Below are 72,089 nucleotides of genomic sequence, written 5' to 3'. Positions count from 1 at the left end.
ATTTGTAAATCTAGGAAATCTAACCATCCGCAGGGAAGAAAGAAAAGAACCATCCGCTGCTACCATTGCGATGAAGAAGGGCACGTCAAGGACAATTGCCCAAAACTGAAGAACAACGGGAAGGACAAGGGTAAGAAGCCTATCCAAAATCGCAAGGCCCTAAAAGCGACGTGGGACGATACGTCGTCGGAATCAGAAGTCAAGGAGTTCTCCGGGCTCGCGTTAATGGCAAGTCATCAAGACGACGACTGCGAATCAAGCTCTTCCGAAATGAGCATCGAAAGCATTAATGAAGGGGGAGCCACGTCCGAAGAGAGCAGCAGTTCAGGGGGAGAAACCGACAACGAGATCGACAAGGTAAGTGAGGTACGATCTCTTCCTCCTAATAAAATGTTTAAATTCATTAAAATTTTAACAAAAGATTGCTGCAAATTAGAAAATGAAAATAAAGATTTAAAAGCAATATTAGCTACATCTTGTCCGTTAGAAATGCTAGATAAATCAAATTTAGAAAATGAAAAATTAAAATTAGAAATTCAAAATTTAATTTTTCATGTAGAAAATTTGAAAAACTCTGCTTGCACATCTAAAACCAATTTTAGAAGGTTCAATAATTTGAATTGGCATTATAGATATCACCAGGGACAAATTAAAAATATCTCTAGAAAATATGTCCCTAAAAACTTTTTAGTCAATCCAGTAGGTTGGAACCTATATTGGGTTCCTAAATCATGCTTAAATTAATTTTAAAAGTAAAATTAGCGCTTTAAGTGAGAAAATTAAATAAAGAATTTCTTTATGAGGCTTTATCTAAGGAAGTGGTTGTTGCTCCAATAACCAAGAAGGTCTAGTGCCTCGCCACGACCTGGAAGCCAAAATATTGAAATAAATATTTAATTAACTTACTAATGAAGCATTAATACAAGAATTAATTAGTGCTTGAAAAAGGTTATTCAAAACATTTTATTTCAATTTACCTACTTAAATTTTTTTTTTTGATTTTTATACTTAGAAATATTCTCAAAAATTATTTTTTCCTAAGTTAAGAACTTTTTTTCTTGAAACTAGAAATCTCAGCTTTAATTACTTAGAAAAATTTTCTAAATTTCTTAAAAACTTAGATTTTTTTAAAAAAAATTTTCTAAGTCTTTAACCCTTAGATTATTTTTCTTGGAACCCCATTTTTTTTGTGATCAAAGGGGGAGAAGGGAAAGTATAAGTCTAGGGGGAGGTAGATAGAATTTAATTTTTTTTTCTATCTTTTTGCACTTAAATTGCAATTTAAGTTAATTTACTTAATTCAATTTTATGTCTATTTTAACCCTAGCTTAACTTGGGTTGATCACACCAAAAAGGGGGAGATTGTTGGAACCCCAAGGTTGTTTTGGTGTGATCAACAAGTTAAGTTAGGTCCTGTGTATTTAACCTTGTGTCTAAGTGTACAGGAGCTTAGGAACACAGGTACTCGAGTGGAAGACGCAGCTAGCGAGAAGGACGGCACGCTGTGCGTCCGAGGGACGAGGCGCTGCGGAAGAGTACACCGGCGGACGAGAAGGAAGCGCGCGGTGGTTCCGAGGGACGAAAGCCGGAGCGGAAGATTGCTCGGGGAGCAAGAGACGCAGCTAGCGAGAAGGTCGACGACCGAGGGACGAAGACTGCGGATGAGTACGCTGGCGGACGAGAAGGAAACACGCGGCAATTCCGAGGGACGAGAAGCCGGAGGGAAGCACACTCGAGAAGACCGGAAGTTGGGTTCGGGTGAGCCCTTTTCCGGAAGGCAGAGATCACCCAAACGAGCGGATCCGGAGCGGAAGAACCGGACCGAAGCGGGACTGAACCAGAGAAGCGGTCCCGGATGAAAAAGTCAACTGTGTTGACTTTCGGGGTCCGGGGCGCCCGGAACTGACCGGGGCGCCTGGACCCATCCGGGGCGCCCGGAACCCTTCCGGGCGCCCGGAATGGTAATGTTGACCAGATCGAGAATTATCTCGATCTGAACGTTGGGGGATAAAATTTATCCCCCCCAGGGCGCCCGGAACCTTTCCAGGCGCCCCGACCAAGGCTATAAATACAGCCTTGGTCCAGAAGCTTTTCATCAGTTCAGAAATTGTAAACAACACTTGTGTGCTTCCATTTCTTTGATTAGCTTCTTTCTTTTTGTGCCTACACTGCTGTAAACGAGGCTTCTCCGCCTGAAGGAGTTTTTAGTGCAACAATCTTCCTTGGATTAACAACCTCCCCGGTTGTAACCAAGTCAAAACCGGTGCCTCGTTTTTATGCTTTATTTTCTGCTTAATCTATTCTTTTTCAAGTGTTAGCTTAGTTGTCCGAGAAAGGGTTGTGTTTTACTCAGGGCTATTCAACCCCCCCTTCTAGCCGGCCGCATCGGTCTTACATTAGGTGCGGAGACAACCAAACACCACTTAAATTTAAGGGGCGTTTGTTTCTTTCTTAGAAATAGGAATCGAAATGGTAATCATAGTATTGTGGAATGGGAATGAATATGAGCATGAATATTATTCTTAAAAGTAATGTTTGGTTAGTTGAATATTTTTTATCGGAATAAATCAAAATTTTCTTTTTTACTCTTAAAGGAAAATAAGAGAAAAAATTAGATGCGAGAGAAGAATATCATGAGAGAGAAAGTATGATGAGAGAAAAAGTATGATGGGAAAGAATGAAGAGAGGGAAAATGTGATGAGAGAAAATGAGGAAAGAGAGTGTAATGGGAGAGAGAATGATGAGAGAATATGAGAGAGATAATATGATGAGAGAGAAACTATGATGAAATAGGATGAAGAGAGAGAAAGTATAATGAGAAAAAATGAGAAGAGAGTGTGTGATGGGAAAAATTGAGGAGAGATAAAGTATGATGAGAGCGAAAGTGTGATGAGAAAAAAGAGGAAACGAGTGTGATGGAAGAGATTGATGAGAGAAAAAGTACGATGAAAGAGAAAGTGTGTTAAGAAAAAAAAAAGAGTGTGATAGGAGATATTGAGGAGAGAGATAGTGTGATGAAAGAGAATGTACGATGAGAAAAAAAAAGAGAAAAGATAATGTGATCGGAGAGATTGAGGGGAGAGAAAGTATGATAAGAAAGAAAGTATGATGAGAAAAAAAAGAGAGAAGAGAGTGTGATGGAATAGATTGAGGAGAGAAAAAGTGTGTAATAAAATAAGGAGAGAGAAAATATGATGAGAGAGAATAATGAGAGAGAAAGTGATATGAAAGAAAAATTAAGTAAATATATTTTGATATTTGATATTAAGGGGGAAAATTGTTGGTGTAGCGGAGGCCGGCAAGAGGGGGGTGAATTGCCTACACAAATTAAAACTACCCTCCTTGGATCTTTCAACTCGAAAGTGCAATAGCAATAATAATAAAAAATAACTAAAACAATAAAGCTAAACAGAAGGACAGAGAAGACCGGGAGTTAACCTGGTTACAACCAAGAAAGTTGTTAATCCAGGGCGATGAAAAGTGCGCACTAGAGAAATCTCCTTCTCTGAAGGCAGAGAAGTCTTTTACACTTTAACAGCTCAGAACTATTGCTAGGAATTGATTACAGAGTTGATGGAACAGTTGATCTCTAATTCCTAGTTCCAGAGGCCTTTATATAGTCTCTGGAAATCCTATCTCGGATGTCCGAGGCGCCTCCAATAGGGGTCCAAGGCGCCTCCATCGAGAGAGTGGATAAAACTTTATCCGAAAGCTCAACGTTCACTTCTGCCAATTCCGAGGCGCCTCCAATAGGCATTGAAGGCTCCTTCAAGCTGGAGGCGCCTCCAAGCCTGATGGAGGCGCCTCCAAGCTGGCTGGCAGCTTTTTCCAGCTTGCTTGCTTCTTTGCTTCGTCTTCCAAAGTCCTGTTCCTTTGGGTGATTCCGGCCAACCGAAATAGGGTTCACCCGAACCCAATTTTCGGCCTTCTCCTCGAGCAGCCTTCCTCCCCGGCTTAACGTCCCTCGAACGTCGCGCACGTTCTTCTCGCCCACCGATGTACTCTTCCGCAACTCTCTCGTCCTTCGGACGCACCGAGCCCGTCGGCTCCCTTCCCGTGTCGTCCTTCTCGCTAGCTGCGTCTTCCGCTCGACTTCCTGCGCTCCCACGTTCCTGCACACTTAGACACAGGGGTCAAACACAAAGCAGGACCTAATCAACTTGGTTGATCACATCAAAACACCCGCGGGGTCTAACAAAAATTACAGTTTTAGGTCAAGGGTATTTTTTGAATAAGAAAATATTTTGATTGTTGAAAATAGAGTAATGACTCATTGAAGGGGGACATGGGAATAAGTCATTACCCAATTATAAGGATTCATTCCCTTATTTGTATTTCCATTCATGTAATCCAAACATTAACAATAATAATCAATGATTGTTATTCTCATTTCTCATTCTTATTCTCCTAAATCAAACATCTAAGACGTCCTCTTACATGTGTGAAGTATTACAATAATTACAAAATTATATATATTTTATAATGCAAGATGATAATTGGTTTATTTCATGACTAATCATTAGTTTTAAGGTTTTAAATTTCTCCATCAGTTCATTTAAATTTTTTTATTATTTTAAAGATACTTGCTATTTATTTATTATTTATAAAATTCTAATATATATATATATATATATATATATATATATATATATAATAAGGGATTATCTATAAGTCCAATCAACTCTTAATTTTAACTATAATAAAAGCATCCAACCTACCTCCGAATGGGTAGACTTTGAGACTGCATGACAATCAAGCGGGCCTACTAGGCTAAATCCTATCTAGCATGATAATCAACCCCCAGAACTTTTTTTTTTTAATTTGTTATATATATATATATTTTAGGGTTAGTGTTTAGAATAAAATAAATAAAAATTGAAAAGAAAAAAAAATAACATTAGGTGTTCACGAATAAGTGCGTGATATATCATCATTATATATTTGTTGCAATATATACCCATCTATGTGCAATCCGTGAAAATAAAGATATGTCAGATAATATATATATATATATATATATATATATATATATATATATATATATATATATATATATTCACATTTGCGTGGGCGTCTCTCATAGGATCAATTCGTCTCGGATGATACAATGTGTTTCGACTAAATTTTTTAAAAAAATTTTAATTGTGTGAATAAGATTTTACTTTTAAGATTTAAGGGTTGAATTATTTATTAAGTATACAAACTAATTTTAATCAAAACAAAATTTAGATGTGTATGAGGTGTGTAGGATAAAATATATAGTATATCAAAATTCTATCTATATATTCTTCAGAGAATTGTTATGCCGGACAGAATATTGGTTGTGATTTAATAGTCTTTTTTTTCCTGATATATATTGTAGAATCATTTTAGTTCACTTTTATTTTTCTTAAATAAAATAAAAATTTTAAGAAACTATTCATTATAATATTTTTAAGTTAAATGTACAAATAATTTTTCATATTTATTCAATTCCACTAACGAAATCAAACAATTCTTATTCTAGCCTTTGCACAGTACTAAAAATAGTTATCCATTTTATTCAATATAGAGCTCTCTAACCCTCAAAACCTATTTAATGGGTACCTCCACCCCCACACTCTCTCTCCATTAAACATAATTCGGGTAAGGTATATTAAAATTTAAATGAGATATTATATATTGTATAAAAAAATTGGATATAATAAAATATAAAATTAAGTATATTAAATTTTTAGTATAATATAAATTTCATATAGTATATAGTTAAATTTCAGTATTGATATGATATATTAAAAATTTTAATATAAATCTTATATCGATATATAAAAATTTTAATATGGTATTATATCGTATTGAAATTTTAGATATACAATTAAATTGGTATGATTCTATATATTTTAATACGGTATATGCAGTATTCTGAAATTTTATTATTTTTTCATTTTTCACTTTCTCTCCATGGCTTTCCGAGAATGATGTGGCCACCGAACTCTCCGATGGAGCCTCATGGAAGTTGCAACTATGCTCATGGCAACATCCATTACTACCGTTGTTGTGGTGGCCTCCGAAGCGATAGTTCCACATGCTGCCCGTCACATCTGGAGGTCTGTAGGTGTGGAGTGGTATACACATTTGGTTTGAAGGAGAAGAGGCATGAACTCAGATGCCGACGAAGATTAAAGTAAAACATCTCAGTTTTGTTTACTCTGTTTCTGATTTGAATTGCTACTTTTGTGATTAAACATTTTGATCGAATGTAGAATTAAAGCAAATTCAATTTTTATTGTATAACATTATTTATATTTCTTATATTTGATTTAGTATATAGTCTCCTAAACGTGTAGTTTTAAAATTTACTCATATGGAAGCGTACATGTCAAAATAACATACAAACTGAAAAATAAGATTTAGATATTCAATTTACACTTTTAATTTTAGCCCTATACAAAATTTTCATCAGTCACAGAAATAAATTTAGAAATGTCACAATAGATTATCCATCAAACCAATTAATATAATTTTTCTTTCAATTAATTTTTGTAAACATTAAAAAATAATTTTTTCTATATTTATGGATAGAAATATTTAAGTAAATATTATTTTTGTAGATGACTATTTCATTCCTTTTTATTTCACTTTTACTAATTATCATCTTCAATTAAATAATACTAAACAAATATTAATTCTTACCAATTAAAAATAATAATATTAAAATAAATAAATATTTTAAAACAATAGAAACTAAGTTATTAAATATTGATAGCCAACGGAAAAAAAATAACAATAAACTTATTTATTAAAAAAATAAATGTTAAAAAATAAAATCATAATAATTGAAATTATTAAGAGAAGTTTTATTTTATCTTTCCTATAAATTATTTCATTTAATTGAAAAACGGAATAGATAGAAAAAAAAAGAATATTGACAAGTCAATATATAAAAATATTTTACTATACAGCATCTCATTGGGGGTGTGAGATGTAAGACTGTAAAATTAAATAATTTTTCTATTTAATGTTCTTGCACTGATGACAAGAATTGATTTAGTTTTAAAAAATAATGTTTTTGGATAAATTTTTGCATTGTGATGTTAAGGTTTGCCATCTTTATTGTAAATGTTATTAGAATTTGATGAAATTTTTTTGTAAATGTTTACAGGTTTAATATATTAGTTTATAGTTAATCAAATAAAGGCCAATTTTATTATTTTAATTCAGTCAGTAATGTTATACGGAGGCAAAAATTAAAGAAAATTTAAGGAATGACACTTAAATTCATGGCACTAGCTAGTTTCACTTTTATAACAATTTTTCTTTAATATTTTTTTCTCTGCATATTATTTTTCTCATTGAGTTCAATATAAATTTTCAATCACTAAATTTTGATGATTTAATACTTCAGTTGCTAAATTAGTCATTAAATTTAAATTCAATCTCTAAATTTAAGCTAAATTAGTGGGGAACCTATTTTATGCTTTCGTTAAAAATTAACGACCTGACTAAATCAGTCTGATTTAATGATGTCACAAAATGATATTTTTCTGATACAGATGATATGATTTATTTTTTATAAAATATTTATTTTTAAAATAAAATTCAATTCTTTTAATAAAAACTAAATATTTTTTTTCTAAATAAATATTTTTAATTAATTATAAAAATTAATCACTTAAATAATTTTTAAAAAATTAAATTCTTAATTGCTTAAACCTTATTTAAACTTATATATAATTCTTTCAAGTAGAAAATAAAATTTAATTAATAATTTTCCATATCTTAAATACTAATAATTTGTTTCAAGGTTTTTTGAATTTCTCCATCTTGGTTATTTAATTTTTTTATTTTAAAATATTAAAGATAATTATTATTTATTTATTATTTGTAAATTTTAATTTTAAATTTTTTCCTATTTTTTAATAATAAGGGATTACCTTATAAACTCCACCAGACACAGGTTCATTTAACTATAATAAAATAGATCCAGCCTATCTCAAAATGGGTTGACTCTTTATTTAAAAAAAAATAATAAAGACTAATTTTTTTTATAATTAAAATATTCTGGTTTTCTATCGGACTAATCTTAGAGCGACTTAGTAAAAATTTTCACTAGCCATAAAAATAAATCGGAAAGCGTTAAAGAAGACTTATCAAAGTGATCAAGGTCCATGCTCTATCTACCTGTACGAGTGGGACGTAGATAAATAAAATAAACCTTGGGTTGTGGGAAAATAATGAAAAATCAACCCTTCAAACTGTTTACTTAGATAAACGAAAAGAAAATTAAATTATTTATTATCTAAAATACTCTATCCTTCTCAACCTAAGAGCTAATACTATATCAAGCTTAATTTTTTTTATTTATTTGAAGTCAATCATGCTAATGAATTCACGTAAATAAGAATAATATTAAAATTGAATATATTATATTAATTGTAAATTTTATATTATAATATTCTGTATAGGGTGTGACATATAATTTTAAATAATATTTATTTTATTTTGATAATTAAAAATTATTGTTAATTAAAAAATATTATTAATTAAAATATAAACTACCATTTAAAATTATCAATCTTATTTTTGAAAATAATATTTATTACAGTTAAATATTACTTTAAAAATTAGAAAAATATGTTATTGTCAACTTAAAATATTAAACTACAAATACGATAAAATTATTGTTAATTAAAATATTAAACTAAAAAAAAGTGTCGATAATCAATTTTACTTCAAATAATTTACAATCACTATAAAATTGTTGCCAATCAAAATATAAAATCCAATAAATGAACATCTAGCATTAAGATTTACAATAAAAATCACACATAATCAATATACTATATCATAACATGATGATTATTTTGATAATTTTCTAATAAATCAAAATAATCCTTCTTTAATCTATATTGTAATCTAATCATATATTATTAGCTATGTTATCTCTAATTATACTTCCTTGCTTCTAGTCATCATCCTATCTTTCATTGCGACTCACTTTATCGTTAGAATTTACACTCAATTCACGATCCACTTCATTAATTAATCTCTTATTTGAATCCACCCTCATTAAGAAATTACGAAGAATATAATATGCCAAGATAATATTTATACGAATATCAATTTCTTAATGAGATTTAATTATTCCATTAGTAATAATTGAAAAATCTCTCCTTTAGAACTCCAAAAGATTTCTCTATTGCACTGTGAAGAAGAGATGCAGGTTGAAAATTGAATAGTTCGTTTACACTTGTAGGGTCACATCTTGAATATTTTTTCAAGTGATAACAAATTCCTCGATAAAGGGTAATCAATTATCTCTTCAATATAAACCCAGAGTAACTAAACAGTATTTATCTACCATCAAATTAAAGATATAAATTAGTCATATTTATTTTTAAATATTGTCCCCTAATGAACATTAATTGTAAACTAGATATCATCATGATTGATAGGGCATTTTTAATGATTCAAGACTCACATGAGATGTATTTTCTTCCCATCCGGCTAGGACATATATGAACTTCAAATCAAAGGAGCATCCAATCAATACATTGGTAGTTGGTCAATCCATTCTTACTCTATATCGAGATGTATCTGCATCAAGTACCTTAACATTTATATAAGTTTCATCTAATGCACCAACACAATCCTACAATTAAGAGGCAATCAACATATCTTTCTACAAATTATGTTACGAAACGTCTTCAAAATGATAAAAAAAAAATTAAATTAAATCTTGAAGTAAGGGTAGAATCTGTTGCTACTCTCTATAAGAGGAGGAATTTTATATTCATCTGGTTGCTTTATAGATTAAACATGAAGGCCAATAATGACTTTCAAGAGTTCATGAAAGTGATTACTAGTAGTCCTTGAATTACGACGAAAGAAAAAAAAACTCAATTCTCGATTTTTGATATCATGACCATGCAAATATAAAAATTTAGCAAACTTTTCTTCAACACTTGAATTTCTATTGCTTTTTACCCTATGTTGTGCTTTAATATTTCACTTTCTACAGAGAATAATTGTTGCCTCCACGAGCATATCACCTCCACGAGCATATCACGGTTAGTACTCGAATGACAAATTTGGTGGATGATAGACTCTTGAATTGTTATCTCTATTAAAATTTCTATTATAAATTTATAATTATTTTAGTTAATTTAAATTTCAACTGAAAATACTAAAATTTCATTCCAATAATTGTGTTTTTTTTTAAAAAAAAAATAGAGATAAAAAAGAAATTCACTATATATCATTTTAGTCATATCAAATTAATCCGCTATAATTTTAGGAAAATTTATAATTATTTTAGTCACCTTATGTTTCAATTAAAATTTAACTTGTGCACACACAAGTTTTGTTCCCCCAAGTTGTTATGCACTGTTTACACAAGGTTTTAAAAGAGTATTCGGTATCAACAGAAACACGACCCGTATTTTCCCATTAAGCTAACTCAATTTCGAATAGATATCTTATCAGTTTCTACTCATGATAATTATTTTTTATCCCATATTTTCTCCTCTTTTTTTCAATGTATAATGCTTAAGAAGTTTTTTTTCACACAATTTTTTTCTCTTTTTTTCTGAGATTTTCATTTTTCTCAATGAGTACCATGATTCAAATTTTTCCAATAACCAAAATATAATGAGGGGTCACCTGAGAAATTATAGTACTAGTACGGTTCTATGAATCATAACTATTTTCAAATATACCAACTATCAAAATCAAACATAAAATGATAAATGATCATAATTAACAACTAGGTCAACACTAAACTCTTACGGCAAAAACACTGTTTAAGTTATGCTATTACTGATAAAAAAAATATCACTAAATATATTAGCATAGTATCATAAGAACATAAAGTATATCATGCTAATGTCATGCTATAATAAACAAACAAATAATGCATGATCAAAAAGAATTTATGCTGTAAAAAAGAATATTAGCAAAACTAACAAATCTAAACTAAAAACTAATTAAGCTAACAAAACATCCCTTAGACTTGAATATTTCATTGTCCCAAATAAATCTAATATAGAGGAAGAAAATTATGTAACTGAGAGAAATTACCTAGATATTAATGTCAGCTGTCAAAGTAGTCGATATGATGTCAGCCACGACTTAAGGGTGGAGAAGAGTATGCCTCATGCACTTTTGGCACGGTCGTGCCTAATGACATAGTCAAACCATGCTAGGATTTGTGGGCTATAGCATGACCATGCTTAGCAACACGGCTATGTCGTGTCTACTTCTACAATTATTGGCATGGTCATGTCTGGTGGCACGATCAGGCTGTGTTTCATTTTGCATGTGTGGTCACGGTCGTGCCTACTAACACGACCTACTTGTGTTCTTCACCCAATTACCTTCCCATACCCGTGGAGATTGCGTGGGTATTCCGAGCCCAAAATACGGCAAAAAAAAACTAGAAAAGAAATAAAAGAAAAATCGAAGATAGAATGAACGAAGACTTAGGTTGTCTCACAAGAAGCGGTTGTTTTAGGTATTAACTCGACCTTTATCTATCTAAATCTGGAGTGTCTAGCCTGACAAAATCTTGCTTCTCTTTCTCAATGATCACGACAAAGAAATATCTCTTCAATCTTTACCCATTCACCTTGAAAGATTCCGATTCCTTGCTCAAAATGGCTACTACTCCATATAGATACACTTTCTGGATTCTAAATGGTTCCAACCACCATGACTTCGATTTTCTAGGAAAAAACTTTAGCTTCAAATTGCAGAAATGAGATCTCTTTCACTAAATTTCTTTCGCACAATGTGTTTCGCATGTCACCATTTGGTTCATTCCTTGTATGATTTTGCATGTTCATAAGGATCCATCCTTAATTCATCTAATTCATTTAACTAGAGCTTTCTCTTTTTTCCAGTAGCCTTTAGGTCGAAGTTCAGTCATTGAATCGCCCAATAAATCTTATGTTCCAACTCCACTAGAAGATAAAAAGACTTCCCATAAATTAATCGGGATCATACCGATGGGAGTTTTATAGGCTATCTGGTATGTCCATAGAGCATCGTCCAATTTTAAAGACCAATCTTTTCTGGATATAGACACTATCTTCTCCAAAATGCTCTTAATTTTTATGTTTGATACCTCTACCTGACCACTAGTCTGAGGTTGATATGGTGTTGCAATTTTATGTCTCACTATATATTTTCTTAAGTAGTCTCTGGAATTACTTCTCGATTAAGTGAGATCCTCCTTCGCTGATGACTTCTCTAGAAACTCTAAATATGGAAAAAATTAAAAAAATTATCCTTTTGAACATCTTGATAACTATCTTAGCGTCACAAGTCGGAGAAGCTATGATTTCTATCCACTTTGAGATATCATACATTGACATAAGGATATAGCTATTGTTATCAGATGAAAGAAATGATCCCCTATAATTAATTCCCCAAACATCAAGAAGCTCAACCTCAAGGATGTTGTTCAGAGGCATCACCAGTCTTCTAGAAATATTGTCTTCTGACAGCGATCACAAGCTAGCATGTAATCTTGAGCATCCTTGAATAGGTGAGGCTAATAAAACACAACTTGCAAGACCTTGGCTGCAATTTTCACTACTCTCGAATGACCTCTATAAGATGAAGAAGGGCAATAATGAAGAATACCCTTGATCTCATCTTTGGGAGCACATCTCCGGAAAATCGCATCTGCACACTTTCTGTAGAGCATAGGTTCGCCCCACATGTAGTATTTGATAGATGCAAAAAAAAAAACCTTTTTTTTAATGATAAGTGAGATCTAGTGGAAAAATTCCGCAGGTTAGATACTTTACGAAGTCCGTATACCATGGAGCATCCGAGCTATCAATGGCTAGAAGGTGTTCATCCAGGAAATAGGTGTCAATGTGAATTTCATCATCTTCATTCCCTTGCACATCCTTGACAAGTGATCCACAACAACCTTCTCTGAGCCTTTCTTATTTCTAATTTCCAAGTTGAATTCTTGAAGCAATAGGATCTCTCGGACAAGTCGGCGTTTAGCCTCTCTCTTACTAAATAGGTATCGGATGACCGCATGATCTATATATACAATCATCTTTGATCCAACCAAGTATGACCTAAATTTATAGAATGCAAACATCATCGTTAGTAGTTCTTTTTCTGTAGTGGCGCGTAGTTTATCTGAGTATCATCCAAGGTCTTGCTAGCATTATAAATGATGTACACCTTCTTGTCATTCCTTTGTCCCAATAAGGTCTAACGACATATTCATTTGCGTCACACATGATCTCAAAGGGAAGACTTCAATTCGGTGTTTGCATTATCGGGGCAGTCACTAAGACCTTTATCTTGTAAAAGGTGCCTAAACAATTCTGATCAAAATAAAATTCAATATCCTTTATTAATAAATTTGTCAATGGCGATCTTAGAGAAGTCCTTTATAAAGCGTCGATAAAACCTTGCGTGCCTTAAAAACCTTCTTACTCTCTGCACATTTATAATCAAAAATAATTTCTCAACCACCTCTACCTTCGCTTTATCTACCTCAATTTCTTGCTCGAAAATAATATGTCACGGGACAATTCCTTCTTACTTTGAAATAACATTTATTTCAATTTAGGACCAAATTGATTTTCTCACACCTTTGTAAAACTCTAGAAAGGTTAGTCAAGCATGTATCAAAATCAATTTTGTACATAGAAAAATCCTTCATAAAAACTTTCATTATGTTTTCAATCAAATATGAAAAATATGTCCACCATATAACGTTGAAAAGTATGTGAAGACCAAAGGACATTCTCCTATAAGCATGTAAAAGTAATTTTGTATTGATCATCAGGGTGTACAAGAATCTAATAAAATCTAGAATACCCATCTAGATAGTAAAATATGGATGCTTAACTAACCTTTCAAACATTTAATTTGATCAATAAAGGGGAGAGAAAAATAATCTTTTCTAGTTTCTTTATGAGAGTTGCTTTTCCCCCTCCCGATTCACACACATCCCCTCCTCCTCCCCTCTCTCTCCCAGTCAAAAGACGCATGTACCCTCCTCTTTATTTTTTTTAATTTTTTTATTTCATTTAATTCTCATTTAATTTTAATTTTTTAATTAATTTTATTTAAAAATAACTCTCATATAATTATATTTTTAATTTTATTTAATTTTATTTTTTAATTAATTTAATTTATTATTTTTTATCAATACTTTATTTTTCAATTTTATATAAATTTTATTTAGTTTTTATTTTTTAATTAATTTAATTTATTATTATTTTCATAATACTTATATTTTTTCAATTGATTTTTTTAAATCTTATTTTTTTATTAATTTTTTTAATTAATTTCTTTATCAATTTTTTATCAGTTTTATTTTTTCAATAATTTTTTTATATATTTATAATCTTTTATTTATTTTTAGTTTATATTTAAAACTAAAAAAAATACTACCAATTAATAATGAACACATTCATAACTTAGGAACAAACATATTTTTTTTCCAAATGAAAAGTACATGTAATAATACAAAAAAAAACATAAAAACATATAAAAATAGAAATCTTAATCAATATTGCCTCCAAATTCTGCTCCCGATGCGTTTGGTGGTGGTACACCTATTATTTCGTACCACAAATGAGCGTGTGTCCTGTAACGAGTGACCCATCCTTTAGCTTCATACGATGAATGTTGCCACCACTAAGTTGGAATGGGTGATACAGGATAATGAGGATATAAGAAAATTTGTACGAAGTGATTGTCAATATGAGCAATAGCTATTTCTGGACGCTCTTGGTTTGGAACTGGAGGAGTTCTTATAAACAAAATTAATTAAAAAATAAAACTAAATAAAATTAAATATATATATAAATATTAATGAAAAATAATAAATAAAATTGATTAAAAATTTAAACTAAATAAAAATTTTAAAATATATAAACTAAATAAAAATTTTAAAATATATAAGTATGAATGAAAAAAATTAAAAATAAAATTAATTTTAAAAATAAAACTAAATAAAAATTTAAAAAAATATAAGTATGAATAAAAAAAATTAAAATTAAAATTAATTAAAACTAAAAAATTAAAATTAATTAAAAATTAAAAATTAAAAATATATAAGTATGATTATATAAGTATGAATTAAAAAAATTAAAAATAATTAAAAATTAAAAATTAAAAATAATTAAAAATTAAAAATTAAAAATATATAAGTATGATTATATAAGTATGAATTAAAAAAATTAAAAATAAAATTAAAAAATTAAAAAAAAAACAAAAAAAGATAGAAGATAGAATAGTCATTTGCAGGGGGGAGAGAGAGAGAGGAGGGGGGTGCGCCTGTCAGGGGAGGGGGGAAAACCAATTTGCTTCTTTATTCAGTTTCCTATAATCAATGCACATATATCAACTCGTAACGATTCTAATGGGGACTAATTTATTTTTTTTAATTTTTCAGTATGATCATTCCCTTTTTTTTGGAATCATATGTAACAGACTTATTCATTATCAGAGATCAAAAATACCACCCCCGCATATAATAATTTCAATACTTCTTTTCTAGCTATAGTTGGGATGAAACCTCCTTTGATGTTCTACCAAGTAGAATCTATGCATGCATAATGAAGGACCAATACCCTTAGCATGCGTTTGGTTCAAATTATCATGTATAATTTTGATTATGTAATTATCAGGTAATCACATAATCAAGATGATAGGGAATAAAACATAATCTAACATTTTTTTTCAACCTAAGTAATGCAATAAAAATTTATTTATTTGAAGGTTTTACTATATTATCCTCAATTACAAAACCAACTATATATATATATATATATATATATATATATATATATATATAGTTTGCACATCCGTCCGGTGCACACTCCTAAACGACTCTCACATATCCAGACGCCCAGATTCCCTCCCTTGCACCTCGATTCTCAAAAGTGAATTGTGGCTCCCAAAGATGCATCCGGGTGCCTGACATGTAAGAATCATCCAAGAGTGTGCAAGCTATCAAATCTCTCTCTCTCTCTATATATATATATACTTTTTTTTTTTTGCAAAAATAAAACTTTAGTTTTTAAATAAAATATCACATTTTTATTTTTTATTTAGTTTTTATAATTTAAAATGATTTTTGTTATAAAAATTTTAGGGATAATTTTGTCCCAAAATGTAAATATCGGAAGATATTTTTTGCCAAAAAATTTCATTAACCCGAAACCAAGAAAAATATCACTTTTCCAAAATTTTTCGATTCCCTGTTGCATATCCCTTTTGCTAACGTGTCGAACATGGATCATTATTTGAGAATCGTCGATTTCATAAACTAAATAAAATTTTCATTAATAATCTTAGATGGATAATCAGGTTATCAAGGATAACCCCCAACCAAACATATCCTTAATGTAATCAATAGTATATCCTATACTTTCCTATGCAATCTAAACTCTCTAAGCAACTTCCTAGTTTCAGAATCTTTCAAACTTTCATTGACAATCACAGGACATACAGAATTCGGTCCAAAAAATTCATACATGAGGTTGGAGGGGAGGGGTTTGAGTTCTACCTAAGGTGGCATTCATCCATATGTTGATCTTGTTTAAGCCTTTCGACTCTCTTCTACCCTGGGACACACTAGGGATCTCGTCCATGATACGTACGTATTCCTTGCCTTCATCATCTTCCCTTTCCAATTCTCCACTGGTTAGGCATGTTTCCAAGGGGTCATCCAATGTCTGTCAAGATTCTTCTTCCTTCACCACTTGTTGCAAGAGATCCACCATGCAACAAAGTGATTGCTTTTTGACCTATCAAGATCAATCTTTTTTTCCTCGATCACTAAAGAGACCCTATGATTTTTAATGTTGATAATAGCTCGTCATCGCAAAGAATGGTCTTCTCAAAATTATGGGGATCCAAGAAACTTCATCTCCAATACTACAAAAACAGGAGGCACTATATAGTTTCCAACTTTAACTGACACATCATCTAAAATACCTAAAGAATATCGGACAGACTTATTTACAAATTGCAAGACCATTGTTGTTAATTCTAAATCATCTCATCTCAACTTCTTACAAATAGCAGAGGACATAAGGCTCAGGCTCACACCAAGGTCATAAAATACTTTATCGATCATAGTGCTATCAATCATAGAAGCGATAAAAAAAACTACCTGGGTGATTAGGTTTGGAGGTAATCTATTTTGAATCAATGCACTACTCTTCCAATAAGGTCATTGTTTCGTACTCTTTCACCTTCCTTTTATTAGATAGTATATCTTTCAAAAACTATTTGGGTCCCTAGTCACCCCACGTTCTTTGTTTATCCTGGCACCCCGTTCCTAACGATTAGAGGGAGTGGGCGACTGCCTCCGAAGATATTGAAAGTGGGTCATGCTGGAGGGGTAAGCAGAGCCGTGGAGGTCTGCGTGGAGCAACAGAGCCATAGAGGTCTAGCGTGAAGCAACAAAGCTGTGGTGTACTAGACCTGTGGATATACGACTTGGAGTATCGGACCTGCAGAGATCTGCATGGAGTATCAGACCTATAGGGATCGGGCTTATAGCATCAGACTTGCAGGGGTTTGTGTGGAGTACTAGACCCGTAAAGATGGGGCTTGTAGCATCAGAACTATAGACGGAGTACCATAAAGTATGTAGAGATCGGGCTTGTAGCATCAGACGTGGAGGTCTGCATGGAATACCAAACTTGTCGTGAGATATGGGTTTGCATGAAATACCAGACCTGTAAAGGTCTAGCGGGTCAGCTCGAGCTGTGAATTCCGAGTGAGACAATTGAGCCGGAGTTAGTTCTTAGGCAAGCCTAACTTTGACTAGTGGTTGACCTGACTTGCCTGGGTCCAAACCTCTTGGGGCTTCACTAGTTAAGTGAATCCAACTTACCCCGAGCTCACTCTAGACTGAGCTTGAATCTAACTTAATTAGGTTTGACCAACTGGACTTTGACTAATAGTTCAATGCGACTCTTGACTCCACAAGTACACGTGAAGGCTGTTAATATCCACCACATCAACACCTAACTAACTTCCTAACACTTTAATTGGTGAGTTAATCTCGTGTCCACAGTCCACAATCCACGCAGGAAATACACAGTAAAACTAAAATAAATATTTCGGAAAGAAAAATTCATCTCAAATGCAACAAAAAATTCTTTAATTTTAATATTCATATGAAATGCCCTCAAGTTTTCAGAAACAGAATGTCATATGATTGGAAAATGTTTACTCAATGGAATATAGGATAAGGCTAATCTAACGTTATGACTAGATGAGAAAATGCGTTGCAACCGTTAAACTCATTACATATTTATAGATTAGAGAAATGCAATACTTGCTCTCCCTTTTAATACTTTAAAACACTCAGTGGTCATTGAATCTACGAACCAGAGTCATGCTAAATTGGAATTATTATAAAATACCAGTCTTCTATATTGTATATTCAGTTATAACAAGTAGAAAAACATGTTAACATTCCGTAAAACACATTTTTGCTATTTACTAAGTTAACCATGATGCCTCCAAAAGATTAGGTAATACCAGAACCATATGCCCTAATCCAAAGAGGAACAAAATTTGATGCAACATATGATGGTTATGGTGGTGGTTATGATGGTGCACTTCCTGCCTTTGAGATTACTGTACGACAGAAGATTAACAAGCAAGCGTAATCCATTGTGATGCCGAAGTAACATATGCTAGTTTCAGCGATAAAATCTGTAAGATGTATAAGAAAGAACCTCAATGTTGTCAGCCATAAGCCAGAGTCCAACCACTGGGCCATATCTGAGTTCCAAAACATTGATCTTATTGCCGCCAGGCGTGCCTTTGAAGCTGCTGCGAACCTTTCCGAGGTTGAACCATCCCCAATTATTTTTGGGGAGTAGGATGTCATATTCCATCTATTACAATAAACAGTTATTATTTCAGGTATCAGTTAAGAGCACAATTGCACCTCAACTATCCATACAGTTTAAGGAAATGCAAACTCCTACAATTTGCCCTAAAATTTGAAAAGTGATAAATTTCTAAGCAAACTAATGGATCAGCCAGGATCATTGCTTGTGGAAAGAGTTACCACCATTGCCCTCCCAATTTCCCATATACACCAATATGCTAACACAAGAAAACTGAATTCATCAAAATATCCGAAACTCAAGACACCAACTACAATAGCTGTTTTATCAAAACTTAATTTTGTCATGGTAAATTAAATAGGTTCAGGTGGAGACTTATAATGGAGCGTTTTTGACACTGAGTACAGAGTGGTGGCTTCCGTGGTTGTTTTCAATATCGTGGAGGTTTTGAAGCTAGAAGAGGTGACTAGAGTGAGTTGTATTCTGGCGTTCCTCAACATGAAGGTTGTGGCTCTCACTATCCAGAGGACATGGGTTCTACCTATCCTTCCTCGCCAACCTCACACCCGACCAGCCTCCGCACATTCACTGGATTTAGACTCCAGCACAGTCAGGTTGAAGCCCAGTCCTGCTAAGAATGCTTCGGTTCCGGTGCCACCATATGCAAACTCCTTACCTACCGACAATTTTTTCCAGGTGGTATAAATGCTTGAAGGGAGGCCAGTATGATGCAAACCGCCAGAATGAAATGATTTCTTTCCAATGTCTCAAGAAAGGTCACACATTGAACATCAGTTTTTCTCATCTTCAGGTGGACTTCCCCATGGGTCCAGTAGCTTGGTCGTTCGAGAAGCCACACGAAGAAGAAATATTCCTTCCAATGTTTATTCGAAGTAGGCATCTTATCAAAAAATACTAGACCGATCCGAGACTGAAAGAGATAGGTCCCCAGCTCAGACTGCTTAGGGGTAATAAAAATAATGAAAAACTTGAGGGGTTAAAGGGATGTCGTGTAGTCATAACAGAACGACCACGCCGCACAGTTGGGGAGAGGGAACGAAAGTAATTACAAACTTCAAGGATGAAAGTATGGATCGGGAAGTGAAGACCGACCACAAACTGGTCTCGGAACAAGCAGATGGTGTTGGTCGGTGAGCCCGGATCCTCTGGATCGCTTTTTACAATCCAGAGGATGGTCCCAACACATACATTGGTGGGGATGAATGGTCCCCACCTATTTTATAAGTGGGGGTCATGCATTCCACCAATGCATGTGTAGGGACCATCCCCTAGACCGCAAAAAGCGGTCCAGAGGATCTGTTGAGTTCTGTGTTTTAATTCAAACTATTTTTCTTGGTTTTTGTTGTTGTTCTAGTAATGTATATGTGTATGCATTTAGTCCCACATTGCTAAGCTAAGAAGGTTGGAAGACCTTATATATGGAGTCCTTCCATCCTTGCTTAGTAAAGTTAAGGGGGACCTACACGCATGCGGGGGTTGAGCTCAAATTAGGTGGTTTCGGGGGTTCGAGCCTGAAATCCATAAATCGGGCGTGACGCACGCGATCATCGCGCGCAGGGGGTACAAATCCCTAGCTCGTGGGCCTCACGCTCACAGGCTGCCTGGTTTGTTTTTGCCAGTCTTTGGTTGACTGGTTTGTCTTGGAGTGCACCTGGGCGGCAATCTTGGGAGAATTTGCCGGAGAGCCTCTGCACCATGGGCGGCAATATATTCTCTAAAGACAGTGCGCACGCCGACGCTTCAACCGGAGCATAACGATTTCTGGACCTTACTTTTATTTACCTGTCTATTGCATGCTTGCTGTTTTTTGTGCAAATATATTACTATGTTAGTGCTCTCAAACAACAACAATTTTAGAGAATATATTGCCAGCATCAATAGACATGATGAATGATAGGGTAACGGGGTCTGATGAGGCTAGCGCCAGACCTGAAAGATTTTTTGGGCAAAACTTCAAACGTTGGCAACAATGGATGAAATTTTAACTTACTACGCTAGGGCTATTCTCCGTTATAGAGTAAGATCCTCCTTCACCTGATGAAGAGGAACCTGCACATAGTGCTGCCTTACAAAGGTTTAAGCAAAGGGATTATCTCTGCCATAGGAGGATCCTATCTGCCATCTCAGACGCACTATTTGATGTGTAATGCTCAACGTCTTCGGCTAAATAGCTGTGGAAATCTTTGGATAAAAAATACAACTCTGAAGATTCTGGTTTAGAAAAGTACACTGTGGCAAAATTCCTAAACTTCAAAATGGTTGAAGAGAAATCTGTGGTTGAGCAGACACATGAATTCCAAGTTCAAATTCATGGTCTTGCTGAAAGAGATATGCCATTACCTGAAAAATTTCAGGTCTTGTCTATCATTGAAAAATTGCCTCCGAGTTGGGAAGATTTTGGCATGACTCTTAAACATAGGAGAGGTAAAATCTCTCTAAAAGATTTGATGATTGCCTTAAATATCGAAGAAGAACATCAGAAGCAACATAAAGATTGATCCGGCGGTAACGACGGGGGACCCCCTTTGAGGGAAGTCAACGCCACGTGGAGGTCAAAGGTCAAACGGCCGACCGGAAAAGGGGAGGCTGACCGGCCGAACGGGGACTAAGAGGAAGCAAAGACAACCCGACGGGGAGTCTGGTCTCCGACGCTCACGGTGAACAGGGTCGCCGGGCCAAGCGGGTAGCCCGCTCGGCCGAGGCATAAAGCAGTAATGCTGTGAACAGTTTCATCCGAGCACACGACTGGGAATTTCTCGAGCGGATCAGTACCTACGTCCGGTCAGACGTGATGGGACTGCCGAGCAGCCAGACGCTCGGCGCGGGAACAGAAGAGATAAAAGGACAAGGGAAACATCGGGGGACATTTTCTGACAACAAGCGTGTTCGACGGCTAACCCATACGCAAAAGCCTATGACGGAAGGTTCTACTGTCCCATCAGAGAGGTGCTCGAACTGTAGCAGTATGGTGTCAGGCAAACTCCTCTGACAAGCCCATACTGAGGTATGGTAAGAGGACACGTATATGCCTCGGTATGTGGGCATGAGCCTCTTTACAGCTCTATATAAGGGTCCTCACACTTCGCCGGAGGTACGCATTCTCTGAGATTCAAGACCACCTCTTCATAGTTTCCTCTTGCCTGACTTGAGCGTCGGAGGGTCGTCGCCGGGAACCCCTTCCCGGCCCGACTTCTTTGCAGGTTCACCGGAGCTCCATACGGCTAGTCATAGAGCCACGACATCGGTTCGGAGAGCGTCACGTGCCCAGCGTCCATCGATTCAGCATTCAGACAGGATCAATTTGGTGCCGTCTGTGAGAACGCACCTGCATCCGAGCAGAAGAGATGGACGAAGCTAGACGACCGCACACCGTGATGCTCTCCCAGGAGGAGCTCGATGCTCTGATCAAGGCAAGAGCAGCTAAACAAGTGGAACAACAGAAGTAGAAAGCGCAAGCCGAGCGGATGGAGCAGCAAGCGACGTCCGCGTCGGGAGGCCGAGCGGAAGCACCGCCCACCACGGTTCCATTTCATCGGGCCCTATTCCGTACGCCTCCTGAAGTCACAACAATTAACCGTGAACGAAGGTCTTCATCCAACGAGGCGCCCATGCGAGACAACAGAAAAGGCAAGGCTCCCCGAACGGACGCCTCCCCCGAGCGGATCAACCGGCAGTTTTCAGAAGCCATCCCGCGGGACCCTCTGCCAAAGCACTATGTGCCCCCGGCGATCGGTGAATACAACGGAACCACCGACCCGGACGACCATCTGGGTGAGTTCGACAACACAGCTACCCTACATCAATACACGGATGGAGTAAAGTGTCGGGTGTTCCTTACCACCCTCTCGGGATCGGCGCAACGGTGGTTTCAGAGGCTGCCGGACGGATCCATCACAAGTTTCAAGGACTTCCGCACGACCTTCCTCCACCATTTTGCAAGCAGTAGGCGTTATCAGAAGACTAGTGTCAGCCTATTCGCCATCAAGCAAGAGCCCAGGGAGCCGCTCAGAGCGTACATCCAACGATTCAACCGAGTGGCCATGGATATTCCAACGGCCACCTCGGAAACGATGATGAATGCGTTCACACAAGGCCTCGTGGACGGTGTGACTTCTTCCGTTCATTCATTCGGAAGCCGCCTTGAGACTACGATCATATGTTACACCGGGCCAATAAATACATCAATGTGGAGGAAGCCCAGGCGACTCGAAGGAAAGAAGCTCCAACCGAGCGGCTAACCCCTGCCGAGCGGAAGCCTGGCACTTGCCAGGAACCGCCCAGAGGACCACGTGCCGAGGCAATCCGCTCTCACCACGCGAGGTCCCATGCTGTCCAAGAGGTAGCTGCTGAGCGGCCCAAACCAAAGAAGAAGGTATGGACCCCTATGTTTTGCTCGTTCCACCGGACCGACACGCATAACACGCGAGATTGCCGAAGCCTTCCCCTGATCGCCCATCTCGCTCCTCGGAGTAGCCGTCGTCGATCGCCATCATTCGACAGGCGACAGCGACACTATGAAGCCGATCGGCGGATATCCGACAGGTGACAGCAACTGTCTCCCGAGCGGCATCATCCTCAGGGGCACGAGGACAATCCCCGGGTGTCCAAGGAACGGCCTAGGCCGTCCGCCCGGGAGGAAGAAAATAGAAGCAACACGTCCCGTGGTGAAATCAACATCATCGCTGGCGGGCCGACCGGAGGTGACTCCAATAGAGCAAGGAAGGCAAGTGTTAGGTAGCTCTAGATCCATGCGGTCGGCTGCAGTCAAGAACGGGCGAGCGGACCCGAAATCAGTTTCGGACCCAGGGACCTAGAGGGAGTCGAAGTACCACATGACGACGCCCTCCTCATCAAAGCGGTAATAGCTAACTATACTATTCACCGCGTTTTTGTCGATACAGGCAACTCGGTCAACATCATCTTCAAGAAGGCTTTCGACCAACTACAAATTGATTGAGCCGAGCTGCTGCCCATGACAACCCCCCTCTACGGGTTTACGGGCAATGAAGTTCTGCCGGTCGGACAGGTCAGACTGGCTATTTCGCTGGGAGAAGAGCTGCTCAGAAGAACGCAGACAGCAAACTTCGGCGTGGTTGACTCTCCCTCCGCATACAACGTTATCTTGGGGCGACCGGCGCTCAGTGAGTTCCGGGCGGCCGTTTCCACTTTCTACCAGAAGATTAAGTTTCCGGTCGAAGATTAAGTTGGAGAAGTACGAGGAGACCAGCTGGTGGCTCGGCGATGTTATGTCGAGATAGTCCGAGCCGAAGCTAATTCCGCTCGGAAGACGCCACGGATCGAGGTAAATGCCATAACTGAAAAACCACCCTCTTTGGTTTATGAAGAAAAAGAGAAGGTGCAGATCCACCCGATCCGATCGGAGGCCACCACATTCATTGCGACCGATCTGGAGGCAATCCAGAAAAAGGAGGTGATCAAATGTCTCCAGAGAAACTGCGATGCCTTTGTTTGGTCGACGCATGAGCTGCCGGGGATTTCGCCAAGTATCGCACAGCATGAACTTCACGTCCGACCGGACGCTCGGCCGGTGAAGCAAAGAAAGAGGGACTTCAGCGCCGAACAGAACGCCATCATCCGAGCGGAGGTCGAGAAGCTCATGGAGGCCGGCCGCATACGTGAAGTGCAGTTTCCGAGCTGGTTGGCGAACGTGGTGCTAGTCTCCAAGCCGGGCAACAAGTGGAGGGTTTGCATTGATTTTCGGGATCTCAACAAAGCATGCCCAAAAGATTTCTACCCTCTGCCTCGGATTGATCAGCTGGTGGACTCCACAGCCGGGTGCGAGTTAATATGCATGCTGGACGCTTATCAGGGCTACCATCAGGTGCCGCTCACCCGAGAGGATCAAGAGAAGGTTAGCTTCGTCACAGCCGACGGCACTTACTGCTACAATGTAATGTCGTTCGGACTGAAGAACGCAGGAGCCACTTACCAGCGCTTGATGAACAAAGTATTCAAGGAGCAGATCGGACGCAACTTAGAAGTATACGTGGATGATATTCTCATCAAGTCCGTCCGAGCGGCCGATCTTGTTACGGACATGGAGGAGACCTTCCGAACGCTGAGGAAGTATGGAGTCAAGCTCAACCCTCAGAAATGTCTGTTCGGAGCAAAAGGCGGGCGTTTTTTGGGCTATATAGTAACCGAGCGGGGCATAGAGGCAAATCCCAGCAAAGTAAAAGCGTTGCAAGATATGTCGCCCCCAAGAAATCTGAGGGAAGTACAGCGCCTGACCGGTCGGATAACGGCATTGTCTAGATTCATCTCTAAGACTGCCGACCAGAGCCTCCCTTTTTTCAAGATCCTCCGCAAAGCTACTAAGTTCCATTGGGACGAAGAATGCGATCGGGCGTTTGAAGAACTGAAGACATATCTGAACTCTTTGCCCGTGCTAACCAAGCCAGCTGTAGGTGAGCCGCTCTATATTTATTTATCTTCAACCGAGCAGGCAGTAGGCTCAGCATTAGTGAGGACGAGAGGAGAAGAACAACCAGTGTACTTCTTGAGCCATATTTTAAAAGACGCTGAATCTCGCTACACTGGGCTCGAGAAGCTGGCTTTTGCTTTGGTCATCGCCGCTCGGCGCCTTCGTCCTTATTTCTTGGCACATACAATCATCGTCCGGACAAATAATCCATTGGGAAGAGTGCTGTTGAACCCAGAAGCGTCCGGACGGCTCATCAAATGGACAACGGAGTTGAGCAAATTTGACATTCAGTATCAACCCCGTTCGGTGATAAAAGCGCAGTCCTTGGCAGATTTTGTCACCGAAGTGCAAAAGCCAGAGCCCGAAGCTATGTGGAAAATATTTGTGGACGGATCGTCCACTCGGCTCGGGAGCGGGATTGACGTGCTATTATTCTCTCCCCAAGAAGAAAGGATGCACCTATCCGTCCGGCTGGACTACAAAGCCACCAATAATGAAGCGGAGTATAAGGCGCTCATAGCCGGCTTGCAAGCCGCCCGGCATGTTGGGGCCGGTCGGGTGATGCTCCATTCTGACTCTCAGTTGGCTGCCCAACAGCTCTCGGGCACTTTTGAGATTAACAATGCTCGGCTCAGGCTTTATGTTGAGGCCTTTGAAAAGCTCAAGACCCACTTCAGAGAAGTTATCATCCAGAAGATACCCCGAGCGGAGAACCAGGCGGCAGATGAGTTAGCCAAACTCGCAAGTTCAATATCACCGGTCGTCATCCAGCAACCAATCGAACAAGTATACTTGGTGGCGCACATCGACCGGATGGAGGGCCTCGCGTTTCCGAGCGATTGGAGGACAAGCATCATAGAGTTTCTGAGATCGGGGGCAACACCGTCCGATCGGGAGGAAGCCCATCTATTAAGAAGGAGAGCCGGCCGGTTCACACTCGTTGGAGACCAACTCTACAAGAAGGCTTTCTCCCACCCACTATTGAAATGTGTGAGCTCGGAAAACGCAGCGTACATCCTCCAGGAAGTGCACCAAGGATCGTGCAGGGGACATCCGGGCGGACGATCGCTGGCGAGAAAGATCCTGCTGGCTGGGTACTTCTGGCCAACACTGCAAGAAGACACCGCTCGGATCGTCACAACGTGCCTCTCTTGCCAGAAATACCACAACGTCTCCCACCGACCGATGGAGGAGATGAAGGCATCTACAGTCTCCTGTCCATTCGATCAGTGGGGGATGGATATCGTGGGTCCGTTCCCTATGGCGACCGGTCAGTGAAAGTTTCTACTGGTGGCGGTCGACTATTTTTCCAAATGGGTGGAGGCCGAGCCGCTGGTGAAGATCACCGAGCAAATGGTCAAAAAGTTTATCTGGCAGCATATAATCTGTCGGTTCGACATTCCTCGCCGGCTCATATCTGATAACGGACGACAGTTCGTCGGGGAGCAGCTCGAAGAATGGTGCAAAAGTTATGGCATTGAGCAACACTTCACTTCCGTGGCGTATCCTCAGAGTAACGGCCAGGCGGAAGTTACCAACAGAGAAATACTCAGAATTCTTCGAGCTCGACTTGACCACATAGGAGGAAGTTGGGTGGACGAGCTGTCGGGCGTCTTATGGGCTATCCGCATGACCCCAAAGGAGGGAACGGGCGTCACGCCCTTCCATTTAGTGTACGGAGGCGAAGCAGTTATCCCGATTGAAGTCGGCGTCGAGTCCGTCCAGATCCAGAACTAGGATGATGACAACGCCGAGCGGAGGAACATGAAGTTGGACTTGATCGACGAAGACCGAGACAAGGCGTCCATCCGGTTGATGGCGTACCGGCAGAGGCGGTGCGTGATCCCCAGAGCATTCCAAGTCGGCGACTTAGTGTGGAAGAAAGTAAAGCCGGTCGGGGACGTTGGCAAGCTGGAGGCTCCTTGGGCGGGTCCCTTCAAAATCATTGAAAAGCTCCGCTCAGGCGCCTATTATCTGGAGGATGAGGACGGACGACAACTGGATCGACCATGGATCGCGAACCACCTCCAGCCTTACCGGGCGGGGTGAAAGGTGCGCCAATGTAAAGTATGTTGTATATTTTTCGTTCGGCTGTATATTTGACATGCAGGAGTAAAAAATCAAAAAATTAGCACAAAGTATGGGGCATAGTCTGCCAAATCGGAAGACCGTCGAGCTCCGACGTTAAAAATCGAGTCGCGCCGGCGACTATAAACCCTCTGGCCGGAAGACCGTCGAGCTCCGAAGTTAAAAATTGAGAGTCGCGCCGGCGACTATAAACCCTCCGGCCGGAAGACCGTCGAGCTCCGACGTTAAAAATCGAGAGTCGTGCCGGCGACTATAAACCCTCCGGCCGGAAGACCGTCGAGCTCCAACATTAAAAATCGAGAGTCGCACCGGCGACTATAAACCCTCCGACCGGAAGACCGTCGAGCTCCAACGTTAAAAATCGAGAGTCGCGCCGGCGACTATAAACCCTCCAGCTGAAAGACCGTCGAGCTCCGACGTTAAAAATCGAGAGTCGCGCTGGCGACTATAAACCCTCCGGCCGGAAGACCGTCCAGCTCCGACTTTAAAAATCGAGAGTCGCACCGGCGACTAGAAACCCTCCGGCTGGAAGACCGTCGAGCTCCGACGTTAAAAATCGAGAGTCGCGCTGGCGACTATAAACCCTCCAGCCGGAAGACCGTCGAGCTCCAACGTTAAAAATCGAGAGCCGCGCCGGCGACTATAAACCCTTCGGTCGGAAGACCGTCGAACTCCGACGTTAAAAATCGAGAGTCGCGTCGGCGACTATAAACTCTCCGACCGGAAGAAGACAATAAAGAAGTCGACTTTTAGGTCGTGTGGCCGATCGGTCAAGTAGCCAAAAGTACTTCGTGAACATCCGGCGAAAATCCCATTTGCGAAACAAGATATATTCCGCCGAACGGACTAGCTACGCGAAATACTTCATAAAAAACCCCTTTTCAAACACGAGAAAGGTGAGATGAGAGGCGAATAACGAGGAGAAGCAAAGGAACATGAACAACGGAAGTTGGCGAGCCGAGCGAACAACACTCATATTGATTAGCAAAAGAAAAAGCAAGTAAAAGGATAGCATTAAAGAAATTAAGGTCGAGCGGCCGAATTACAAAAATGGATAAGTGTTTGTCCGAGCGGCCGAGTTACATAAAAAAATTCCTATTCTAGATAATCGTAAAGATCTTGGGGGATGGTGCCGAGAAGCGCTGCTTGGTCTTGGGCCGGGATGATGACGGAGTCGGCAAGATGACCCTTGGATTTCAAATAAGTGATGGTGGCAGTCATAGCCAGATCGAAGGCAGTGTACATTTGTTCGCAGACTTTCTCCGAGAACTCTTCCGAACGGATGTAATTCAGCCTCAGGGTTGCAACTTGGCCAGGCTCGGCCTCTTGATATTCTTTAAAGGCCGCTTGGGAGGCTGCGAGGGACTCCTGCAGAGTTTTCAGTTCGTCCTTATGCTTAATTGCCTCAGCCGAGCTACTTGCCTTCTCGCCGTCTAGCTGCTCCATCAACTCTTTGACTCGCTGCTCCAGGCCCCGAGCTTCGATATTCTTCTTCTCCAGATCGGAGATAGCTGTCTTCTTCTGCTCGGTCGCCAAGCTTATTTTTCGGTCAAGTGATTTGACCTGTCGATCGAGCTCAGACAAAGTATGCGCCTGGTCGGCCATTTTCTTTTGCTCCGCCGCCAGCAAAGCTTGGGTCTTTTTGAGCTCTTTCTGCAGCTCTGCGTAAGAGGGGCCTTGGGAGCCGACCGGGCTGCCAGAAGCCTTCAACCTCTTTAGCGCCTCATCCACCATAGACAGACGATTGGAGACCGTAATTTCCTCCACCCATCTCTGGCATAAACAAGAATTATTAAGGGCCGATCGGAAAGAATACATAAAAACTTAGGAAGAAAATGCACTTACCCCGGTGGCCTGTTGCATGTGGCTATTGGCCAAGTTGCTGAGCGGAATCATAGCGACGCGTGCCCGAGCGTTGGCCCACATTTCGGCTAGGGGCCCCTTCATCGTGATAATGTGCTCGGACGCGGTCGGTCGATCGGCTTCGGGCATCAGCTCTTCGGTAGGCAGATGCAGGGAGACTCTGACGGTGCGGCGCCGACCGGGAGTCGAATGAGCAGAAGCAGGGGACGGATCGGAGGTCGGCGCAGACATCTGGGACAAAATAGCCGAGCGTTCGACTCGGCGTGGAGCGGGCGGAAGGACGCTGACTGGAACGGTCTCAAGGGGGTCCGCGGACGCGTCCAATTGGGACGGGGTCTGGTCGGACGAGATGGCCTCAACCGCTGGGGCTTTGCCGCGTGAATCAGCGGTGGTCCGCTCGGACGGTTGGACCGCGGAAGTAGCCGATCTAAGGGGTGTCTCCGCTCGGCGCCTTTTTTGTCGAAGAGGGCGTTCCTCCTCTTGAGCGGAGCCTTCCTCCCGAGTGGAAGGCCCTCGGCTGGAAGTTATGCCAACCGCCTGTTCCGGGAGAGAAGCCTGAGCGGCCCACACCCCCGCATTCGTGTCGCTCTCCCCTTCATGAGAGCCGACCGGCTGAATGCCAAGCGTCTCCATCTCTTTGGCCGCCGCGGCCTCGAGCGCTGCTGCCTTCCTTTTCAAAATGCCAGCCATCACTGACTCCATGACGATGTCCGCTGCAAAGGAAAAAGGAGAAAATCAGTTAGCAATCAAAGCGAATGCACAAGTAAAATTCTTACCGAAGCCGCTCGGAAGAGGGGTCCTGATCGGACTCAGGCCAAATATGTACATCACCCCTTCAGGCAGGAACTTAGTGATGTCAAACTTCAGACCGGCTAGCATGTTGGCGGCATGTAGATAGTCCGGTCGGGTCTTGAACCTTTTGAGCTCTGGTGAGATTGGTGGTCCGACTTGCCATTGGGTTCGGAAGGGGGCCCGCTCGGGCATACGAAGGTAGAAGTAGAATTCTTTCCAATTCTTATTGGAAGAAGGCAGTTTATTGAAGAAAACTAAACCGGGCCGAGCCTGGAACATATATGTGCCCAGCTCGGACTGTTTAGGGTAATAAAAGTAATAGAAAACCTCCGATCGGAGGGGGATATTGTGGGTTTTGAACAAAACGACAACGCCGCATAGAAGGCGGAAAGTGTTGGGGACTAGGCTTCCGAGCTGAACGCCGAAAAAGTTGCAAACCTCTACGATGAACGGATGGATGGGAAAACGCAGACCGGCGACGAACTGGTCGCGGAAAACACAGAAAACTCCGCGCGGCGGTTTGTGTGGCCGAGCGGAGGGGGAGGGTAATATAATTTCAAAATCAGAAGGGATTTCGAAAGAGTCCATCAAAATATCGGCGTCGCGCCGATCGAAGCGCGACTGCAGGGTGGTATACCATGGGCCGAGGGTTTGGTCTTGAGGTTGGGAGGAGCTAGCCATTGTCCGAGCGGACGAAACCAAAAAAGACGAAAGGCAGAGGATAAAAGAAAGAAGATGGCAAACAAAACATTGGCCAGAGAACCCGAACTAGACAAAAAACACAAGATTAACGGAGAGGAAAGGAAGGAGAACCTTACAAAGAGACGGAGGATCGAAAGAACGACGCCGGAGATTGCTGGCAGATAGAAAAGCGAGGTCGCCGGAGTGCTGAGAGAGAAACGCTGAGGAGCACGCGAAGATGCAAATGCGGCGAGGAGGAGGAGAAGGCGAAGGCTTTATAGGGTTAAGCCCGAGCGGCCTCAGCCGTCGATTGCAGGTCACGGGAACCGAAGCCCGCATCTGGCCATCCATTTTAAACCGCCTCGATCTCGTCGGAACACCACGCCGCCGCCGTACAATGACGGTAGCATCGCCACATTGCATTCAGCCACTGGAACGCATTTAATGAGCGCGTGCTCGACCTTAATGATGGAGATTGGCGAAAACTTCGAAAAGATACCGAGGAATGTTGGCGTTGACTGGCGTTTTAGCTGCCCCCGTGGGGCCAATGCTGCTATCTAAACCAGTAGGCAACGATGGCACTCCACTTCCCAATTTGGAGGGTCTTCACTGGGACAAAGTCAAGCTTTGCACCTGATCGTTTGATGGTGAGGTACAAGATCAAGGTCATTTGAGTAAGCAAGCAAGCTACATTTCTTACATGCTCTTCAACTTGATTGTATCAGTTAGAATCTTCAGAAAAATCAAATTCTAAATAGCTCGTAATCATCAAGCTAATATTTAAAACTCACTCTTGAGTTAAAATTTTAATAAAAGCTAAGCCAAAACAAGTGCATTGAACACCAAACAACATACTTATCTATCTTGAACCTTTTTTTTTATCTCAAACTTGTTGTCTTCATTTCAATACTTAAAAAGGTTTGTTTCTAGAGTCTGGAACAAAATTTTAATCCATAGCAAAAATATCAATACTAACATAAAAAAATATATATGAAAAAGTTCTGAAATAAAAATATAAAATGACAAAAGAAAAGACGTGATGTCTGAGAAATCTTGAATGATAGGTCTAAACTTGTTTTCATTGCTTACAAGTACAAAATCATAGGAAAGAAAATGCACAATTTTATTTTTAAACATGTACCACCATGATTTGCCAAGGAACTTGTGATTTGCCAAAGGAACTTAACTGATGTTGTTACCTTTGTTTTAAGGCTTTACTCAATTTCTTTTCGGGATGCTTCCCACAATTGTTGTTCGATACCCAATTTCTTCAGTTCCGTTAAACCTCTCTCCACTGCAATAGAGTAATGTAAATCAAATTAAAAATAAATAAAAATAAAAACTGACTGTATATGGCACTTCAACCAAGCTAATGATGTCTTAGGTTAGTAACTTAAATAATTCGCTATTTAACAACACCATCCGAGCACAAAAAAAAGTCAGATTAAGTTATTTTCAGAAACAAACATGCTCAGGTTTATTATTGATAAACAACATTAAAAAGAAAAATATTGTTCATATGATAAAAAATGGAGTGATAAGAAGATTTAAAGGATCCTATGCAATTTTAAACAGGGGAAATGATTTTCAATCAAGAAAGAAGAGATAGCAAATAGAACATTTGGGGCAACAACCAATCGATTCGAACCTGTGTGATTCCACATAGAATGCTGGGAAAATAAAATAAAATAAAGTAATTTTATGCAAAATAAAATTTAGAGCACTCTTATTTTGAGTCAAAGAATCTAGGCAAGACCATATATCTTAACGCCTTTGTTTTAACTTTAAAATCTCTTATCCATAGCTAACTAACCAAGCTAATTAATATCGTAGAAAATTTTCTAACATCCATCAAAATGGTGCGAACATACAGAAAGATAATTAATAGGCTATATAGAAAGACAAACTGAATCATTACAAGGCAGGAACAGTCAATTCAAAGGATCAGAACAAATAATTTCCACAAGTGAACTCAAAATTATTGGACGAATAACTTGAAAATTATGACTTGCATATTAGTGCATCAAACAAAAAGGAAGAAAATAAATGAAGAGCATTCTAACCTCTACATCTTTTGTTTTAAAGGTTACCAGAAGTTAACTATATTCTGTAGGACTATAAAAGGTGCATACACTAGTGAAATTGCCACAACCAAAATCAGTACATTCTCCAATAAATAGCGGACAATGATGGTCTATCAATGGAATTGCTAGAATGATGCTATATAGAAAAGTAAGTGTAATTTACCATCAACAAAATCATGAGAAGTTGGAGATTGTCCAATGCGACCGAGCCAAAATTGCAGCCGCTCATCAGCAATGTCTTCTTCTATACCATGGGCTTTGGCTCTTCGCCAAAAATATATAAGCCAAGCCTACAAGACCAAACCTTTTAGTAAATGAAAGATGACCATTTCAAGGTACTAGTTGAATATGACTTGCAACTTTCTTGAGGTGTCTAAGATCTAGATGTTCAAAGTCAAATTCCAAAATCATAGTAAAACTCCGAAACCACTTAACAGAAATGTGACATTTAATATAAATTCCTAGGTCACAACAATCATAAATATGAGCCAAAATCATCACTTGTCTAACATCGAAATTTTTGAAAAATAAGTATTTAACATATAAACTCTTATATATATGTATATTTATTAATTGGTCAATGACACTGTTACATATATGTTTAGTGGCTCTGAGTCTAAAATCAAGGGGTATATATCCCTCTTACGTATATGTTTAGAGGCTACCGAATGTAGAAAAAGAAAAATGACCAAACAGACAATATATACCTCCTAAGAAGTCTTCAATATTTCTTTATTGGAAAAAAAGCAACGGAATTAAACTAGACTACATGTACCATGGAAGATATGCTACCTTGATCTTTACAACTTCGTTGTTGGTTCCTTTGAAAAGTTGACATTATTATTATTATGATTAAAAAGCAACTAGTCAACAATGAAAGGATCAACCATTGACCTTAAACCCTAAACCCTAAACACAATGGGAAACAATGTATGCCAATAAGGAAAAGCAATGCATCAAACATAATGCTCCATCTAACAAACTGGAAATCACCTGCTTGAATGTAACATCTTCTATCTCTTCTTGGCATAGTTCTGCGATAGCATAAAAGCTATAAGCATAAGAATGCAAAGTAACTCTAAATAACATTACAAAATAGAACTTGTAATAGAAATAAACAAAATGGTTTCATAAAGTAGCATCTAAGAAATTGACATTACCAAATGACTCGATAAATTTTGGATCTCCAGGAGCTTTAAAATCTGAAGAAACAAAAAGGCAATGAAATAAATTAGCTTCTACTCAGAATTTGGATTGGCTTTTTAAAAATATAATAAAATAAACTTATAATGCAATCTGTGTCGGATATAAATAATGTTTTGCATAAGACACTGTGGACATAGGCATATATAGTGGATAAGTAGATAAACAAATGTTCATGATTAACAAAAATTGAGAATAAGTTGATCAAATAGAACAACAAAATATAATGGCAACTTTGTAAAATCATAGTTGAAATGGTCGATTTACACGAGAGAACTTTCCCATTAACTTCTTTGTCAGACTAAAATGCTTAATCCCAAGTTAACAGTTGCTCATCCATATAAGCTTGTGAAGCTTTTCAATTAGCCACAACTCACCATATGGGACTAACCTGAGATGTTACAATCTCTCAAGCTTGACTTGACGGTTGCATCTCATCAACGCCCAAAGTCCAACTCATAACCCAATAACCCAGAATATTCCCAAGCAGTGGCATGTGATTTTCAATGGTAGATACACCATCATATAGGTAAACCTTTCCAACACCTCACTATGGCTATGATTAGGTCTGCTATCAAATGAAATGACCTGCTTCGATGACATAACTGACTAATTAACTTGCTATGTTCAGCCATTGACCCATAATGATTCACCCCTAATTAACAGTATCATCTAAGTTTAGAACCTTTTCTATTAGTTAACAAGTCACAATGTGGGAATTAAACTGGGGTGTCATATCAGTTAAGAAAATAATTGAACTTTCTTTAGTTTAAGTACCTGAAGAAAATTGACGAAGAAAATTTGGTCGTCGATGCTGAGATAATGCAAGGATGACTGCATCCTCCACCTTGAAATTAGTAATTGCATATATCATTATATACTACAAACAACTCAAAAATAAAGGTTACAAGAAGAAAGAATAAGATCTATTTGAAGTAATCAGAATGAACATCTACGAACTTAGAAGAAAACAAAGGCCGGCAAGGAAACATATTTAGCAGGAAAGATAATAAAGTACCTTTAAAGATATTAATTCCCGAAGACCCTTCTCAACTGAAAGCATGCTCTCTATGTTGCCTTCTCCAGTAATATCACTTACCTCATGTACAAGGTTATTTCTTCTTTCAGATTCATGGTTCCCTATTCAATATTTAAATCTGAGAAATAATAAATAACAAATAGTGCTCATGCAAGAAGACTAATCGCATGGTCAGAGGATCTTGTTAGCAATAATCTTGCCTCGGTTATGTGATTTTTCCTTGGTCTTTTGACCAGCAGAAATGACAACTTCAAGAGGAAGTGGCGCTAATGAAGACCAATGCTCATGTTTTGTAACAGCAACCTCTGGATAGATTCCTAGAAATCACCAGGTAAACGATAAGTTCAATGAATCAAGCAGTATTTCTTGGTACAATGAGAGACAAACAGCCAATGCAAATTTGATGGGGGTGAGAATTTGTTAACTACTAATTTAATATCCTTGAACATATGGAGATTAATTTAATTTCCTTAGTATTTCTTTGTACAATGAGACACAAACAGGCAGTCAATCTCATCTATTTCAACAAGAGCACGTGCAACTTGAAAAATAAACATAAAGGACAAGAGGAAGGGATGATTAGAGGAGTAAAAGAGGAGAGGGGAGGTCGTGTCCCTAAGCCTAACCAGGAAATCAGAGACAATAAATTCTAAACCTAATCAAGTGCCAAAATTAAAAGTATTAGAACATGCTTTTTAAATAGAAAAGACTAGTTGCACCCACATGTAGAGTGCTATGATATCATAACTAATAGACAAATATCAAATGTGCAACTGAACCAATGTATGGCATAGTATATATTCTCAAACATTTATAATAAAAAATTACAGAAACCCAATTACCATACTGAACTGCCAAACCCCAATAGCGAGCAAGCCAACACCTCTTCAAGACAACCTCTTCCTGCAAATATGGAAAAAGAATGTTGTCACAAACTATTTTTACAAACGAGCCATAGATGAACTCAAAGAAACGAGTCTTGTAGGTATAATGAAAAAAGTTGCCACAATTTAGCCAAGAGTGTTCACCATCTCCTCCTCAGATAAGATCATCCTCTGTGTCATTAGCTGAAGAGACTTTGCTTCTGATTCGACTTGCCTGAGCTGCTCTATTGCCACTGCAAGTTCTTCCTTAGCAGACTGCTCTCAACACATAAGCAAAAAAAAAAAAACAGAGAATTAGTAAAATCATTCAGTAGCTATATATCTACTAAAAGTGTATAATGAATAACACCTCTACTTCTTTCTGGAGTGTTGTTATTTCTTCATCCTTCCCATCCCTAGTTCGTCTGACATTTTCAAGAGCAGCCTGAGATGAAATAGATATTTCAAAGTGGCATATATTAACAGGATTATAGTGTGAGCTATGTTGAGTAATCCACATGAAGTTTAATAAGTTTTGATGGTTTATATCATGTCAGAATTTCATCCTATGTCAAGGCAAAGTAGTCTTGGTTGTTCTCTAGTAAATCTTGACCTTTTCCTTCATTTTCTTAAGCATGTATACAAGCAACCAACTGCAGCCACTATCAGATGCTCGACTTTTGGAGAACCAAGGATACAAACATAAAAATTTATGATTTTGCTCAGCATTTTCATCACTGTGCTCTTTAGCAAAGGTGAACCTTTTGAGTTGAGAATCATATATCAATATGCTAATTAGAGTTACATCTGTGATCTGTCCATGAACTAAGCTTAATGTCAGCAATGTTGACTATTTAAATAACCTTCAATTAGATCTCACAAATATAAGAGTATATGAAGTTTAGATCATATAAAGTTCTGATCCAATAATCAGTGAAGACAAGGCAATATGTTACCTCTCTTTGTCGAAGTGCTGCTTCCTTCCTGCACATAAATCAGCTGAAAAATCATAGTCTCGGCATAGAGACTTGGATATCTTGCTAAGAAGTTTATTATTACCTGCTCAACAACCGGGCTTCCAAAGATACACCTTCTCCAAGGGCAGCAACCTGCATGGACAAGATGAAAAAGGAAATTCTCATTTTCAGATTTTGGAGTTTGATACTATGATTACATATGAATATTATTGACTTAGTATTCAACAACGATTCAAATCTTGAAAGTTGGAACCAGTCAATCACTAAATGCTGAGGTAGTGCAATAAATGAGGTAGCACAAGATAACAGACTAAATTCTTTGCATAACAAATTAGAATCATGACATATGATTAGGGCATGCATCTATTGCCGGAGAGATCATGATGCTAAGCAATAAGAGAATGCCAACAACAGGTAAAAGCATGAATGTCCTTTTCCCATTAAAGAGAGACCCCAGAGTAGAATATTCTGTGATACTATGAGCAAAAAGAAAAAAAATGGAATTTAGTTTCCTAGCATCCTAGACTAACTCCGTGTATGTTGATCAGATAAATGACCTAGCAATTATAAAACTGCAGTTAAGTCTAGGTATGCTGGTTGAGCTTTTTTTGGTTTTTGCACTAAATGCTCTAAGTTACTAATTCATTATCTTCTAAAAAAATCTATAAAATATAAAATAAAAATAAAAACAAGATAAACAAAAATACCAACTCAATGAATGACATTATAAATTCAATAAGATTGGCAATAAGGGGCTCACTAAATGTGTTTTTTTAACCATTAAACAAATTTCATAGTGACCATCAAGTTAAGTTCAGGTTCAATAATGGTTTTCATTACTTGGAATATTATGTGAATATATTGATTTGCTTCCCAGTACCCCTTGACAATATGAATTTTTTAATCAAACGAAAGATGTGCATTTTTCACATCATAATGGAATTACCCATTGGTCACCTTCATAAAAACGGCTTAATTATCAAGGAAAAATTAAAATTGAAGAGATCGGCCTAACTTGTAGCAGAACAAGTCACCATTGCTCAAAAGAAGTACTTTGTAGTAAGATAGATTGTTGTAGAGTCGGAATAAATAATCTCACAGAGAAATACATGATTTCACACAGAGAAACAAAGAGGACTTGAATTTTATTAAATTGGGAGATAAAGTAACAACAGAAGGGTTGGTGTCTCTTTTATAGGCCCTAATATTGACTTATTATCTAAAACATTAACCAATAAACAGTATATCCCTTAATTACTCAGTAAACAAATAACTAATTCCTAAGATATATCCTGTTAATGTAAATTTTCGTACTTTATTTTACTAGTTCAAATAAAATGTATAACTTTCAAACTAAAATAAAAAACAAAAAACTTAGAAAATCTAAAACTTTTGATTTACTTGTAAACCACATGAATGTTTTAATTGAGTTAAATATGAATTAAGAATATCTTTTGCTGTTTTCATTTGCATGAACCTGTTATGAACTCATGTTAGGAAAGTGGTTTGCAAGGTGGTTATGCAATACTATTCATTCAACAAAAATTTCTGTACTTTGTGGGAACTTAATATTGCTTTTACTTATAAATACAGACACAGACAAAGGAAAAACTTGTTATTATAGTTAAGTTATAAAGAATTTTCTGTGTTTAGATAATTCTTAAATGGAGCATGGCTCATTCTGGTCTTTCCTTTATGTTCTTCTCAAGAGCATTTTTATCTACTATTTTTTTTAAACAGTTTATACTTTAAAGTTTAAACTCTTTCTTAACTGCAGTGATCTTAAAGTGTCTTCCATCAACCTAATATAACCACTAACAACTACAAGGTTATATAGAAATCATAGAAAACAGGGTAAAATATCCTTCAGATGCCAACATGTACTCAAAATGTCTAACTATATACTAAGTTGTCGACAATAATTACAAAACCATTATTGGTTCCCCAGCATAGGTTACTATTTTAATTCCTAATTATCATAATGCTTGGAGCATATAGGTAGATGGATTTAAAACAAAAAGGCTCAATTCTTGCATGTCCAAAGAATCTAAGAACAGGAAACCAAAGAAAAGTTAGAAATCAAAGCATTTCTGAGGAGTAAATGCAACTTAATATTTAGTTTGTCAAAAGGAAAGAAAAAATGTAATTAAAAAAAAAAATCAAACTATCCTGTTTCTCAAGCTCCTTTGCCCGGGCCTCAGCATTTTCACGTCTTTCTTCAGAAAGTCGTAACTAGATGAAAAGAATCGATAATTTAATGCCACAAAAGAAATTTCAGGCTTTTTCTGCAGATATAAAATAAGCATACCTTCTCAACAATATTTTCATTTTCTTCTTGTAGCATATCTAGCTGCAGAATAAGTAAAGTCAGCCTCAATGATGCTTCTAAAATGCTTTGCTTTTCACTATAAGAATTTACCATCACAATCCTTGATGATTGATTATGTCAAGGAAAAACATTATGGTTCACAAACAGTGTGTATTGGTTGATACCTCATCCTGTAGTACAGAAGTTTGTCGTTGAATTCCTGTTTCTCCTGAGTTAAGATGTTTCATATCTGACGGCAATCTGCAGCATATTTCAGGCATATTTTGCATAATTTAGAACATGATGCAACTTAGGCACCTAGACTTGAGACAACATAGACTTAGAGACAATTTGAGTGTTTGACATATGCAAGATATCAAAAAAATTCTCGAAAGAACACAGAAAGTCACTAGACCACACAGGTCGTTATAAGTTACTTGCACATAAGCATTTGTTTTCTTTTCTTTCAGAAAATCGTTTAAAAAGGAAAAGAAATATGCCCCTGTATTTTCATTACCTTCCTTATAGTGTATAATATTATACTTTTTTAAATGGGTGGGGGGAGGGAGGGATTCCATCCTTCTCCCCTGATTTACTCTCCTCTCTTTCCATCTCCTTTTGTAATAGGTTGCATATCAAACCCAAAAGACAGTTTGATTTAGAAAAAAACAATTACATTGTCTAGTCTATCATAGAGAATAACATAGGATCTCCAACCAGCCACACTAACCAACAAATTACATAAAAGAGAATTACCATCAAATCTTCACAAGTTGAATTTTCTAGTGCACAGAAACATGGTGCAAGGATTTATGGAATGACAAACAATAGCATATGCACCATAAATCAAGTAATGTAGGCACCTTTTTTCTCTCCTCCTGTCAACAGGAGGTTCAATTGGCGGAATAGGTGATGGGGTCATTAAGGTTGTTCGGATAGGAGGCACCATGGGAATAGGACGAACAGAAATAGATGGTCTTCCAGCTGAAGAAGAACGAACCGAAGGAGTATTCTCTACGATGTTCCGACCTAACTATTCAAAACAAAACAAATTTGAATTAGCTAGCACTCCTCAAGAAATTTTCAGTGTAGTTAAATTTAAAGTTTTAAACATCATCACTAATACTAGATTAATTGTGAACTCAGTAGAAACTATTAAACAATACTTGAGCAAAAAAGAATCAAACTATTTTAACTTACACAGTGGAAAAATATGTGCTAAAAGAAGAAGCCCCAGATTTTGAATAGGCTACTAAACAATGGAAATCAGATGAAAACTCTAAACAATTTCCCATTAAGAAAAAAAATATTGCAGAACAGATTTCCTTGTTTCAATTATTAAATCGTGAGTTTGGATGGACTGACAGAGATAATAGAAAATTAGATTTACCAATACTTGTAAATAATGCATTACATACATTAGAAGAAATGCAGTTGCCCCATTGAAGAAAAGTTGCATTTGTTTATTAAGTTCAGTGGTAAGTTCAGTGGCGGCATACAAGAGAAAAGAATATTATTGGAGACAATCGTGATAACATGTTTCCTTCTTCTATAGAATGTAGGTCAACTGAGTCTAAATAGTTGGAATGATCAGATGGAAGGCCCGAAGCAATTTATTTTCCCTATAAGCTAGGTCCATTTTAGTGAATCAAAAAGCTCACTCAGCATTCTCGTAATTACCGCAGGCGAAGGAGATCTATTTGCTCTCGTCATTAGGGAAGCCCCACCGACGGAGGCGCTCCCATTACTTCCGGCCGAAGGACGCGGGGCGCCATACCGGAACCCCACTCCGACGGAGGACGGGATCTCGTCATCCAGCTCCTCCTCCTCCTCCGCGGCGGCGCTCTGCGAGGCCATGACCTGCGCAAGGCGCGCGGCGGCGGCCCTCGCCGCGACGTTCTGCGCTCTTCTAGCCCCGGTGAGGCCCGAGGCCGATGCCGAGCGGTGGTGCGCAGGTGACACTCCCGGGGAGGACGAGGCGGTGCTGTTCGAACCACCGCTTCGCTGCCGGCCGTACGGGCTTCCCGCTCCCTTCCGCTCCATCGCCACGTCACGGTTCCTCAAGCCGCCTCTCCAACTACCTCTCCGAGGGCACGAAGCGGAGTGTCGACTGGAGCAGTAAATAGAGCGTGAGCACTTCAGATCTCGCCCGACGCGAAGAAGCAGCAAGAGAGAGAGGGAGACTGCGATGTCTCCGTACTCTGCGCTGTCGTGGATGTGGCTACTACCGGTGAGTATAAGACTGGATTGTTAGTCGATGAGCCTAATGAAGTGAGTCCTCATGTCGTCTTGATCTTGTTCGCCTTAGTTATGATTGGATTATAATAGATTGGGTAATTAAAAACTTCGCTAAGTTGACGACAGTTTTTTCAAAGGTTATGATTTCCTAAACTTTGTCTTTTTAAAAATAAATAATCGAGGCGCCCTTAATTATAGTTCCTGTCAAAAAAGCACATTTTAAAAAATAAATCAAAACAATATCCTAATATTTTTATTTAATAATATCTTTAAAATTATTCTATAGAAAAGTTTCTACAACTTGATAAAAGTAAAAAAATAATAAAAAAATTGTATAAAAAAGGTTTTTATATAAAAATATTTATCAATTTAGTTAAAATTACTTTAATATAATTAAAATCATTTAATACTATTTGTAACAACATATCAAGTAGGATATCTTGGAAGCAAAATATACAGCCCTGGATTGAAGCTGCAGATGCATGCCATTGTTTGATAAAATGTTATTTAGTTACAAACATTCTGATGAGAAAGACAGCAGCAACAACTTGCTCCCCTTCTCATCAGACCAACTGATACTGAAGGCTGATGAGTTTATCAGAGGCTAAACTACAACTTTCTTCAACTGCAAACTGAGCAATTTACACTGCAAGCTAAAGGGACAACATCTCAGAAAGCCCAAGGGACAAATGACATTACAATTATTTCACATATTACTAATGCTACATTATACATTTAATGCCATCTATCAATTGTTAATCTACGATAACTGTTGAAGGGAGGAGAACTCCAGGTGCATTCTTCTCTGCAAGCACATCGTCACAAGCAAGTCTTAGAATGCTGTTATTTGAGAGCTTGTATGTGCACCTTGCCTCGGTGAAACTCTTGCCGAGGACCTTATCGAACCAATAATCCAAAGCTCCTCTGGTTTCTAATAGCCATGCTGCTGCGAGTAACTCATTCATAACTTTGGGATCTATCTCCAACAAGCAATCTGGGCCTACAGTACTGTGGAAGGTCTTGCTCACGTTCTGCAACATGATTTCAGCAAGGGCATCAAAATCAAAAGGCTTGAAATCCACCACCCGATCGACTCTATTAAATAAGTCTTCCATCCATGCTTTTGAAATTTCAACGTCAGGGAGCTCTTCCTGACCGGCGGAATTGCTATCTAGAGCTTCAAGCTCTTCTACTGGAACATTCAAGTCTAAGAACATCTTTGCAGTTTTGTGTGCCCTTTTAGCAGATTGCAAAGTTCCATTTTCACAGCCATCGGACACCTTGAGCTTGCGCTTGCTCAAGAAAATGGAGGGTGAATATACATATAGTCGATCATTCCTGGTCTTTGGAGTAATCGACAATGAGACATTAGATTTTGGGATGCAAATAGACTCTGGAGCAGATTGCAAGATGATCTTCATTTGCCAACACCGAGCATCCAAAATAGTCTCCTCAGAAAAAATAGGGTAGTCTTTCCTCTCAAAGAAAGTCTGACCTTGCGTTGATGAAGCAGCCAAGACAAATATGGAATTATTTACACTAAATTGCCTGCCATGTGAATCAGGAAATTTGCCAGTATCGATAGCTTGGCACAAGCTGTTCTGAACAAGCAAATCAGCTCTCTCTACATTCTCAAGGAATATAACAGACAGTGGTTTGCGACTTAACTCTTGAGCAATATGGTCTACGCTCATTTTCCCTCTGAAATGGACTCCATTGCCATGGACATTCTGTCGGGCACAAATGGTTTTGGGACAAGGAAAAATATCCTGGCAACTTAGGTCAATGCACACAAAATTTTCTTTGCTTCCATAAATCATTTCTGCAAGAGCCAGTGCCATTATCCTCTTTCCAATCTTATCAGGACCGCCAAAAATGAGCCAAATATCCCCTCTCAGGATTCCTCCACGGCGTCTTTGACCAGTTTTACAATCAATTATAGCTTGACTAACAGCACTAATTGCTTCTTCTTGTCGGCCAAGTTTATTCATGAGCCTAGTACAAAATGATTTATAATTACCAATATCGATTGTCTGTCCTGTAGCAGGCGAGGCGGATGAAGGTTTATCATCCATAGAAGTACAACCACTTGAGATATGTGAGAATGATGGAGTTACAATAAGTGGACTACTTTTTGATTTGGGTTCTTGATGGTCAGAGCAAGAAAAGGATTCAAGAGGAAGATCTGGGCCATTTCCTCGGACTATATCAACCGTCATTGTTGGCAAAGAACTGGAGAACTCTTCAACATGAACTTCTTGCGTTCGTAAACCTGGGTCGTTTCCTTTGACCATATGAAGTTTCTTCGGTGGCCAAGAAGCAGAGAACTCTTTGGAATGATCTTTTTGCAGTTGCAAATCAGAACTTTCCTTGTTGTAAATAGGCTCGTGAGGAGTCCCCAATACCAAGTCTGTCATAATTGATGTTACAGAGGAAGGTGAAGCATGATCATCAACTTGGTGAGATAGGAAATTCTCTCTCTGGAATTGTTCAGTCTCTGAAAATCTAATCTGTAATCTAGACAAGTCCTTATTTCCCAGCAACGACATACTCTTACTTCTCATGGAGGTATTTTGTGTACATGCAGAAATAGGATATGAATCAATCCCTCTTTCAGTTTCAGCATCATCATGAATTTCTGTATTTTGAGTGCAGGCCTTCTTGTTATTAGGAATAGTGGCAGAACAAAGAACACTACAATCTTCTTTATTGGTTCTCTGGAGATCAAGAGATTTAACCCCCGAAAGTGTCTTATCCTGCATTGAAGGAAATTCATTACTTCTTTCCAGATATGAAATTTAATTAAGATGCATTTGCCACCACACTTTAAACCGGTAAACTGGAATCTAATGATGCTTCAATTACAAAACTTGTGAATCATTTTAATAGGTAATTCAAGGAAATTATTTAGATCCGCTGCTATAAGAGAAAATATATATAATTACTAAAAGACACACCTTTGCTCCGTCGTGTTCGTCTTGCAAGCTAACCATATTAGCTTTACGTAGCCAAAAAGGCATGTTTGCATTTTCCTGACCACCAAATGAAGCTGAATGATCCTTAATATTTACAGCAGCTTCTTGCTTGTATTTGTCATTACAATTCTCATAGCAAAACATTGATTGATACACACTGCTAAACAGGCTTTTCGACTCACATGCTGTGGGGAAAAAGCCGCCAAATGGAACAAATGACTCCATCAAGCTGTAACATGATTGAGATTCCAATACTTAGGTTATTAGAAATTAAAGCATGCACATTCGATTAAAAGGCACTACTGATGACCTATGTCTTCTATAGGCCAAAATCTAACAAAATAACATTAAATTAATATCATACAAATGAACAAAAATATGGCGCTAGTGAAATTGTAGAAAGGAAATGTTTTAGTATCACATACACATACTCACTTGGAGCATAGCCAATACCGCCATTCGATGCAAACTGGCATAACTATGAAAAGTAGACGCAAAAAAAGTAGCATAGTGACATGATCTAGTGGAATTGACGATCATGGATAACAGGGTTAGTATAACTTGTACCGAGGTAGTATGTAAATACCCATTAAGAAGACAGACGTAGAAGCCTACAACTGCAAATGACTGTCTTTCTTTAGGATATTCTTCAGAAGATGAGATCAGCAAATACAAAAAATAATTTAACAGAACGTGACAATCTACTGAATTTGCAAATTTAATTGTCAGTATATAGAGATGCTAGAAGTCACTTTGAGTACAACCTAAAATTTGGTAGTAACAGAAAGAACTACCCTGAAAAATTATAATTTAACCAAAATAAGTCAAAAACATGTTAAAGATAGTAATCCCAGTTAAGTGTCTCTATGCAGCTGTATCTCAAATTATACATATAGGACCTGTAAGATCCTGACAGTACGACAAAAATTTATATATTTCTACCACCAAGCGCTAACAAATAAGAATAAAGTTGCAAGTGTTGCTCCTTTAAACTCCATACTAGAAATTTTTTTAGACACGAGTTTCTTTACTTTTCCTCCCTAAAGATACCGCAACCTGTTTTCTAGCTTCAGATATCTATCAACCAAAGCAAATTAATTGCAAATATAACAACAAGAGGAAAGTGGCAATACTTATGAGTTCAAAGGTTTTTTCCCTGGAGTATCTTAACTTCGCTATGCATCCATGATTCCTTTCTGTGTTTCTATATTACTAGTAAATATAAGTTTATGAAGAAGATACCGAAGACAGTTAATTTTACATCATGAAATTTGTATGTCATGGAAATTTTTGTTCTTTGTCTTGCTATCCACTTACTCAAAAACTTCCAAGGTAATCAAGATTCAAGAACCTATTGTCAATGATGCTAACACAGCTAATCAAGAAGAAGAAGAAGAAGAGTTGTTGACGATGTAGGTTTAGTTTCAAACTGAAAAGAAGAGTCAGCTGAAATATATAGAATAGATTTAGCACCATAACTATCTAAAAAGAGCAGTTAACTGAAGCATAGAGTTGGGGAAGTTATTGATACACCCACCTTGGAGATCTGGGCATGCATCCACCCAACGAAGTGCTCAACGAAGTGATTGGCAACAACTGCAAATCCCAATCTTTATCAAGCATCGGATGCTTGGACAAGAACTTCATGTAAGTTTCATATGTGGTTGACCATCCCATCAACCATAATCTTCCATGGTAGACCTCCAGCAGTCTTGTAAGCTCAGAGACCAAACAGCTTTCCTGCTCATCGCATTTAACACTTCCTTCCACCATTCTATTCAAATCTCCAATATTGAGGACCACTCCTGAAGATTCTGTTTTCTTTTCCAGTTCCTCCATCAGAGTGGAAATTTCCAGGCTTCCAAGTTCGGCCACCTCTTTTTCAATGCTAATGAACTCTATTCCACGGAGCTCCAGCGGCAGAACTGCCAAATTCTTTTGCTCGACAGCCCGGGCAAACTCTCGGGCTGCCTCGCCGGCGCCCACTCCGACCAACATCGGGTTCTGACCGCTTTTCTTGCGGGCAAGGATTTCCCCTATCCTTCGGCAGTTCTCTTCGCCACCGTCTGAGCAAAGATCCCCAATCGGCGCTGTGGAGAAGGGGAAAAAGAGTTCTTTGGAGGTGAGCGCCGTCTCGAATCCATCTCCGGAGGAAAAATTACATAAGAACAGCGGAGGGCATCTGGGGGCGCGAGGGAAGTGGAGGATGGGCGGCGGAGGGCGGAGGATGGCGAGCTTGATGTCCATGCTGCGGAAGCCAGCGTCGCCGAACACCCTGCTGACAACGGGATCGTCCAAGATCGCGAGTACCAGCTGCTGCAGCTCCACCTTCACCCCGGAGAAGGACGTGGCGCCCCCAGCAGCTGCAGCGGTCTGCTGCTGCTGCTGGTACAGGTGGAACGTATCCGGGTTCCGCCGCTGGTTCGCCTGCGACCGCTTGACCGCTGCCATCAGCGAGTTAGACACCGGGGGATCATCACTCCCCTCCGCCGCCTGCCGATTCGACGACGGCAGCCGGTCGAGCGCCACCCCGAAGCAGAGCTCCAGCGCCTTGAACTGCAACCTGGCCGAGTACGCCGAACTCCGCGCGCGCGACAGCGCGTCGCGGAGAATCGAACACGGAGCAGAAGAGCCGCCTCCGCCCCCTCCTCTTCCTCCAGAAGAAGAAGAAGTAGAGATGATAAGCGCATAAACGACATGGAGGGAGGTAGTCTGGATGTGCGCGCGGCGGCGGGCGACTCCCACAGCATCGTCCAGCGCGGCGGCGGTCTCCGCCGCTAGGCACGCCCGCGCGTTGCTAACCGGCGTCGGCATCTCGGCCGCTGCCAAGGACCATATACTAGTCAACCACCGAAGCCTGAATAAAAAAAAAACCGCCTTTTTGCCAATATTAAATTCTGCAGACTCAAACCGTACAACAATAAACAAGCAGCTCAAATTCCAACGGAAATCAAGCAAGCAAGCAAAAGACGGGAGACTGGAGGAAGAAGGCGAGGAGAAGAGAGAGGGAGCAGTTAAGAAATATAGGATCTGTAAGGCATTATGTCAAACATTTGGCATGGTACTGCCGCTGCGGGCTCTGCAATTTACTTATGGCAGAGGCAGATGCCGAAAGGGAGAAAGGGAGAGATTTTCGGTGGGCGGAGGAGCACAAATGCAGACGGACCCACGCGTCCTCTCTCTCTACAGCCATGGCTGATGGCACAGTAGGGAAGGAAGCAAGGAATCTGCATCCATCGATTGACGTATCCATGGCTGTTGCCGTTTTCTTTTTGCGTAACTGTAGAGTTGGACCAGTGGGCGGGTGCCGATGGGGGCGGCGGATGGGCCACTTGGAGGCTGGTGGAGGAGGAGCTGGTGGTGGGCCGCACCGGGGGATGCGGGGAGTACCTGGGTATTTTGCAACGTGTCCCTCCACTTAAATTCAACGTGGCCATTTACGATTGGTGGATTAGTCATCGGTGAATTTAAGGTAACGAATTTTCTTGACAATTTTTTTTTAAAAAAATGGTGTAATTTATGATAGGGGTGAGTATTGGATTAATTAGTATTAATTTAATATTAATTTTATATAAATTTTTTTATTATTCTAAATAAATTTAATTAATTTAGTATTAATCGAAATAATTGATTTAATTAATTTAATTTTAATAAAATTTTAATTTGATTTGATTAGTTAATATTAAATTGATTTTTGATTAATTTAATTAATTTATATATCGAATTAATCGAATACTCATCCCTAATTTATATAAACTTAAAAAGACATGAATGTTAGAAATGATAAAAATTTATATATATATATAATTTCTTATTTATTGTAGAGAGTACTATTTTTATATATGTAAATATTTTTCTAACTTCTTAGAATTCTATTAGCTATTAGGTATAAGTAATAAGATTTCCTTTTTTTAAGTAAAATTTTATAGTCGGTACCCGATTATATAAATAAAGGAAAATTATGATATTAATTTATAATCACCATCAAATAATTAAAGGGTTGGATTTATCAATGTCGGCATGTTCAATATAAGTTTTGTAAAAGAATGGCATGTGAAAAGGAGGCAAGCTTGGTTGAAATGAGAAACAGATTGCGTTAATGCTTTTCATTTGAGGTTAACCCCAATCAATTCAAGCACATAACTTTCTCAATATTTGGGGGCAGAACTAGAATTTTGCTAAGTTTGATTTTGATTATATCACACGACAATTATATATAGATTTTCTTCCAAAACTCCAAAAGTTGAGAGATGCGATGCGAAAGGGAATAAGAAGCTTGCTTGACCTTTCTCCACCACCACACAAATGCCCCTTCACATCCTCACAAAAGCCCTTGAAATGGACTCGGGGACCTACCCCACCACTAGCATTATTTCCGTCCCTCGCTCTCAAGTCTCACCGCTTTTTGATGCTCCTCTGGCCTACTTGTCTATCGGGACATTGACACCTTTGTGATAATTGAGTAACTAATTGTACAAGGCAAGAAGAAGGTCAAAAGGGCAAAAGAAGATGGGCGGACAAGTGAATTCATCGTGCCCTCCTCTTGTTGTTTTTCGAACTATTTTTGCATTCCTTCCATTGTTAGGGACACATGAGCACACTCCCTTCTTTTTCTTGTTTTTTTTTTTCCAACTTGTCATGATGAAACCCTTCTCGCCTCAATTCCCAAGTTACCATCCACCAACATGAAAAACAGAAACTGTAAATATGTGTGTCTGTGTGTGTTTACTTTCAAGAAGAAAGTAAGGAATTTGAAAAAGGTTTACTCTTTGCAAAATGATATGGATTGATAAATTAGGAGAGGAAGGGAAAATCTGGTAGGCATGCATGTTGCAACATTAAATTGTATTTTAAATTTATCTAATAGATGAATTAGAAGAAAGACCGTTTAACTAAATTAGTCCGAAAAAATCCGAACATAAATTAATAAAAATAATAAGATAATGTCAAATTGTTTTAAAAGTTATTAAAGATGAAAGTGATACAATAAATTTAGGAGCAAACTATTTATTTATTTATTTAAAAAAAGTGAAATGTAAATTAAAATAATATGATGATTTTAGTCTTAAATTTGTCTATTAAGAGTATTAAGAGCCAAGAGCATCTAGCCAAAAGGGGGTTAGTGAGACTTTTAAACAGAATGTTCTTATACGTAAAGCTTTAACTAACACTAAAGATGCCCTAAAAAAAATCTATTGGTAAAAAATGATTTGTTGTTTTTCTTGGTTTTTTTAGGGAGGAGGATCTTTCAACTTCATCACAATTTCAACAAGATCCGTGACAGCCAAGCAATCCTTTTTAAGTTGCGACCACTGAATGGCATCTATCAAATAAGATCCTAAAAAGATCCAACAATAATACCCATAATATATTATTTTTCTCCACAATTATTTCAGTAGATTCGATTCATCATGCATCACTCTATCTATCTATTTTTGCCTTTACCCAAGTCCTACTTGCCCCCTCTTGTTGGCCAAACATGGTCCCCCATGGTGAGAGCACAATTATGAATCCCCGGCCGGTATCCTTCCATGTCAAGACAGATTAAATGAGTCGATAAAATAATCACTTATAATTATATTGTTTAGATATACATTTTGCTAGTGATATTTTTCATGACTAGAATCCGTAACCTTAAGATTATATGACAGCAATTTTACCATTACTCATTGTTTAGATAGTTAATGATATAAAATATCATTATACTCATCGTATAAAATATTCGATCATCAAAGTTGAAAAAGAATCACTCAGCTTATTATAATTCAACCAAACAATGGAATAAAATTTATCCCTCGACTTGTTCACTTTCACTTTCATTTCATTTTCTCCCATCTTCTCATTAATTAGCTCAGCCCCTTTAACAAAGGGGATTAATTATTCTTCAGTATTAATTAATTATCTTATTCTTAAGGGTCTTCATCTTGCACTTTTTGGTAAATTAAATTAGTGATTAATAAAGCAAATGGCATTCACTCAAAGTCAACGCCATGAAATTAATGCATTTGTATGCTTAGAAGAATTGAAAAGCAAGAAAGGAATCCATTTGACATTCTCTTTGTGGGGATTCCATTTGGACTTGGCGTGCATAAAGGCATAGCACAGAAAGGTGAGACCTTTGTCGACATGTCTTCACTAAACATTCCTTTCATCTCCACTATGATTAGATGTAATTCATCTCAGTTAGAGCAAAGAAGGTCAAAACTATTATGAAAAATTTTACATTAAAAGAGTAGTAACTTCTCAAGATGTTAAACTTACAAAAGTGCAGATCTATTCATTATCTCCAAGTGGAGTGATCCAAAGGATTCCTCTCCTTTCCGTGGTAAATTTGTGTAATCAGTGGGCATGTGTAGAAGATATCGCCATGGAGGATCACTTTAGAGTGAAATGTAGTGAAAGGTCTCTCCGAGGTGATGATTATTGGGTTCAACTCAATATCGGGCCAACGATATAGTACTTGATCTAGCTAGCCCATGCCAATAGAGCTAAGTAAGCCTTGACTTAAAATTTTAAGACTCGACTTCTACATTATGATTGTTGAAAACATAAGACAAGTATGAACCGATAGAGTATTCTAGAGCATAAGAGATACATTTGGAAGCTATGAGAGATCAAAAGGCTTGTAGAGAATAGATTTTACTTTTGTAAGAGAGTTTATTAGGGCGTGTACATGTTTATACTAGAATCATTTCTCAATTTGTAGACATTAGATTTACATAAAGTGTATAATTTGAAACAAGAAGATTTAGTAAACCTTTTTAATAGATCTTTAAAAGGACAAGTTAGATTTGGGATTGCAAAAGGTCTAGATTCTATCTTGACATAATCTTGGTGCTTCCCTTCCCTTTGTGTATCATACCACTCACCTTTTCTTGCATGGTTTAATCATTATTTGCCAAAATTTTCTTCATTTCCATCACCACTACCAGGGTGACAATATCTTGTTGCCGCTCTTTGATTTCAACTTCTAATATATTTCTAAACAAAATCTAAGATTCAAGGGAAGCATCATAGGGCCAAGACAGTGTTCTTCAAACATGTGATGAGAATATGCTAAGCCATCATCCTCTCTGTGTAATATCTATGCTCCACTGCATATAGTACAAACCCTAGATTCCACCATTTTTGTCACCTCAACAACCACGAAGCTCTGACCAAGGCCAAATGGAAAACCTCCATGGATGTCATTTCAGAGGCTTTGTAATTTGCATGGGGGACCAAGTGCTGACGCCTTTTATTGATTTGACAGCACACCACTCCATTGTTTCTGAACCTGATGGCTCCTGATTTGGTTGGATCATTGGAGACCTTTATATCGATCGAACCTGATTGAATCATTCATATCTGGTCCAATTCTGCATAGCCTTTTGCTTCCTTGTAAAGCTCTCTCTCTCTCTCTCTCTCTCTCTCTCTCTCTCTCTGTATCTGGCCATCACTTTCCTTCATGGTTTCAACTTTGCACAGGGTGTGGTCTGGGCCATTTTGAGGGCATGCAGCGGCTTAGTATCTACAGCCATAATGCTCATATGCATGCAAATAATAACAATTCAAAAAGTTGAATCCAGAATGGTTTGAAAGACACCATTGTTTGTGGCTGGTGGGGAATTGAAAATTTTAGTAGAGGAAATGGAGGAGGAGATCTATGGGTGGTGTTCTATGGATCTTAATTATTACACTGTTTAGCTGTATTTTAACTTTTGTGAGTAAGTGGAGAAGAAAGTGGATAGCTCATGTCTGCCTCCCTTTTTGTTGAATGGGAGACAAGTGTCTGTGACTCTTGTTGGACTGCATCCAGGATATTGCAACTTTGGCTGGGATCAAAATATTTTGATTTGTCATAATTGATTGAGTCACTATAAAAGAGTGTCTGCCTGCCTTAAGAATGATATTGTGCTTGTAGATTTGGATGAGACAGAATGACTATGAGATAGACAATTATCAATAATTGAAACTTAAGCTGCTGTGAGAAAACCTTCTGGAAGCTTCTGGTGAGAGGTGCGCCCACGTGTACAACCACCAGAATGTGAACACATGAGCCAACCTGGTTTAATCTAATCATGCATACTGTTGCGACGGATGGTATAGTCTTTAGAAACGCATAGAGACCAAACAAATAATAATACTGATGCATTCAGAAATAAAAGATAGAAGACATGGTTCCCTAAAGGGCCATGAAGATTCATCAGAATTCTATGCAAGAATAGATTGACAACCACCTGACACCAACATTCTGAATCCTATCATGCAACTGCCAGTCAAATGTGAACTTCCTACTGAGTGAAATATAAAGATGTATCATAATTCTGAGGTTATTGTAATAGTCCTATGCAGAACATCAATTCATCAACTTACAGAATAAAAAAAGTATGCACTCCAAACAAAAAGTAATTGACGGAATCAACAATTTAACACAGCTAGAGTTTCAAGCTTAGTAAGTCTTGAACTCAACTACCGGAAATAGATGGATACTAGCGGGATGTCTACGTCACTTCCATCCTCTTCATCTTCACATGCCACCACGACATCCACATGTCGCCTATATGGAGGCACTTCGACCTTAGCGATCTCCTTCACAAGTTCAACAATCTTCCGATCCATTCTATCCCTGTGCTTGGGAAACATGCTGTTGTATAGTAATGAAGTGCCACAGGAAATGCTGTAAGCACTTAATCCCTTCTCCTTGAGCCACTGGAGCAGCTCCCTGAGGGTGAGGTCACCTTCAACGGTCCAGCGATCCCAAACTGTCCAGCTCATATCTCGGTGTTTCATGGTCTTTGGAGGGACTGGCTCAGCCATGGAAAACAGAGGGAGGGCGAGGTTGGCAAATGTATTCCGATAGTCCTCCAACTTGTGTCCACCAGCTAAGACTTTGTAAAGCTCCAAGCACACAAGGCCAGTGGCCATAGCTGTTGATGTAGCAATTGCTGGGATGATCCTCCCAGCGATGAATTTGGCCTTCAGCTTATCAACTTCTGGAATGCTGTAATTTCTTGCGCGCATGTTTGCGAGCCCAGTGATGACATCCATATGGTAGTTTGTGTCATCATCCTGTACATTTCAAGTAAAAAAAATAATATACCAAAGCAAACACACAACCTGACACATATGTTTATGTAAAGTCATGGAAATTAAGCAGCAAACTAGAACAAGAGGTAAACATGCCAATGGAATTCATGAATTTCCGAGGAAGAGTTAACTAAATAAGATCATTGATCAAGAGAACTAAACATAAGTATCACAAAAGAAACAATCACAGAAAACTGGAGAGGTATGATATAACATTAGTTTACAATTAAAATCAAGAGAGAATAATAAACAGTGGACAAAATCAAGCAGTACATGACTCAACAATTAGGTTTTTGCTGTAGTAAAACAAACATGAAAAGGCTGCAGTTATGGATAAATTAATCACATGATGAAAATATCAGTGGTAGAGCAAATCTCGAAAATCTTAAAAATTTGAAGATGACAATGAGAGGATGAGGATCAACCTTCTCAAATTGAATTGGAGTCATACGAAATCCTGGGGGCAACTTCTTAGCACACTCTTCCAGCTTCTCAATAAGGTCATCAATCACAGCTGCATCATCAACAGAAGCAGTAGACAAGCTAGTGGCCTTGTCATCTGTTACAATGTTAACCCCTGCTTTGGGCTGGAAATCAGCGAGTATTATGTCATCAACAACAGCAGCTAATTTCTTGGGATTATTAGCCCATTCAGGAATGGGAATTCCAAATGTCTCAGCTCTAAGAATAGCAGCAGCCATAATAAACTGAAGGTTGCTAGGGTCACTAGATGAGAATTTCAAGGGTCGTGGAAAACGTTTAGGTGCAGACCAGAAGGGTGCACCTGTGCTGGTGGCTGCATCTTCAGGGAAAGTGAATGTTAATTGCTTCACACGGTTGGAGAAGTAATCTTCAAACCTAAGAGTACAAAAATGAAAAATGTAATGAAGATAAACAAACAAGGTTGTGTAAATATTTTCTTTGACCATTATATAATATATATATATATATATATATATATAAAGAGAATATCTAAGCCAATCGAGGAATGACAAATTCCTAAATCTACCTGAATGTGTGTACCAACAAATGTTCCAACATGTTAAACTACAAGGTGAGAAGACCAACTTAAAGATTTCAGTTGACAACCCAACACATGCTAATGATTCCTTGAATTTTTTAGTCATTTGGAAAAAATATATATGGATTACTTATGCAAAATAGAAAGATGTAAAATGGCAAAATGAGTAGCATGCCTAAGGTGACTATCAATAAGATTCCAAAGTCAGAAAAACACTAGGATGCCCTTCAAATAATAAATGAGTTCTACGCAATGCTTGTATCTTCACCATAAATACAAGAGAAAACTTGAGAAGATAAAAGCAAAGAACAATAATAATCAACTGGATTTGTAGAAAAAAATGGAAAATGCAATATATTAACAATTCACCTGGGATTTTCACATATAAGCATCTAAGTATTCTATGTCAAAAAGAAAATTAGAAATTCTTCTATGTTATCCCATATCAAGAAAAAGAATTAAAATTCACCTCAGCCGTGCCCATTTGACACAATCCTGAAATGTCTCACATCTTTCCTTCTCAAGACATTCAAGAACATGTTCAAGAAGATCTCTAGCCTGTGCATCACCTGCGTTTCTCATAGCAGTAGCATATCCACCTGGATTAGAAAGGAAGGTGTTTACCTCATTGGGTGTTTTCTCAAGCAAACCCTCAAACTCAGACCGGGCCCATGTCAAACAGTGATCAATATTATGAGGAAATGAGTGAACTGTGCACATAGGTGCCTGTTTTTCAGGTGGATCTCTGGAGGCTCCATAATTCTCAGTTAAATGAGGAATTACCATCTGTGTATTACACTTTGCACCTAGAGTTCCAGATTCTAGAAGTGGCTTCTGGAAGTACAAGCACCGACCATCAATGTACATTCTGGCAGTTACATTGTCCAGTGCATTAATAACTACATTTAAGCTCTCCCAAAATGCATCATCAAACACATTTTCAGTCTCTGGGCTTGCTCGATTCTGAAGAGCCTCAATATGGAGAGATGGGTTTATTAACATTGAAGCAGCAGCAGCTACTGTTGATTTAGCTTGCCCAATATTCCAGTCTCTGAAGAGAAATTGCCGACTCAGATTACTTTTTTCAATGACATCATCATCAGTGATTGTCAGCTTCCCTTTTGGGCTGCAGCAAACTCCCATTAATGCTAAGTTCTTCAAGAACTCACAACCTAGGGCACCAGATCCTACAACAAAAGTGTTGGCCTCTTCCAGCTTCTTTTGCAGCCTGGATCCAAATACAGAAATCTGGGCATCATATCTACAATTAATTGGTTTTATGTCACTTGGCTCCAATGGCTCAACAGGTAGGGATTCAAGTGAATCAAAGTAAAAGAACTGCCAAATTTTTCAAAGATGCATGTTAGGTAAAAACCATTTGGTTTACGAAGGAAAATCTGTCAAAATAATGTTAAATTTACCTGAAAAAGTGGATGAAACTTTCCTGAGCAAGCCTTGACAATCTCTTGGCCAACAATACCTCCAAACATTGCAGCCATGGGATTCAAAATAGCACGGGAACCATTAGCAAGATGCTGCAAAATTTTCTTGTCAATCTGTTCCAGCTTGGCATCACCAAGGTTTTCATTAATACTGACAGCAAAAGCAATAAGTTGTTGTGCATCATCTTCTGATCCAGCGACAGGAAAACGTCCAGCATCGTGCCTAAACTTATCCAAGGCTTGAAAGGCCAAATGTAGAAGAGGTGGGCGGTCAAATTTGGAGAAGTCGCTTAGGAGAAAGTCCCCTGGATCTTTAATAGCATCTTTTAGAGGTTTGAAATGGAGGACCTTAGGTTCCTTTACCTGTGTAACAATTCCACCTCTCTTGTATAGCCCAAACTGACTTGTGTCTTCCTCAAGAATAAACGAATATGCCCTTGCATTTTTTATTTTTCGGGGTTTTCCATCATTTAACTCTGTCATCCCCTCAATTTCAGAGAAGACAACAAGATCTCCATCCTGGAATTCAAGCCGCTCATCATCAACACAGGATATAATTGCTGGATTGTCATTGCTAATGGATGCAATTATACCAGTATGTGGCTCTTCGCCATCAACATCAAGAACAGTGAATTCTGGGCCAAAATCACAAAAGATATTGCCAAAGAGTCCTCGAACTTCAGTTCTGATAAAGCAAATTGGAGGATTATGAGTGTGACAAAACTCATCATATTCCACAGACTTTTCCAAGTTCACATCAGTAAAAACAACAGCCTACAAAATAATCGAGCAATCAATGATATAGACATGAAAATAGGGGGGTTGACAAAACAAAACCACCAAATAGATGAAGCAAACTCATAATATAAAAAACGGATTCTGAAGGAGCAGCATCAAGAAAAAAAGAGAGACTGAATTCACTACTGATATTATTAACCAGTACTCTTGAAATTTTGGCATTTTATTAATCTTATAAACTGCATAAACTTTTGAATCAAATGCAATACTTTAAAGGATAAATTAATCATGACTTATACTACATTATCATGAATGGTGCCTTGCCTGTCACAACATTCTTAAAATAAAAATAGAAAATAAATATGGGATCTAACTTCCAGAGCAAAAAAGATAAATTGGAAGCTCATAACACAAAGTAAGACCCTGTAAAACATTTCATTCAGAATTTGTGAATCATGCATCTAATAAGAAAAGAAAATCATGAGATACTATGACAGACCTCACCAACAGACAACATTAGAAGTGTATGTCTAAACCAGCATACTACCCAGTGACAATATAAATGAACATGATTTTTTTTTCTTTCAGCTGCCAAGCAATTGCAGTCAGGTACAAGAAACCATAATGCTCCAAGCCTAGACATGGATTTAAAACAAAATTCTATCTGACATATTAAGATTTTAAGATCACGAGTAGTGAAATGAAGTAAATTAAAAATCAAGAACAAAGCACTAAACAGTGCAAGAGGAAATGTTAAGAAAGATAACACAATTTAATGCATCAGTTAATCATATACTGATGCCATCAATAACTAGCACAAAACATGAAACAAACTTGTAGAATGTACTCAAATCAATAATTTCAGTAGCAGTTGGCAATTTGAGAACTCCAAATTTCAAAAAATAAAAAAATAAAAAAAATAATAAAATAGATCATACATCTAGGCAACAAGGCACCAATGATGACTCAATCTATACCAAGATATTTCACAAAATGCAGATATTTACTTACTCTGCTTAGTAAATAAGTTAAAAATATTTTTCATTCATTTGATTGACATCAAAATTCTCCCCCAATGGAAAAGGAAAAAAACCTTTGGCTTATCATGTCAATCAACACTCAGTTTGTAGGTGATAGAAGGAATTTTTTTCTTGGTGATGCCTAAATGAGTCTATCCTAAAATTATTTGGCTAAAGTACCCAAGTATTTTGGGCCATTGACACAAAACTATCTAATTGCAGTGAGAAAATCTCACCAGGCCAATTGAGAACAATAGTGCCTAGGGTTGACCAAGTGATCTAATATAAAAAAATGTTGTATGCATGGTGCTGCCATTGGGTCAAGTGATGAATTATGGATGATTTTGAACTTGTTGAGCAGAGACTTTGACAAGGGCATAGAGTCCAAGTGAGGAAATTGTTAATTCAAGTCCCGTGTTAGAAGTCTACAATTAATATGACCTAGGGAAGAGCATATCAGGTCATAAGAACCAAACAGTCTGATGGACCAATTTTCCCTTCTTCTGTATCAGGCTATCAGAGCGGTCTGAAAATGAGGCTCTAAAGCATTTGATATAGTAGGGATGACATAGCTACTCTCATACTATTTTTCTTTTGTTAAGTTAGTTAGGCCTAGAGGCTTTATTTATGTAGGCATTTTTTAGTTAAATTAGTTGGGAATAGAGGCTATAAATGTCGGTCATAATCCCTGTAGGTTTAGAAATAAAAGTAAACCACAAACCCTTCTTTCATGAAAATCTCACTCCTCCATACTGCATGGGTTCTTTTTCATAGATTATTTTGTCTTTCCTCAGAGTTAGTATTTTTTCCTTTTATACTTATTTAAACCATATTAACATTTAATCTCCTTGCTTTCACATTCATCACATCCTCATCTACCAACAAACAAACCTAGTCATAGTTTGCAAAATCAGCATCATAAAACTTATGTATCAGCAGCATCAAATTGACGAAATCAGAATCGGTATTAAACAATTCAAAAATTCAAAAAAGAATAAAAATAAAATTATTTGACGCATGAGATAAAAAACGAAGTTCAAACCAAGGCTTAAAATTTCAAATTGTAATGAAGTTTTAATCTTTGACCTCAACAATACGGTTTTGGTATCAAATTGTGTCATTTACCGTTTTGCTACTTATTTAATTGACTTATTAAGATAACATGATTAAATTTGCTTAGTATAACTTGTAGCTTTACTTAACTTTTTATTGTAATTAATTGAATTATTAATAACTATCCTGATTGCTAATATATATTTCTTCTTTGCTATTTTTTTATTAATTTAATCACCTTAATTTCAGAGTTACAAATGCTTGCAACTAAATTTTTTAATTTTTAGCTTTAGTCACTTGTAAATTGTATGCTTCTTTCATTTCATAATGATTTTCACTTATCATCTATTCAACTTTTAGAGCTAGAATGTTCGAATGAACATTAAGAAAATGACCCTTCCCTACTCTTCTACAAACTAGGATATATTTTGCTTTCTGATTTTACAACATAAGAATAATTTCACATTTAAAGGTTTGAGACACATTTATTGTTGAGGTAATTGTGTTCATAATAAAGGTAAATTTTTACAAGTTTACTTAATTGTATTTAGAATTTGGTCATAAGGATTAGATAAAATCTTTGAGCATTAAATATGAGTTTGTTTCTTGTATTCTATTGGATAAAACGTAAACAATCCTTTAATGTAGTGAAATAATTCAAATTCTTGTCATTAGTCTTAATTTGGTTTTGTTTCTTCCATAGAGATCCAAGAATTTTCAATTTTGGAAATATAAAATATTATATTTTAGACATAACTCATGAAGAAGTAAATGCTAAACTAGAATCTTGGCGGGAAACACTAGAAGGGAAATGTTTTAGGCTTAGTAGAATAAAAATAGAATATATAAAATTTAAATTTAGCAATATTAGACATAATAAGACAATTGTTCAGATAAGAGATGATGAGTTGTCGGAACCGAGAGCTTTAGATATTTAGGATCTTTAGGACCATTTTTGTAAAATGATGAAACGATTGAGAGAGATATCTTATATAGAATACAAGCTAGATGGTTGAAATGAAGGAGAGTGTTGGGTATTTTATATGACCATAAAGTACCTCTAAAACTTAAAGGAAAATTCTACAAAATCGTAGTTAGATCTGTTATGTTATATGAAGCTGAATGTTGGACTATGACTCGAGCACATGAGCAAAAGATGAGAGTTGCAGAGATAGAGATGTTAAGATAGATGTGTGGACATACGAGAATAGACAGAATAAAAAATGAGAGCATTAGAGAGAAAGTGCATCTATTGAGGGAAAACTCAGAGAGACACGTTTAAGATGATACGGGCATATACTTAGATGACCAATAAATACTTCAGGCGATGTGAAACTATAACAAATAAGCATATCAAACGAGAAAAAGGAAAACAAAAAAAAATTTGATTAGCAACAATAAAGCAACATAAAATTTATTTAAGTACAGATGATGATATAGTAGGAGATAGAGCTCAATGGCGTAAAAGGATCCATATAACTGACCCCGCCTAATGAGATAATGCTTGGTTGTTGTTGTAGACAATAACTATAGATATATGATGGTAGTATGCCTACTATTAGGACAAGTCCTCTCCAAGGAAGTTACCAAATCCAAAATTAAAAATACCCTTAGAAAGGAACTTAAAAAGGAAGGAAACAACTAAGGAAAGAAACAAAAAATAGGTCATGGAAAAATTTCATAAGAAAAAAAATTTGTAAAATATTTTTCATTCACCTGTTATATTTGTTCAAAGAAAAAGATAAATTTTTTAAAACTTTATTTGTCAAAGACAATAAAAGGAAAAGCATATATGAAAAATATATTTGAAAATATAATTTTTTTCTTTTGAATTTTTTTAAGCCTAGACTTGAGCTCCATTGCGCGTGAAAGTAAGTTTTCAGATCAAATAGAACAAAAGCAATACAAATAATAACTAGTTTCCAACCTTTTCCTTCCCTACAGTTTTACAGCCAAATGAAACTTAGAAAAAATGCAGTTAGGAGAATCTTTTTGTCACTTTATTTGCTTCCTATTTCCCTTCTCTATAGTAAACACACCCTTAAGGATAATAGGATTATGTTGACACAACATGTCACTTTTTTATCTAACTTCATGAGGAAATACCATTCAAGGATCAATTTTAGAATCCAAATATGGGTAATTTTGAAAAGAATTGGGAAATTGTTCTTAACTTAAGAAAGATGCCCAAGAAAGCTAAGTGCAATGGCATAAACATTCTTGATAAAAAAATTAAAAAAAAAAAGGATAAGAGTGTTATCTTGCTAATTATTGACTATTGAGTACTAATCAGTCCAATGTCTTTGTAAAGCTCTCACTTAGTCATGGTGTTTCTCTCTCTTAAGAAAAGGAGTTGCCACAAAAATTGCTGAATATTTGTCATTTGCCTGAATTCACAGATTGATTGGAAATCTTCATAATGTACTAATGTTACTTTCCCAAATCAGTAGTGTGTCATTCAGAGAATTGGTAAAAGTGGAACTAATCCAAAATACTAAAAATAATCAATTAAGTATTCTATTTAAGATGTATAAATAATAAAGAAATATGGTGAACCTATTCACATTCACAAAAACAAATTTGCATCAATTAAGTTTTTTAAATATATTTTCACATCGCTAACATTAAAAATTAAAAAAATACAAATAGCAGCAAAATAAAACAAGTCATTATTTTGTTTGTGGTTATAAGTTAATAATCACTAACGTGAGCAAAAAAGTTTGAACCAAATTTATTTTCACTAATGTAAGCAAAAAGTTTCAAACCAAATTTATTTTCCAGCAAACCTGAAAATTTGAGAGTTGCTCCTTAATTAGTGGTCCACTCAAGGTAGAAACTAGAACAGCATTGTTAAGTTCTTGGAGCTTCAGAATACATGCATGAGCTCTATTTTTTCCAATATCGTCTTCAGATAAGAAGAAATTGCTAGATAAGTCCCACATTTCTACATTCTCATCATCATGCAAGGTAACTGATTTTACACCAGCAAGAACAAGATTCTTCGCTGTAAAAGAATGCAATTTTTCAATAGTCATGATGAGTGAATTGGCTAGGAAATTGCAAGGTGCGTATTCATACAGGATTCAGAATAATTTGCTAACACAAATTTTCATAATGACAAAATTGAACTCCCATCAACATCATCACTCAAAACACACACTAAGAAGAAAAACAATGTTTTTATTTTCCAATTAATATCACCCTCAAGGAAAAATAATTATCTAGTATTCAAACTAAGCAAGTACATATACCATGTTTTAAAAAACAAATAGTCCAGTCAAAGTAAAATGTTGAATCAAATGAACATATCATTGCATTTAGATAGTTAGCATGCAACATTATATAGCAGAAATGCGCATCAAAATAGATAAGTACTATTCTAAATCAGAATAGGACAGTAACTGCTCAGTCTCTCTTATCAAAAGAGATGTTCTGAATATAAATTAGTAATATTCTAAATCATAACAAAACAATAAGTGGTCTCTGTCATACACACTAGTCACACACACGATCATTGCATAAAATAAGTTATCATTATCCATAAAGTTATTCTACAACATCAAGGGAAACTAAGATCACCTAAATACCCTAATTCTAGGACAAGATAATGAACAAGAAAGCTAAGTATACAAACACCATCGAACTAGAAGAAGTTATTACAATTCTGGTTCCATGTTATACAAATGAACACAAAAAGAGATAGATAGAAAGATCTTCAGATCTAAATTCGAATAAGAAACAGCGAAATCCATGACGAGTAGATTGGAGAGGGAGGAAATATCAGAAAATAAACACCAAAAACATTACCAATCTCGGCCCCGAGGCCCTGTAGACCTGAAACAAGAACATTCGAAGAGAAAAGCCGGCGCATGGTCTCCCGCCCGTACACGGCCAGCTGACGGCTATGCAAGTCCTCATCAATATCGGTCTGCTTAGTTCCAACGATATCTACCTTCACTCCGTTGGCCTGGTTGTTCTCCGCCATCACCGAGGTCCCCTCCGCCGAGAACAGGCAATCCGCCCTGGCCTTCTTCCCCAAAACCTCGTCTTTTGGCCGGTCCCCTTCGATCTCAGCTCCTCCTCGACCTCTTTTTCTCGGAAGCATATAGAGCAGCACGCTGCTCACAACCCCCACCCCAAGGATCAGAAACAAGAATTTACCACGGAACAACAAGGATCCGCTGTCGCGGCCTGCCTCGAGAACCACCGCGAGGATCCCGACGAGAAGCGAAGCGAAAAGACCCAAACCCAACCCTAGCCGAAACGTGAACGGCATGGATCGATCGAGAGAGGGGAGAGAGAGAAACGTACCGAGGGATCTATCGAGAGAGAGGGGAGGGATAGGGGAATCGAGGGCGAGCGCCTTTGGACCTTTCTCCGATCGCCCGATTTGCCCGTGGAAGTGGAGGCCCTTGCGAAGTAGGGAAGGTCGATTGGGTAGAAGGCCCGTGGCTTTATAGGGGAAAGCTTATAGCATCACGATGACTCAAACAGTGGAGACGCCGATACCTGTTCTCGCTTACTCACGATCTAGTTAAGTACCCGCTTTGTTTACCTCACCTTTTCGAACTGGGACCCAGTAAAACGGTGTTTTAGGCAAATGAAAAAATTGCTAGCACGTCGGTGGTGATGGTATTGGTATGAATGAGCGTCTGCAGACTTTTAGGACCTAGGCAACTACGTAGTTTGCTTGGAGAAGGAGAAAGGAATATAGTTTTTTTTCTAAAAGAATAATAATATCTTTATTGGGGACCGTCTGAAAAAAAAAAATTAAAGAGTTTTAAACTATTTTTAAATTATTGTTTTCTAGTATTAGCTAAAATTACTATAATATTGAGTAATCATAATTAAAATTATTGTAATTATTTTTCATTAATTTTTTTTTATCAAAATTAAGAGGAATATGACACCAAACTGGAAAATGTCCATGTTATGCTTTCTGAAATGTCCCATATCTCATTTTCCCATTCTTATGGGGTCAAATCTTATGAGAGAATACCATCCTTGATTTTGGAATTTGAGGAGACATCACCCTTGAAGGACTTGAAATAATGGTGTTTCTTCAAGCACAATCTTAGCAATTTTGGCTCAGGGTTGCAGGTAGAATCCTCTGATCCGTACTTTATAGATAAAAAAATATATCATAAATGATGATTGGTCTATTTGAATGGTCTCCACCTGTTTAACAAGTGGAGTCCATTCAAATGGACCAATGAATGAAGTGCTTCATTCTCTAGACCGTAAAGTGCGGTCTAGAGGATTTGTTCTCTCAGGATTGAGGGTCGTTTACTTAGATGGAAATAGAGCTGGCCCGGGCCAAGGTTACTAGGGTCTAAAATTAAGAAGCCCATATATATATAATTTTTTTTCTAAAACCATCGATTTCTCTTTTCCTCTCTGTCCCGAAGCCGCATCGCCGAAACCCTCACTTGCTGAAGCCCTATTCTGATATGATCCTCATGATTCTACTCGTTGTCATTGAAACCCTCCTTCGTCGCACCTTCCATACCTCGCCGTGATGACTACCAGCCCTCTACCCTCTCTCAAAGGTGCCCTCCATCGGCAAGACTAGTCATCTCTAGCTCTTTCTCTTCCATTGTTGATTTTCCTGCCTTGCCAAGCTCCCTTGCCGGTAAATGCTCATGTCTTTCATTTTCTTATTAATCATGTTTTGTTTCTGCACAAATTGATAATTTCCGCTCCATTCGTTTTTAGGTCTTGCTCCATTTGTTTTTAGGTCTTAATCAACTTGTTTCTTTCAATTGGTCATTTTGAGCGTCAATTTTTTTTCCATATTTTTTAGTTATTATATTATTTTTTACTATTTTTTCCACCTTTTCTTCTTATTGTTGCTCTCGATTAGGATTTGGTTGCAATGTTCAAGTAAATATGATGTAGGAACCTTAATGCACTTTTCAATTGCTTATTTTTCAATTGTAATATTTTTTTTGTTTGATGCCGCATCTTGTTGCTAATAAGTTTTGCTGAATCTGTACTACTTTCGTCTGTGGTTGCCTGAATAAATTCGACACGAGTGACTTGCTAAGTTCATTATGCACCATGAACAACTGCAGCTTCAATTTCTACAAGGCCAATAGTCTATGAACCAAATTTTCTACATCATGACTTGTCGAGTCCATCCTGCATCATGACTTGTTGAAACAATTTCATAATTTTCTATAAGCTACATATTTTTATGAACCAAATGCATCATTAGACACTACGTATCCATGCTTCTCATATATCACAATCCTATCCCCCACTACCATAGTTCAACAATTAAGTATCCTTATAGTCATTTTCCACCAAAAGTCATCACCTTAACCCATCCCCTAGTTGGGATTTGTTCTAGTTGGCCCATAATACTTGTTAAGTATCCTACTGTTAAGGAGGCATTGTATTGGTATCCCATAATATATAGTTCAATACATCTCTCAAACACAAGGAGAGGATTGACTGGCGATCACTTTAAATGAGTTACCTTTGTATTTTTTTAGGTGTTTTACAATAGACAATTTAATTATGTCCTCTGCATTTAACTCATTGTTTCTTCTAATTTAGTGAAGTGGAAGTGAAGAAGGAGGGTTACAATATCTCATGTGAGTGATACTTTGGATTTGGATGTGAAATTGATGAGTAAACATTCAACAAGTTGGAACGTTTATGTTAATTCCGAGGAACTAGCATTTTCTTTTAAAAAATCTTAATTTTGTTCTGTTTGCTTAATATTTAAGTTTTTATAAACTAAGTAACCAAGTAGCTTATTCTCCATCGAAAGTTTTTGGTCGTGACATGATGCCTTAGTCAATTTGAAATTGTAAAAAATTACAATATTTTTAATTTTTGTTATTGCTAGGATTCCTATACATAAAATCTAATTCTTTATATTGAGTTTTAATTTTTCTTATCAAGTCAAGTGTATAAGTAATATCACTTTTTTAGGATAAAAGAATTTCAATTCTTAATTACTGTATTGAATATATTATTTAAGTTGCTCAAACTCAAAGTAAATATAATTGTAATAGGCTTTCCTAGTATTCTATTCATTCTTCCAGATTCTTATATTAATGTTGAAAATAAAGATTATGAAGATAAACTGACTAAGCTGCACTTCTTTATTGTTTCTCGGTTTGGTGTTAAAATTTTGTGTTACATTACTATACTTATCTCTTTGCATTCTTGAGTTAAAATTTTTTTCACTATCAATGTTCTTTTGCTAAAATTCAAGTGATTGCTATTTGAAAACACCTTTGCATTCTGAATGAAATTGATTGCAAATAGAATTATTATCCTTGGATAATTTAATAGTGCAAGAATGGAAAAAGAATTTATAGCCATAGTTTTAGAATTGATGCTTCATTTTTATTTCTATGTTAGAATTGTAGAAATTTATACATAAATAAAAAAGATACATCCATTGTAAGATAAAAAATCATCTTACAGCTAAAAAGTTTTCTTATCCTATTTCTAGAAGCAAAATTTTATAAATTAAAATAATTATTACTTAGGTTGATGGAAGGATAAAATTAGGACATAATTAATAATTTCACTCAGGGTCTTTAAACAATCAGGACCACCTCTGGGTGATGAACTCTCGGCCATGGAGCCATGGCAATGCTCTTTCTTGTTATAGTAATCTGAGCTGGGCTCGCGATAGAAAGCTCAGGGGAAATCCTCGGGCTCCTTCGTCTTGAACCCCCTATCTGAGGCGTGGGTTTGGTCTTTTGAGACGACAGGTATCCTATGCGATTCTGAAGCAGTCATATGTTTTCGGAAGCCACTCGCCTCTTGGTTTCCTTGAATAGTTTGTACTCCCCTACTGTCATGGTGACGTTGATTTTACCAGTATCCTCCATCGTCATATTCCGGAACAGGTGAAGAAGATTCTCACAGACGCCGCCAAATTGATACTGTCTGGAATCTGAGTTAGAAAGAGGTCAGCAATGATGGCGTCAGTGTTGGCGGAGAGATGACTCTGGCGTGCCTCGTATATGTGTGCCGGAAAAGAGAAACCCCAAGTGGAACTTGTTGGTGCGGTTAGCACTAACGGTTTAACCCAGGTTTTGATGAATGACAAATCAGGTTAAGTTAGTTTGTTTTTGTCTGACACTTTGATCGAGTGTGCAGGAGAAGTCCAGACAGGTCGACGGGCTGACCGGATGTCTGGCACGAAGTCCAGCTAGGTCGACGGGCTGACCGGATAGCTGGCGAGAAGTCCAAGCGGGTCGATTGGCTGACCAGACGCCTGGCACGAAGTCCAGCTAGGTCGACGGGCTGACCGGATAGCTGGCGAGAAGTCCAAGTGGGTCGACGGGCTGACCGGACGCTTGGCGAGAAGTCCAAGCGGGTCGACGGGCTGACCGGACGCTTGGCGAGAAGTCCAGACGGGTCGACGGGCTGACCGGACGTCTGGCAGGTAAGTGAGGTAAGTCACTGGAGGGGAGTGACTGCGAGGACGCGTTCCCGGGAAGGGAACATTAGGCGTCGATCCAGCTTAGATCCATTTCGGAAGTCTAAGTCGAGATCGTGACTAGATTCCGGTCTTGGAAAGACGGAATCTAAGTCATACTATTTTTGCTAATTCATACTCACTTTGCTTTTGCTAACAATCTGTGTTGCAGGGTAAATTTGCCTCCGGACTAACGTTTGTCTTGCAGGACGGATTCTGCGGGAAAACAGAGTCCGGGTGCCCGGAAGGAATCCGGGCGCCCGGAGGTCCGGGTGCCCGGAAGGAATCCGGGCGCCCGGAGGTCCGGGCGCCCGGAAGGGATCCGGACGCCCGGGAGGGAAATTTCATCCTGATCGCGCGTCGCCACGTGGAGCTCGCTGGTTGGACTTGCCACGTCTCACTAGGGCGCCCGGAAGGCATCCAGGGCGCCCCGAGCCTCATATAAAAGAAGGGTCAGAGGAGAGCTTCAGAACAACAACGAAAAGAAAAGTCTTCCACTGCTCTACACTTCTGCGACGCGAACAAAGCTCCGACACTACGCTCCTTTCTTGTCTTTATTGTCGGTATTTGCTTTTCATTTTCATTAGCATTCATTGTACTGTTTTTTGTAATCATTATTTCGAACTGCTAGTGAATTACCCAACGAAAGTACTCACGGAGTACGGGCCTTCGAGTAGGAGCCGTCACAGGCTCCGAACGAAGTAAAAAACACTGTGTCTACTTTACTTTTCCGCTGCGCTTATACTCGATATTTTCGAATCGATATTCACCCCCCCTCTATCGAATCTAACGGTCCTACAAGTGGTATCAGAGCAGGTACCGCTCTGATTTGGTGCAACTACCAATCAGGCAAAGAAAAATTAGATATCATTTGTCTTTAAAATAAAACCTTACGCCTTTCGTTTTTTTCCCTCCAAAACTATTTTTGAAAAATACATCGTCATCTCTTCACCATTGCTTAGTATTGACAAGATATTACATTTTCAAAATTTTGAAATAATATTTTTTATTAATATTTTAATAATATTTTATTATTTTTTTTTGAAAATAGTGAAATATTATTTTTTTCGGCACTGCTAATCCAAGACCAAGTCTTGGGATCTTTTGTTTGTTTCTCTGTGTGCAAGAAATTATGACTCTTCTAGAAGGACGGAACCCCTGCGAACCGCCACCATACGATCATGAAGACTTCAACTACTGGAAGCGATTAATGGAATGCTTCTTAGGAAGCGTAGACATCGATTATATGCTAATTTTGAGGAAACATTCTCAAAACTCGGAACTGAACAAAAAGGTAAGTAACATTATTTGTAATGTTTTACCTAACAATATTTTATGCAGATTAGAAAAGTACAAGAATGCATATGAGCTGTGGACCCAGTTGATCAAGCTTCACGAGATGCCGATGGAGCTAGAAGATCAAGTTAAAGTCGAATCCGGACTCGAGTCAGATCCAACGGAGAAGCCTGCTGAATTAGGGGTTGCGCTCAAGGTTAGTAATATTTACCAAAACACCCTTGTCAGTAGTAGTTTAAAATATGCGACTGTTAATTTGGATATGTCTGAAAGTATATGTGAAAATAGTGTACATGACAATACTTGCAAAAATATCTCTAGGATATTTTCTGATAAAACAAATATAATTAATTTAGAAAATACAGAAAATCTGAAAATAATTAATAAATCTAAAAATTTGAATTTAAACCTAAACAAATTTGAAAATTCAAACAAAAAAGATGACAAGGTCAATATTGATCTAGATAAAATTAATAAATTATTTAATCTAGACAATATTAATCTAGAAAATTCTATCCAAAACCAAGATAATTTAATTAATAAGAAATTAAACTTTAAAGATAAAACTAATCTAATAAATTCAATTAACCATATCAATTTAAAAGGCAAAGAAAATATAAGGATAAAATCAAACACTTTGATAAAATCAAAACGGAATTTAACAAACTTAAAATTAAATGTTAAAGATAACATATTAAACAAAAATAATCTAGGAATTTCAAAATTAACAATTAATAAAAAGCTAAAAGATAAACCATTAAGAAAATATAATTCAAACAGTTTAGTTAATTCAAATTTAAAAATAAATAAAAACTTAAACTTTAAAAATAAGCTATTAAAGAAAGATAATTCAATTAATTTGAAATTGAAAGAACATTCAAATATTAAATACACTCTCTTAAAGAAAGATAATTTAACCAATTTAATTAATTCAAAATTAAAAACTTAAATTTAAATTACAAATTAAACATTACAACTTAACTAAAACCAACTCTAATTATACAAAAATCTTAAATTAAAGACCAATGATTTAGGGGGAGGCTCCAGAATAGCTGGCACCTCCAAAACTAACTTACCCGACAGGGTAACCCAAACAAACTAACCCGGCAGGGTAATTAGGATTAGTTAAAAAGAGACCAAGTTTAACTTGAATCATGGTACTGTTGAATTTTTTGGATGATAGTACGTTAGGGAAGCTTGGGCATCGCATGTCTAGAAAGATATGGCTTCGATCTGGTGCATTTGGCCAAGTGGAACTGACCGAAGCTACCCTTAAATGGATCCTAACTAGTTAGACCAAGGTTTAATACTAAGCTCCATGGATAGGACTATTCGGAAAACCTCGAAAGGCTGGCTACTTCTAATGACGTCCAAGTGACTCACCAAGCTTAGAAGTTTATCCGAAGAATGTCTATTTGTTGAGACCAAAGCTAAACCTGAATCTAACAAAAGTTAAACCAAACTCTGTAATTAAATCTAATTCATCTCACAAAATTATATGATTCCCTGATTGATAATCTAGATCGGGTGAGATGAATAAGGATCAAATTAATTTTCAAATTAAATTAAAATTAATTAAAATTAAATTAAAATTAATTAAAATTAAATTTCAAATTTTAAATTGAATTTCAAATTAAAATTAAATTTCAAATTTCAAATTGAATTTCAAATTAAAATTAAATTTCGAATTTCAAATTAAATTAAAATTAATTAAAATTAAATTTTGAATTTCAAATTAAAATTAAATTTTGAATTAATTAAAAATTAAATTTCGAAATAAAACTACATTAATTTAAAAAAAAAATATTAAATTAATTTTAAAAATTAAATTAATTTTAAAAATTAAATTAACTTTAAAAAATTATTTTAAAACAAAAATTAACTTTAAAAAATAATTTTAAATTTAACTTTAAAAATTTTATATTTAACTTAAAAATTTTATTCTAAACTTAAAAATTATTTTAAAATTATTTCCAAATTTTTTAAAAATTATTTTAAAAACTCTTTTAAAAATCATTTTAAAAACTTTAAAAAATTCTTTTAAAACATTTTATAAATTATTTTAAAAACTATTTTAAAAATCATTTTAAAAACTTTAAAAAATTCTTTTAAAAATTATTTTAAAACATTTCAAAAATTATTTTAAAAACTCTTTTAAAAAATCATTTTAAAAAATTTTAAAAATTATTTTAAAAAAAAACTCTTTTAAAAATCATTTTAAAAACTTAAAAAAATTCTTTTAAAAATTCTTTTAAAAAAACTATTTTAAAAATCATTTTAAAAACTTTAAAAAATTCTTTTAAAAATTCTTTTAAAACATTTTAAAAATTATTTTAAAAACTCTTTTAAAAATCATTTTAAAAACTTTAAAAAAAATTTCTTTTAAAAACATTTTAAAAATTATTTAAAATAAAAAAAACTCTTTTAAAAATCATTTTAAAAACTTTTAAAAATTCTTTTAAAAATTCTTTTAAAACATTTTAAAAATTATTTTAAAAACTATTTTAAAAATCATTTTAAAAACTTAAAAAAAAAATTATTTTCAAAATTATTTTTAAAAACTATTTTAAAAATCATTTTAAAAACTTTAAAAAATTCTTTTAAAAAATTTTAAAAATCATTTAAAAAAAAAACTCTTTTAAAAATCATTTTAAAAACTTTAAAAAATTATTTTAAAACATTTTAAAAATTATTTTAAAAACTATTTTAAATCATTTTAAAAACTTTTAAAAATTCTTTTAAAAATTATGTTAAAAAACTATTTTAAAAATCATTTTAAAAACTTTAAAAAATTCTTTTAAAAATTCTTTTAAAACATTTTAAAAATTATTTTTAAAAACTCTTTTAAAAATCATTTTCAAAAACTTTAAAAATTCTTTTAAAAATGCTTTTAAAACCTTTTAAAAATTATTGTTATTTTAAAAATTATTTTAACATAAAAATTATTTTAACTTAAAAATTATTTTAACTTAAAAATTATTTTAACTTAAAATTATTTTAATATAAAAATTATATTTTTAAATTATTTTAACTTAAAAATTATTTCAAAAATTATTTTAAAAACTTTTAAAAATCATTTAAAAACTATTTTAAAAATTATATCATTTTGAAAAATTCTTCTTATTTTTTCACTATAATAAAATTCTTTTAACTTAAAAAAAATAGTAATAATAATAAATTATTTCTATAGACTCTTTTCACTTTAAAAATTATTATTTTGACTTTAAACTCATTTTTAATCTTAAACATCATTTTAACCTTAAAATTATTTTTTAATTTAACTTAACTGAAAATTATATCTTAAATTAAAACTCATTAAAACTTAATTTAAAGATTACTTTTCAACTTAATTTAACCTAACTGAAAATTAAAACTTAAAAATTTAACTTAAACTTAAAACTTAAAGCTAAATTAATCACTGATATTAATTTTAATCTAAAATCAAAATTGAATTGAACATATATTAATTGTCATTAAATTCCTGTTAGAAATCCCTTAAAAATAATAATTATTATAATTCTTTTAAATTCATTTAAAACTTAGACACCTAACTTAAAAACTTAAATTCCGTTAACTTCAACTTTAA

At 37.0% G+C, this 72,089-nt stretch overlaps 3 protein-coding genes across 4 annotated transcripts; all 3 read right to left on the bottom strand.

Moving 5' to 3' along the window:
- Positions 1–31,766: 31,766 nt before the first annotated feature.
- On the bottom strand, positions 31,767–41,452 carry LOC121997925 (coiled-coil domain-containing protein SCD2-like). The gene is made up of 17 exons (XM_042552598.1): positions 40,884–41,452; positions 40,067–40,236; positions 39,389–39,464; positions 39,204–39,245; positions 39,065–39,127; positions 36,978–37,027; positions 36,875–36,902; positions 36,289–36,363; positions 36,084–36,194; positions 35,898–35,958; positions 35,256–35,372; positions 35,035–35,156; positions 34,794–34,863; positions 33,974–34,015; positions 33,807–33,847; positions 32,977–33,103; positions 31,767–32,023 (listed from the first exon to the last, which is right to left on the bottom strand). The coding sequence occupies exons 1-17, from the start codon at positions 41,244–41,246 to the stop codon at positions 31,944–31,946; spliced, it is 1,638 nt and encodes a 545-aa protein (XP_042408532.1). The 5' UTR covers positions 41,247–41,452; the 3' UTR covers positions 31,767–31,943.
- Positions 41,453–41,877: 425 nt separating this feature from the next.
- LOC121997924 (protein DWARF 53-LIKE-like) lies at positions 41,878–47,620 on the bottom strand. The gene is made up of 3 exons (XM_042552597.1): positions 45,954–47,620; positions 44,399–44,645; positions 41,878–44,197 (listed from the first exon to the last, which is right to left on the bottom strand). Exons 1-3 carry the CDS (start codon positions 47,228–47,230, stop codon positions 42,197–42,199), a joined length of 3,525 nt encoding a protein of 1,174 aa, XP_042408531.1. The 5' UTR covers positions 47,231–47,620; the 3' UTR covers positions 41,878–42,196.
- Positions 47,621–52,693: 5,073 nt separating this feature from the next.
- Positions 52,694–63,225, bottom strand: LOC121997923 (ubiquitin-activating enzyme E1 2-like). 2 transcript variants are annotated; one of them, XM_042552596.1, is made up of 7 exons: positions 63,070–63,225; positions 62,566–62,876; positions 61,545–61,762; positions 55,928–56,722; positions 54,976–55,844; positions 53,911–54,343; positions 52,694–53,467 (listed from the first exon to the last, which is right to left on the bottom strand). In XM_042552596.1, exons 2-7 carry the CDS (start codon positions 62,861–62,863, stop codon positions 52,868–52,870), a joined length of 3,213 nt encoding a protein of 1,070 aa, XP_042408530.1. In that variant the 5' UTR covers positions 62,864–62,876; positions 63,070–63,225; the 3' UTR covers positions 52,694–52,867. The 2 variants fall into 2 exon arrangements, with proteins under 2 accessions (XP_042408530.1, XP_042408529.1); XM_042552595.1 differs by having other exon boundaries at positions 62,566–63,193.
- Positions 63,226–72,089: the final 8,864 nt, after the last annotated feature.

This window comes from Zingiber officinale, chromosome 6A, assembly GCF_018446385.1.
Source record: "Zingiber officinale cultivar Zhangliang chromosome 6A, Zo_v1.1, whole genome shotgun sequence".
NCBI classification, from domain to species: domain Eukaryota; kingdom Viridiplantae; phylum Streptophyta; class Magnoliopsida; order Zingiberales; family Zingiberaceae; genus Zingiber; species Zingiber officinale.
This window is presented reverse-complemented; position numbering and strand designations above follow the sequence as displayed.

Coding starts and splice junctions, on each gene's coding strand:
- LOC121997925 (XM_042552598.1), bottom strand. CDS start 41,246: ATGGAGCGGAAGGGAGCGGGAAGCCCGTACGGCCGGCAGCGAAGCGGT. Junction 39,128..39,203: donor ATGAAAATATTGTTGAGAAG/GTATGCTTATTT, acceptor CTTTTCATCTAG/TTACGACTTTCTGAAGAAAG. Junction 37,028..39,064: donor CAAAGGAGCTTGAGAAACAG/GATAGTTTGATT, acceptor TTGTCCATGCAG/GTTGCTGCCCTTGGAGAAGG.
- LOC121997923 (XM_042552595.1), bottom strand. CDS start 63,034: ATGCCGTTCACGTTTCGGCTAGGGTTGGGTTTGGGTCTTTTCGCTTCG. Junction 61,763..62,565: donor GGGCCTCGGGGCCGAGATTG/GTAATGTTTTTG, acceptor ATTCTTTTACAG/CGAAGAATCTTGTTCTTGCT. Junction 55,845..55,927: donor AGTTTCATCCACTTTTTCAG/GTAAATTTAACA, acceptor AAAATTTGGCAG/TTCTTTTACTTTGATTCACT.
- LOC121997924 (XM_042552597.1), bottom strand. CDS start 47,230: ATGCCGACGCCGGTTAGCAACGCGCGGGCGTGCCTAGCGGCGGAGACC. Junction 44,646..45,953: donor TGCATGCCCAGATCTCCAAG/GTGGGTGTATCA, acceptor ATCATGTTACAG/CTTGATGGAGTCATTTGTTC. Junction 44,198..44,398: donor ACGAACACGACGGAGCAAAG/GTGTGTCTTTTA, acceptor CCTTCAATGCAG/GATAAGACACTTTCGGGGGT.